The 61,071-nt window shown below is 33.6% G+C and overlaps 5 protein-coding genes and 3 long non-coding RNA genes across 10 annotated transcripts; 2 read left to right on the top strand and 6 right to left on the bottom strand.

Annotated features, from left to right (window-relative positions):
* Positions 1 to 2,343: 2,343 nt before the first annotated feature.
* On the bottom strand, positions 2,344 to 4,905 carry LOC25500057 (uncharacterized). Its single transcript, XR_005643671.1, has 3 exons — positions 4,788 to 4,905; positions 4,421 to 4,586; positions 2,344 to 2,966 (listed from the first exon to the last, which is right to left on the bottom strand). It is a non-coding gene; the product is annotated as an uncharacterized lncRNA (long non-coding RNA).
* A 3,689-nt stretch (positions 4,906 to 8,594) lies between these two features.
* Positions 8,595 to 11,266, bottom strand: LOC25500056 (1-aminocyclopropane-1-carboxylate oxidase homolog 12). The gene is made up of 3 exons (XM_013588373.3): positions 10,605 to 11,266; positions 9,630 to 9,951; positions 8,595 to 9,051 (listed from the first exon to the last, which is right to left on the bottom strand). The coding sequence occupies exons 1-3, from the start codon at positions 11,141 to 11,143 to the stop codon at positions 8,791 to 8,793; spliced, it is 1,122 nt and encodes a 373-aa protein (XP_013443827.1). The 5' UTR covers positions 11,144 to 11,266; the 3' UTR covers positions 8,595 to 8,790.
* Positions 11,267 to 14,131: 2,865 nt separating this feature from the next.
* On the top strand, positions 14,132 to 15,395 carry LOC112417051 (uncharacterized). Its single transcript, XM_024771776.2, has 2 exons — positions 14,132 to 14,700; positions 15,168 to 15,395. The coding sequence occupies exons 1-2, from the start codon at positions 14,375 to 14,377 to the stop codon at positions 15,178 to 15,180; spliced, it is 339 nt and encodes a 112-aa protein (XP_024627544.1). The 5' UTR covers positions 14,132 to 14,374; the 3' UTR covers positions 15,181 to 15,395.
* Positions 15,396 to 17,463: 2,068 nt separating this feature from the next.
* Positions 17,464 to 19,993, top strand: LOC25500055 (uncharacterized). The gene is made up of 2 exons (XR_003007672.2): positions 17,464 to 17,735; positions 18,519 to 19,993. It is a non-coding gene; the product is annotated as an uncharacterized lncRNA (long non-coding RNA).
* Positions 19,994 to 21,978: 1,985 nt separating this feature from the next.
* On the bottom strand, positions 21,979 to 26,121 carry LOC25500052 (putative FBD-associated F-box protein At5g56690). The gene is made up of 5 exons (XM_024773647.2): positions 25,993 to 26,121; positions 24,302 to 25,250; positions 23,531 to 23,665; positions 22,978 to 23,444; positions 21,979 to 22,839 (listed from the first exon to the last, which is right to left on the bottom strand). Exons 2-4 carry the CDS (start codon positions 25,229 to 25,231, stop codon positions 23,025 to 23,027), a joined length of 1,485 nt encoding a protein of 494 aa, XP_024629415.2. The 5' UTR covers positions 25,232 to 25,250; positions 25,993 to 26,121; the 3' UTR covers positions 21,979 to 22,839; positions 22,978 to 23,024.
* A 1,871-nt stretch (positions 26,122 to 27,992) lies between these two features.
* On the bottom strand, positions 27,993 to 30,618 carry LOC112417116 (uncharacterized). Its single transcript, XR_003007638.2, has 3 exons — positions 30,423 to 30,618; positions 30,130 to 30,289; positions 27,993 to 28,443 (listed from the first exon to the last, which is right to left on the bottom strand). It is a non-coding gene; the product is annotated as an uncharacterized lncRNA (long non-coding RNA).
* A 1,330-nt stretch (positions 30,619 to 31,948) lies between these two features.
* LOC25500049 (protein VASCULAR ASSOCIATED DEATH 1, chloroplastic) lies at positions 31,949 to 52,618 on the bottom strand. Of its 3 annotated transcripts, none has more exons than XM_024772813.2 (18): positions 52,290 to 52,618; positions 51,342 to 51,401; positions 49,958 to 50,008; positions 49,707 to 49,772; positions 48,747 to 48,842; positions 48,515 to 48,616; positions 46,307 to 46,407; positions 46,042 to 46,226; positions 44,643 to 44,683; positions 44,435 to 44,522; positions 44,180 to 44,266; positions 43,285 to 43,339; positions 43,050 to 43,116; positions 41,540 to 41,639; positions 33,700 to 33,761; positions 33,568 to 33,607; positions 33,149 to 33,429; positions 31,949 to 32,484 (listed from the first exon to the last, which is right to left on the bottom strand). In XM_024772813.2, the coding sequence occupies exons 1-18, from the start codon at positions 52,419 to 52,421 to the stop codon at positions 32,248 to 32,250; spliced, it is 1,851 nt and encodes a 616-aa protein (XP_024628581.1). In that variant the 5' UTR covers positions 52,422 to 52,618; the 3' UTR covers positions 31,949 to 32,247. The 3 variants fall into 3 exon arrangements, with proteins under 3 accessions (XP_024628581.1, XP_013443820.1, XP_013443819.1); XM_013588366.3 differs by having other exon boundaries at positions 31,949 to 32,481; positions 33,149 to 33,453; positions 52,290 to 52,617; XM_013588365.3 differs by having other exon boundaries at positions 33,149 to 33,453; positions 52,290 to 52,616.
* A 745-nt stretch (positions 52,619 to 53,363) lies between these two features.
* LOC120577388 (protein MAINTENANCE OF MERISTEMS-like) lies at positions 53,364 to 54,189 on the bottom strand. The gene is made up of 2 exons (XM_039828684.1): positions 54,012 to 54,189; positions 53,364 to 53,912 (listed from the first exon to the last, which is right to left on the bottom strand). Exons 1-2 carry the CDS (start codon positions 54,141 to 54,143, stop codon positions 53,364 to 53,366), a joined length of 681 nt encoding a protein of 226 aa, XP_039684618.1. The 5' UTR covers positions 54,144 to 54,189.
* Positions 54,190 to 61,071: the final 6,882 nt, after the last annotated feature.

Genomic DNA, 61,071 nt, shown 5'->3' with positions numbered 1-61,071 from the left:
AGGTTTACGTTTCCAAGTTTCAGTTAATAAGCGATGGATGAAAGAATTTTAGATTAATTTGAAATTTTTATTTCAGTTAAAGGGTATATTAGTCATTCTGAAGTGTAACTTGTGTTTTTTGGGATGTGAGTAGTATGTGCCCTACAATTTTCACAAACAACAAATCTAAACATTCAGCTTTTGTATTAAGTTTTATAAAAATCGAGTAGTAAATCTATGAGACAATATTAAATTAAATGATAATAACAAAGAAAACCAAAAATAATAACAACTGACAGCATTTTGGGCGGATATAAAACAATGATATTTTTTTATATAATATGGTATGTTTCTTTTTTACACTAATTTTTAAACTAATCTTTCCTAGGTAATCCTTCACTTCATCAGGAAGATTCTCCAAATAAATCTTTTCGAATTTCAGGATCTTCAGCTTGCTCATCAGTCATGGAAGGTGGTGCTCCGGTGACGGGAGCAGTGATTTAAGGTGATCCGGTGATGGAAGGTGATCCAGTGACGGGAGCAGTGATGGAAGGTGCCCCAGCGACAGGATCAGTGATGGAAGGTGATCCGGCGACAGCGAGATTTTTTGAGACGGCTGTAAATCTGGATCTCCAGTGTTGTTGGGATTCTTAGGAGGCGAATCATCGGAATCGGCGACGGAGGAATTGCGATCCCTTTTTTTTATTGGGAAGAAGTGAGAGAAGTGGCCGGGTTAACATTTGTTTTTTTTATTGGAATGATTTTGACGGTTATGGTAATTTAATAATCATAATAAAGGTTTATATACAGTAATATGTGGTAGTTCAACTTGTGTTTGTTTGTTGCCTAATAGAGTAATAACAAAACTCAGTATTCGGATCGATGACATGGATGGTTGGACGAACATGATTACTTAACTGCAATTATATCAATGGCTGTGATTTGTTGTATTTGGATCACGAGGATCGATGATGTAGCAGATTTCCTTTTTTCTTGTTAAATGCAATTATATCGATGGTAGTTCAACTTGTGTTTGTTTGTAGCGTAGGGAAATAACAAAACTCAGCACGCGGATCGATGAGCTGGACGATTGGACGAACAGAATTAGTTAAAGGCAATTCTATCAATGACTGTAATTTGTTGTATGCGGATCACGAGGATTGATGATGTGCAAATTTCCTTTTTTTTTTTTGCTGTTTCTTGTTATGGTGCGCAATGATACCACGTCGCTTTCTCTTTCAAAACAAACAAATTTGGAATGAATATTACTGGTAATGGAATAATTCAAATTTAATTAAAATACGATTAATGGAATAATTATTTAAATGTCAAAGAGATCAAATAATTGATATATGTCAGAAAGTAAAAATACGTTTCGATAAAAGTATAACTTTTGAAAATAATTTAATTCGATTAGGTAGTAACCATTAATTTTTAAAATGATTTAAGTTAATATGCTTTTGTTTCTATTTTCAAATGTAAATTTTATAGTAATATAGTAATAATAACGCATAATAGTGTTTATTCAAAAAATAAACCAAATAATGTTAGACATTTCTTACTTTTTATTTTCGTAATAATGATATTAATGATGTTAGACAAATTATTTTTTTGACAAAATGATATGAAACAATTTTCACAATAAACACTCACAACTACAATTTTCACAAACAAGAAATCTTAACATTCAGCTTTTGCATTGAGTTTTATAAAAATCGAATAAATCATTATGAGACAATATTAAATTAAATGATAATAACAAAGAAAACAAAAAATAATAACAACTCACAGCATTTTGGGCGGATATAAAACAGTGGATTTTTTTTTATATAATATGGTATGTTTCTTTTTTACACTAATCTTTCTGAGGTAAAATATATGCGAACAATGTTGTACACAATTGACCAAATGTAAATGGTTCCTATATGAAAAAGAAGAAAAGAAAAAATAAACAATAAAAATTAGTTCAACGTTATTAAGAAATGTCGATACCACTTTGAGATGGAACAAGATAGGTATAATATCTATTTGAATAAACCATCAATTTAATCGCTAAAATATACTCTCTCTCGAATCTCATGCCAAGGCCAACCCTGCAATGAATCTCATATTTAAATTCTAAATGTTTAAAGTGTATGTTTCGATGGTGACATTGCAATTTTTTTTTTTTAACAAATTAAAATGAAATATATAAACAGCGGTGAATCACCCCACACAAGGCGTGCATAAGGAGAAATACCTGCAAATATTTACAAAGTCACAGTTCCACAAATAAAAGCACCTACCAACAACAGTAAGACATTGTAATTTTGTCGAAGTTATAAATTGTAGTTTTCCTATTTAGTAATCATGAAATCTCAGGGATAGAGATCATACTGATCAACAACAAAGCAATCATAGGAGTATTTATGTGGGTGACACTCATAAAAATTCATAGTAGAATGAGTAGATTGTTAAAAGAATAATCAAAATGGTACAATGTATGTCATATATAGAGATTAGTTGGTGTAACTAACTCTAACCAAACTATTTACTCTAGTTAACCTAACAACTAACTATAGTGTAATACTATGATTATCGTCGTAATTCTGACAATTTCACCGTTAGTTTAAATATGCATTAATCAAGTATCGTACCGCCATCGATAGAGAAGCATAAGCAAGTCTATTTCTACGACAAATATCCGCATCTCCAAAAGGGTTGCCTCTTTATTTACAAACAGCTGGGGCAATAATCAAGGGCAAATTTCCTAAATTTCGTGTAGATGATAATTTACAATGTTTTTTAGTCATTGAAAAAAATTATATATGATAATTAGATGTGTAAGGAGATAATTTAAAAAATGTAAGTGAATTTTTCTACCTGCAGCACAACACCCCAACACAAGGCCTTGAAGATGATGAGGAACTCTCATCAATTTAACTACCAACCATCCAAGAGCTGCTCCAATTATAAATGTGAGAAGGACATTCAATGGCATAAACCACCTACATAATTCATGAAACATAAATAACTTTCTAATCCAATAATTATATGGAATTTGTTTAGAGAAAATGTTGCATAAATACAATCTATATTAAAGAAAAAAAAAGGGGGGGTTATGTTAGTCTACTTTTTTTTAAACAAAAGTTATGTTAGTGGCTAATTATCATTATCATAGTATCATGTATTTTTCTCTACATAAATGCCAAAAACACTTTCTTTTTAACATTCACTTCTTTTACGTTATTGAGTGAAATTCATGTGGGTCTCATCTCACCATTTTATGTGGAATCATTTTTAAAATGTGAGAGTCATGTGAATTTCACTCAATAATAAAATGAGTTTTAAAGTGACCGTTAGAAAGAGTGTATTCATATCATCCTTCTCTGCTCTTTTCTAAGAATTTTTTTTTTTTTTTTGAAGAAGCTAAATTAGCCCATCTAAATTGACATTTTCTAAGAACTATTTTGAAATCTTAAACTTTATTTTATCCAACATGTGGTAAAGCAACTCTTCTCACTTGCATTTTCTCTTCAAACACCGTGAAAATATCAAAATACCCTCATTGGTAGTTAACTACCACTCACTCCCCAACTGCATTTGTCGAGCGGCAGATAAATGGCGTGGAGGTATTTTAGTACTTTTGCAGTGTTTGGGAGCAAATATGGAAATAAGAAGAGAAAAATCCAAATGTTGTTCTGCATTGGATAGATATAATGGGCTTCTCTGTAAACTGTTTATATTGTTCATCTTTAGACTATGGAACGGAAACATAAATACACCCCCACTTCCATCCTCACTCACTCACTCACTCTTATTTATAGCCTTTCAAAATAATAAACTTATTTATAGCCTCTCAAAAAAGAATAACCTTATTTATAAGTGAAGGAAAGCAAAAAATATTACATATAAAAAAACAAATAAAAACAAGTGTATGTCATGCAACAATCCTAAGCTACTCGTCATTTTAAACACATGCAACTTCCAATTGTATCACATGCAACAAGGTTAGGTGTCATCTTATACAACAAAACCAATATGTCAAATATGAAACCATGATAACGCGAATTTGATCATTGTTTAGGTCCGTATAACGGGTAAATGCCGAATTGGCAAATCCGATAAAAAATGCTGATCCAAAGAGGGACAAATTTAAAAGAAAAAAATTATATAAAAAGTAGATTTTTGTGGCTTTTAAAAAACTTTAAGGTAAAAATTGCTTTAAAACAAAACAAAAAAAAAAAGTACATGATGTGAGTGATCGATATGTAATTATGTATCAGGTAGTCTGTCTCTTTCAATCCGTCTCATTTATTTACTTTATTTTTAACTATCAACTATATCTAATGTCCCTTTTGGAAAATATCATAATCTCCATTGAAAAGCTCTATAGCACTCCAATGATGTGAGTGATCAAGTGGTATGAATTAATGGAAGAAAGAGATGAAATGAAACTTACAGTATTCAAGTTTTTCCTTGCAGTCTCTCTACTGAGTATATCAAAACGATCAAGTGCAAGGAATGTTCCAAGAACAGTGATCAATAGTACCTTAAGAACAGGCATCAATGCAACAATAAAAAGCTTCAAGAACTCCATTTTGTATTTCTATCCAAAAAATACAAACCTGTTACATGAAACAAGTTCAATTAAATAAACATCAAATAACATGTTTAATCAAAATTATAATTTATTTATTTTAATCTTCTACATGTTAGTCATTCCTTCATAAATAAAATAAAAATTTAACTTACACATCCTTGGGAAAAAAGAAAAAAAAAAACTTAACTCAACCAGCTAGAATGAAAAATGAAGAAATGTTGATTACCTGATGAAGATCTGTTTTCAAAGGGACTAATTGTTGATGATTAATTGTTGAGAATTGAGAAATTCTTATGTTTTTATATATGCATATATAGCGCACTATATAAAAAGTACACGACGAAATCAAATTGGCTACCAGACTAGTGTATACTAGAAGAGTTTATTTTATATGCACCTATAAAAGTTTTACGTATGTGTCTTATGATATGCTGTCTCTTCATAAATGAGTTCAAAATATATTAATTTTTAATATTTCATTAACACATTATTAGATGTATAATTTTTTTATGTATATAAATTAAGGAAAATGTTAATTGGTACTTTTGAGACATTAGTTAAGAAAATCAAATAGGAGTATAGTATAATTATCTTAGAATTTATGTAGTCAAAGTTTAAAAAGTGTAAAAAAATATGTTTTCAATGCAATTTTTTTGTTTTTGTTTCCTTAACTAATGTCCCGGGAATACAAGTTAACAAGATCCACTTAAAAGAATACAAGAACTATTTTTGTTCTAAATGAAAGTTGATTAAGTTAATAAGGAATTGACTCATATTGCACAGACACACCGCTTCAATGTGTGTTTTGCTGGTGTACTGTTATTTTAGTAGGTGTTCGGCAAGTTGTTTCTTTTAAGTGTTGTTCTATGACTCTTGAAGCGAGTTAAGATCATCTCCATTTAATTTTTTTCATTTCTACCATTTCAAAAAATATAGACACAAAAAATCTTGAAAATAATTAATGCTAGTAAGACCTATTTAATAATATGACCAGGGGCGGAGTCAGAAAAAAATGTCAGGGTGGGCCACTAAAATTAACTATTGAAAAATTGTTTAAAGTCTCACAAATTAGACCTATAATTGAATTATTTAAATTTTTCGGTTGGACCACTACACCAATTTGCAGAAATTTGGATCAACCGAAACCTAAAACTGACATAAATTTGTATAAAATCTCACAAAATAGACCTATAATTGAATTATTTAAATTTTCGGGTGGGCCACTACACCACTTTATAGGAATTTGGATCAACCAAAACATAAAACTGATACAAAATTGCATAAAATATCGCAAATTAGACCTATAATCGTTGATTTTTTAATTTTTCCGGGTGGGCCGTGGCCCACCTCACGCCATGAAGGGCTCCGCCACTGAATATGACCCACCACTCATTGTATGTGTCTATAAGAAATTGAGAAAAATTTAAATGGAGAGGATTTTCACTCCTCCTAAGCGTGTCTTAAGCTTCTAAATCTAAATCTAACACATCCTTGCATTACTGCTTTCTTTAAACGCCGATTGTTCAATCATGAAATGTATGGACTTCTTTGGTTGTTTATGTGAATTTGTGCATTGTGTAAATTAATTGGAAGCAATGTATGCATGTACAAGCAAGAAACACTTCATGTGTAAATGTCCATCACATGCGACAATCCACTTTCGTGTGCGACAAAGATATGAATTGCTGATGATTTGAACTTATTTTTTTTTATGCAGCCACAGAAGCTTATACATGTGTTGCAGAATCAATATTTCCGGTACTAACTTATTTGAAATGATTATGTCTGATTATATTTTTCTAAACTTCATGGTAAATTTGATGATATTAATTTTCGAATTTATGAGGCTGTTCTCTGTTTTTAATTCACAAACTGCAGATAAAGGTCGAAGACTTCTTTTGGCACCTTTTCTCGGATGATGCTATAAATTTTCTTGAGTCTTATCGTAAAAGATGCAGCGATAAAGGTTGCTGCATGAAACTCTTAAACCTATACATTTTAATTTCCAGTTTTTTCTAGTCTTGTTTGCTTTCCTCGCTGTCATCTAATATATTTCCTAGGAATGAATGAATAGTAATAACTGAAGTCTTTTCCCATGATTTTATCTTCCTTTCAACATGTTTCCTTTCCGGGGAGAAAAATCGGGTGGCTGCCATGAGGTCCAGAAATATCGAGTTTATAGGAACAGGTTATTGCTACGACTTTCGATTATCAGTGCAATCTTTTGCATCAATTCATATTCTTCTTTTTTATGTTTTTCTTTCTTTCTAGGAATGAAGTTATTGCATTGAGTACATGAAATATATGAAGTTTTAAAAAGTTGTATTATATTGACATGTATTTGTTACTTCATCCAGTCATTTGGTTATACAGACATCACAAGAAGTCAGTGACGTACCTTATGCAGATTACTTTCTTGTCGAGGTACAAAACTTCTTGAGACATTGAATCATTAGGCATAAAATACTCCATTGTTCCTTATGCTTCAGTGTTAAACCGATTCAATTATCCAATGGCATCAAAATTTTGGGGATGGTTATTGGTATCAATTGGTTCTATTCTCTTTGTTGGTTACTTCTTTCTTGCTCTTTTTTCAAAGCTTCTTCCTCCTTCCAACAACCCTTTCATCTCTTCCTTCCAAAATGACTGGTAACATAACTCACTTTTCTATAAGCTATTTATTTCTGTAGCAAAAGATAAAATTAAGTTTATTTTGTTTTTGTATAAGCTTCTATAAGTTGTTGTCATAAGTTATCTTTGAGAACTTATGAGTTTATCTACTTAAGGCATGTTTGGATTGACTTATTTGAGTTTATTTAGTGACATAAGTTTTGTGAGATTTTTTGGGAGAACATATGAAATTGTAAGGGTTTATTCCTCAAATTTATGAAATAGCAATTTAGTACCTTAAATTGAATAATGTAGGTAAGTTTGGTCGTTTAGTCAAATTTAACACAGATTTTAAATGTCATATGAAAATGAAAGTACTATGTTTTATTTGAGGATAAGCTAAACTATGAAGAAGCATTTAAATGGTTTGTTAGTGAATATGATTTATGATTTATGATAGGATGCTTAACTTATCTTCATCACATTTGGAAAGAACTTACTTATATACTGTCAGAGAAACAACCATGGCTATTGCTTCTTTTCTCGCTAGCCCTGCAGGACCAGCATTCGTCTAACCAACTTAAGGATCCGATTTTGTTCAAATTTTCTGTTGCATCCTGCTTTAGTATATGTGTTATACATGACTGATTGTTTGTAAAGATCATTGATGTTTGTCTTACCTTAGAATCTTGGATGTGGGCTACCTTCAGTTTTCATGTCATGTACTATTTCTATTGTAAGTAGTTATGTATATGAACTTAGTCCTTTTAGAATAAAGGTGTGTTTGGGTAAGCAATTGAATAAAACACTTTCAATAAGTTATTTTGTGAGTTTAGATCTTTAGATGGTTAAACTGCTTGTGGTGGGATCTTTAGATCTTCAGAAGGTTTCACAAGGGGTTGCTTTGCTCAGAACCTCTCCACAGACTCAGCTTTCGTAGCTGAGATTTTTGGTGCCATTTCTAGCTATCGAAATAGCTCAAAGCAAGAACTGGAAAAACATCTGGCTGGAAACGGATTCCTTACTTCTGGTGTTAGCCTTCAAAAACCCTATTTTGATTCCTTGGGCTCTAAGAAATAGATGGTTAAACTGCATGGAGATTACAAAGAGTATGAACTTTATGGTGTCTCACATTTATAGGGAAGGCAATGTCTGTGCTGATGCCCTAGCTAATATAGGCTTAAATATTGTTGGTTTTTTTTTGTGGCAAGATGCAACTAACATTGTTAGACAGGATGCTATTAAAAATATGTTGGGAATGCCCAATTATAGGTTCACCACCTTTTGAAAAGGTTTGGGGTATATCCCACTTTTCTTCCTTTTGTATGCTTTCTTTTTAGTTGAATGAATTTGGGTAGTGCACTTTGCACTACTCTTTGTTTATCAACATGTTAAAGTCTTTCTATGGACTTAAGCAAGTCAATGACATTGAAACCATCAACCGTAAGCTGACATATACATTTCTTTCTTTTGGCAATTCTCAGTCCAAGTATGATTACTTTCGGTTGTCAACAAACATGGACAATCAATTTATTTCAGTCTTAGAAACATGATACATATAGAGTACACTTATAGCTGAAAACATGGCTTTATATCAAAAGTGCATTCACTTGTTGAATTCACAACTTGAAGGGCTCCAAGGAAGATTTTCCATTAAGGCCTTCTGCATAAAAATGCGCCAAGAAATCTTTTATGGTAATGTCTTTGTAGATTGGTGGGTTTTCTTCTGAAAGCAGCTCCTTAATAGGACCATAAACCTTTGATGTACCTTCAATTGGGTCACGAGAATCCAGAAAGAAGCTCGCTACAGAAATTCTCGGGCCTATGTTTTGTGATAAGACTCGGTGAAAAACACTTACAAACTTGTCATTTGTGATAAGCTGCAAGAGTGTATAAAAAAATGATAAAACTATTACCACAAACTTTCAATGATTTTGTTTTTAGAAATGGTTTCTAGCCAACAATTGCAGTTCACTATAATCACTTTCTAAGACTCAAGTTTTTGATACACAAATACATATGGTTAAATAATATGGTAAAATGACATGTGAATGTGATTACTATTGATAATCTTGCACTCAATTCCTTAAGTAGATATAACATATATGGATGGATTTTGCAGATTTTGAATTGGCAATCTCTTTTTTTTTTTGGCCTTTTTATATAGTTTTGTTATTATATTGCAAGTATGAATTGTTAACGATAAAATTATTATTAGAGCATAGTTGTAAATCTTATGGCATAGAAGGGGAATAGTTTCTACAAGCCTTACTCAGTTTTTATATAATTATCAAGAGTTCAATCAAAATAATAGAACCTTTTACTGAATATTGTTTTGAATCTTATGGCAGCCATTACAAAAAAAAAAAAAAAAAAAAAAAAAAGTGGTATTCGCTCAAGCAATGATAAACTTCATTCTTCAAGACTAGGCTAACTAATCATAGAAGCGAATATTTACCTGTAGAAGATCTCCTATGTTTACAACAAGAGCTCCATGTATCGGAGGAATGTTGACCCATTTATCTTCATGAAGAACTTGTAGACCACCAAGTTGGTCTTGTAGAAGTAATGTCATGAAAGTGCTATCAGTATGCTTGGTCGAGCCCATAGTTAATTCAGGTTCAGGGCATGGTGGATAGAAGTGACCCAAAGTAAATAGTCCTTCGGCACAACCAAACTCTTTAAGGTAAGAAGGGTTAAATCCTAGTGCCTCTGATAACAACTCAAAGATTTTGAAACCCAAATTCTTTATTTTTTGTGAATATTCAATCACAATATCTCTGCAAGTATGCAATCAATCCATCAGTGACTATAATAATTCAAATGTACATGATTTGTTACTGAAATGCACTTTTTATCATGATTGCATGTCATGTGATGTAACAATTCTGAAATCTAGAAAACTTGAGTGTTACATGATAAATCAAAGGTTAAATAGAAAAACATCAATGTTAAATCTCTCAAATTTAAAAACCAGTTTTTTATCACTCATTTTTTTTGGGTCTTAATTTTGCAGTTTCCATGGGAATGGAGCCTTGAAAATCTTAGTTCAAATAAGATGTAGGTAAAATTTGGTCAACAATTGTTGTAGTTAGGATTCAAATGAAGGTTATCTTGAATGATTCATCCTTAACTTAAAATCATTTACCATTTGAGTCTAATGAGTATTCTTTCTTCATTTTCAAAAATGTAAAGATCGTGTTCCTAAACTCAATTCTATCGTAGCCGTGCTCACATGTCCGATGGATCCAAACCTCATAAGCTACCACCAATGGAGTTTAGGGACCATGACCCATGCTTATCATAAAAGTTATCATCTATCTACTTTTTAAGATTAGAAACATATATAACCCATAAATAAATGCCTAGATATACAAATAAATTTGATTATGATTTTGAGAGTGAGAATCCAAATTAATATTGAGTTCATTACCTGCATATTGGTGGCACTTCATCTGGTTTGAATGAATGAGGAGCAATAGCAAAACCAAATGTATCTCTCCAATTAGCAGGTTTTCCACTAAACAAGAGTACATTAGAGTAATACATAACTTTTTTGTTCAAATCCCGCGTATAAAAATCTTTTCTTACATTAGCATCTTGTTCGTGAAACTTACTAATTCCATCAATCATTTCATCCAAGACATTAATGGGAATTTCATGATTAATTATCTGAAAAAATCCCCACTCATGGCATGCACTTTGAATTTGGCCAATTACCTCTACACGTCGAGCTGGATTGTTGTGTATGTCTTTGAGGTCTATGATGGGAATACTCAACTTGGACTCACTAGCTGAGTCTTCGGAGATTTCCATCTTCCCAGTATGGAACATGCGTGGAATTTTCGACACCCCAGACTCCACCAAACCTTTGACACCTACTTTTGAATCATCAAAAGCTTTCACTTCAGCTTCTCTATCATAAGTGGAATTAGTGGTTTCCTCTAATTGGTTTGTGTTTTTCACCACCATGTTGAGAGGGAGAAACAACACCAGAATGGAAGTGTATTATGACTCTAACAAAGCATGGAATTACTACCTATAGAATTGGACAGGAGAGAACATTAAAATAGACTGGGCAAAGAAGACCAATGTATTAAAATTACACAAATAGTAAAGAAATAAATGTGATTGTTTTGTCTCTGTTGCACCAACCAAGGTAATTATAAAAATATCATTCAATTAATTTAGTCTTTCAATTACTAATAAAAATTAGTACACAACTAAATAAATAAGTGTGATTGTTTTGTCTGTTTTGCACCAACCAAGGTGACCAATTATAAAAACATCACTAAGTTAAATTGGTCTTTCAATTACTAATAATAATTACACAACTTTTCAATTTTATACTATAAATAAGTTAGACAACTTTGGATTTGGAATATAAATAGAACATCTTAAAATGAGGACCCAATTCATTTAACACGTAATAAACAATATAATAATGTGATTAAGACAAAATACTCCATGGGTACTTTAATTGACTCTAATTATGTGTCCTCGTGAATTTAGTTCAGTTGGTAGAACAATGCATAATATATAGAAGATCTGAGGTTCAAATTACCCCGACCACCACCAAAAATGACTCTAACCATGTTATATTCATCCAATATATCTAGTCATAATATCACTGTTTAATTGAATAGGTCACAAACAATTAGTTACAGATCATTAATGCATGTGGGCTACCTTCAGTTCTCATGTCATGTACTATTTCTATTAACCGCAGTTATATATATGAACTTAGACCTTTTAGAATAAAGGGTAAACAATTTAGTCTAAATTATTCTATGAGTTAATTAATTAAGGATCATTCATGAGATAGGTTCAGATAGAAAACTTAATAGAAGCTAGTGAATGTATGTCCATGCTCTTAATAGAAAACTTAATAGAAGATAGGTATCAAAGAAGATATAAAAGAGTTGTTGTATGTAACCCAAAATAAACTCTCAACTAGGACTGGTAATGAACTGAACAAACTCAAAAATAGTTTGAGACTCGATTCGATAATTAATTCGTTGAACTTGATTCATGAACCAAACGAGTCGAACCTGAGTTTAAAATTAAGTTCGTCAAACAAATGAGTTGAACTTGAGCCAAGTATAGTTCGATTCGACTCATTTGGTTCATGAGCCAGCTCGATATATATATATATATATATATATATATATATATATATATATATATATAATATTTATCAGTGTTTTTTGTTGCTATTTTATTAACAACTATAAAGTAAAAAAGAATTAAATCCAATAGAGAAAGAAATGGCCACTCGAGTCAAAGGAAAATAAAATGATAATGTATGATGGTAATGCCCACTTAAAAATGTTGACAGCAAAATAAGGTTATTCAAGAACCAGCAACTATTAAGCTTGCAGTTCACAAGTCCCACATCGAAAGTTTACATAAGGGTATTGAGAAACTTGTCTTATAAAATAACAGCACCTCCTTTTCATAATTACTACGGAATCTGTTCATATTGTAATCAATTAGTTAGTTTCTTAATTGATTTTTAGACCAATTGAAAGGTTTATGAGTTATTTTTTCTCATTTAAACCATAGTTTATTCAAGCTATGCTATTGAGCCGAACTGAACTGTTCGTGAACTTTAAACGAGTCGAACTCAAACTAAAAAAGAGTTCGTGTCGAACTCGACTTATAGATTCAACTCTACTCATTTCCAACCCTACTCTTAACAAACTTCACCGGCAGCGGCACCTCCTCTCTTGTAACAACTACTAAGGTAATTAGTCTATTCTTTAAGTATTTTGTATGATTTGGGATGATTGATTAATTTTTTATATATGAATTGGTTCATTGATTATTTATGCAATTCGATATGATATATTTGTGTTCAAAATTATTCGGGATTTTGCTGTGATTGCTGGTGGTGGTGGGTAGAGAAACGCGAATTGGTTCGTGGGAAGGAACCGGTTCTCGGTTCTTTTACGAATTGATACGCACCTCGATCTATCTTTTCTGGCAACAACCTGTGTTGCTGTGTCTTATGTGGTGGCTGCTTGCACAGTGGTTCAAAACCTCAGGAGAATTAGCCCAACCTTTTAGTTTATATATAACATAGTTACGGGATCCTCCCTTCAAAATAATAATAAATAAGGGATCCTGAGTAATCTTAATCTACCTTTTATTCTAGAAAAAAACAATAATACTAGTATAATTATAATAATAATTGAATAGTAGTTAAAATAACAGTTCAGTTATTCTTTACTAGTTTTCTTTTTTGTTTGTTGTTTATGCTATAGTGATTTGTTTATTCATTTATCCGAACCATTTATCGTAGTGAATTGTGAATTATGTGACTAAAATGTATAGACAATAATAATTTGAAAAACTATGTTAATTCAATGTATTGTACGTGTTGATGTTGGTGTCGCGACATGTATTCAACTAAGAATCGTGGCTTTTAGTCAACTAATGTAGACATGTTTAGTTAAGTTGTGTTTGTTTCAAAGTTTGTAATTTGATTTCTTCTCAACTTACTATAACTTCTCACTACCATACACCTTTATTTCCATATTAATTTTTTTCATTAAATAATGATTTCTAAAACATTGACGTGGCACGACGCGGTTAACGCTAAAATTGGCACTGCGTGGGAGCAGGCGCTATTTCGGTGGGATGGCCAGGCCACTAATAAATTTAGGGCAATGCTAACGAATGCTCTTAAGGTATTGTTTAAGCATCCAAAAGTAGTAAAAATTATGTAGTTATGACTTTTATGTGTTTGACTTGTATTTTCAAGACAAAATTCCTTTTTGTGGGTTCCTTAAACAATGCCCTTAAAACACTTTTTAGCAAAGACCCACAAATTTAATACTAAATATCATACTATTCAAAAAGAAATACTAAAATACCTTAAACTTTACTCAAAATTTCTTGAAGTATTCATAACATGAAATAGAAGGATAGCAAAAGAAAAAATCGCAAATACCAATTATATACAACTAGTACAAGTTATCGAGTTACTACTGATAAGTCCGCTTTCCCCTTCTGCCACGCGCCAACGTTGCCTGTCGCGGTGGTCCTGATTTTTCCGTTATGGCGGCCGGCGCGGCCTTTTTTGACAGTAGAGGTGGTAATTATGGTGTAAAGCTATTTAAAATGCCATTTGTTTTTCATTCATCAACACAAGTTTGATTTTTCTCATACTTAACATTAATTATTACCCAGTAAGCATTGATGGAAACCAATGAGACCCAACGGGTGAGGAAATATGAGCTACTCAAATTTTCCTTTTTATGGCAATTGGAACTTACTAATATTAGGAAGCAAGTGTGCCCCGACTTGGAATTGCAGTTAGGTGGCATGAAGATGATGGACTCTATGGTAAACTACTTCATGAAAAAGCTTATTGCAGAAGCAACAAAGCATGTTGATTCAAATTGTTTGGATGTAAGGGAGATTATGGCCGCAGTTTATCAAGTCTTTCCTGAAGAATTGGCCAAAAATGCTCACCAACGTGGTTTAGAAGCTGTTAATCAAACATTACCAAAGAGAGAAGGGAGGTAAAGTTGATAACCTAAATGACACCATTGTATGCTTTTATGTATTAGTTTAGCTTATGTGATGGTTAGTCAAACTATAAGAATATGTGTCTAAAGGAATAATGAGTATCTCGACCTTTTATCAAACTATTAGACCCTAGATTTTTTGTAGTTAGCAAATAAATAAACTTCTATTTTAATTTATAAAAGTTTTTACTTTTTTGAGAATTTCGTTTTTTCATAAAGTACATTGACAAGCTTATGAATAATACATTAAAACTTATTTATTTGCATAAAAAAAAATTCTACCTTGTCACAAGCTTATGGATAATACACAAAATCTTATTTGTTTGCATAATTTGTTTTGCATAAGCTTAAAAATAAGTCAATTCAAATGCAATCTTATATTAGCATGTTTCCAATAGTTTTCTATGGTTTTCTTCACAATCGTGAACTTAATTTTTACACACTTCAATTGTGATATGCAGAGGTAATGGGTGATGAAGAGGTCGTTGGAATCTTGGGAGTCAAGACAAATGTAAGATAAACGCATGTATATATGCTAGTTGACTTGGATTTGACTTGAGTTATTAGATAAATTATGTGGTGATGATGTTGTATCTTGGTGTGTTTATTGAGATTTGCTTTTTGTTTGAGTAATAATGTCATCTATTTTTATTTTTTTAATAAGAGTAGCATATTCGTTTATTGTTTGAGTTATACTGTGCTTTTCTTCTGCATTTCTTTTTAATAACTATTCATCGATATATTGATATCCAAGAGCATCTTTGGTGTAAGTTGGTTACTCAGAGGTTGAGGAATGTCAATGACTCTCTTTTCAACATTCTTTTTAACACTCATTCTCTTATTGAATGAAACCAACCGCTTTGAATGGAACCAATTTCTAAAGTATGAGCTCTGCCATGATTTAAGCCAATAAAAAATAAGTGTTAAGAGTGTGTTTGGGTGGAGGAATGTTTTGAGAGAATGTATTGTTTTGAGGAAATTCAAATATTTTGGGGTAAATTCCATTGTTTGGATAATAATTTCAAGCATTTTCAAAATGATAGAAATTTATGAAGTATTTTGTTCAAGTTTAAATTTAGAGAATTTCAAATGACACCTAAAAGCTAAGAAATTTCTTCATTGTTGTTATTTTTCATATTTTGCATTTTGGTCATCAAATTTTCCAAAAATTTCAAATTGACCCCAATAAATTGCAAATTGGTCCCTCAATTTTTTGAAATTTACATTTTGACCCCTAATTTCAATTTTCAAATTTGGCCTAAAAAAATTAATATTTATAAAAGTTGCCCAAAAATAATGACAATTAATTTTTTTTATTACTCCATCCAAACAAAAGTATTTAGAAATAAAAGTAATTTAATTGAATCATTTAAATTTCCTAAAATTCTAAATTCTTTAAAATTTCTCAATTACCTCATTCAAACATACTCTAAGAGTTCTAATTCGCTATGCAGTGGAGAAGTGGTGACATGGTAAGTGGGTTTGCTATTATGTAAAGCACGACAACTGTATAACACACGTTAATTATTTCACGCATTTGTGGCTGTAAAAGCTAGATGGCAATATTCCAGTTTGGAATTGTTGGTTTTTTTTGTTATCTTGTTAATAATTGTTCCATGTGGTGACAATTGATTTATTACAATTTGTGCCTGCTCTGCTCAAGTATTTCCTATTAAACTGATCGAATTGAAGATGGGTGATGTGTGTTCGACGGTAAAGGGTGTTTATTTGATAGCTTTGTGAAAAGGTTTATTTAAGACTTTGATCTTTGATACTATTCTGCAAAAATGGTGGCTACACCAGGACAGCAACCAGCACCACCATAAACAAACACCCTCTTGGGGGCGGCACCAAGTCACCAGTTCTATATTTTTTGTAAAGCCTGAACTCTCTAAAGTCTTAACTAGAGGGAGTTGACTCTCTAGTGAGTTATTGAAATTATTTTAACAAATAAAATTACAACAAAATGCTAAATCATAAATAAAAGATAAAAAAAAGGTTAATTAAGTAAATAGTCCTTATAAATATTCAGAATTTTATTTTTAGTCCCTACACAATAAAATCATACTTTTTAGTCCTATAAAAAATTTCATCAACATTTTTAGTCCCGATAAAATTTTTCCATCAGCATTTTTAGTCCCTGTAAAAATTTCCATCAAGATTTTTAGTCCCTAAAATGCTTAAGAAAAATGTCACAGGGACTAAAAAATGTAATTTTATTTTGTAAGGACTAAAAATAAAACTGTGAATATTTATAGGGACTAAAAACTTAATAAACCCTAAAAAAAATATAAGTGCAACAAAATACGACCTTACTTGAACAAGATCTATTTTATAAGATCGTACTATTGTGTCCTTGATTTCTAAAAAAAAAAATTAAAAATAAGTACAACAAAATATATAAAATTCAAAAGTAAATTAATCGAAATCAGTATTACACAAGAAAATACAATAAAAGAGTATATTCGTTAAAATGCTATAATACATAAGAGACAATAAAAAAATCTTCAAAATTGGGCACATAAAATTCAACACAAACTAAATTGAGGCTACCAAATGAGTACAACTTCTCCTCATATTCTTTCAAAACCTCAGCATCCTGTTGTCTATCAACGAATAAAGCAATTCGCTGTAGCATCATACAATTTTCCATAAAAAATGAGCAGTGATAAGTGTACCACCATAGGTGGCAATACCACCATATACCACCTTTGTGTGGCATAAATTAATAATAAAAAACACCCTTGTGTGGCATAATTAATAAAAAAAATTGGCATAATCCATGTCATACCAAAAAAAAAACTGTAAATTCTTTCTCTCTCTCATCTCCTCTTTCTCTCACCCTTATCTATTTTCTCTCGACGAGCCCATCTCCTCCACCATTCTCTTTGACGCCGTCGTCGTTACGTCTTGATGGATTTCTCGAAAGGTCGATCTCCTCCCACATCCTTGTCATCGTTGTCGATTTCTCCACGATTGGAATCCCTAGCTTGTTCTCTCGTTTTCTCCCTCTTTAATCTTCAACGCAGGTATATTCATCCATGTTCTTGTTGTTCAATTCACTCTTTCCATTTTGTGATTTTTGTTTGTTCTTATTTCTTGGTGTGATTCAATTTTCATGTTTTTCATACTTTTAATTTGAATTAAATTTAAACCTTTTTGTGAAAATTGTAAATCACAATTTGGTTAATTTAGAATACTGATATGGAATAAATTGATTTTTTTAGAACTATATATGCAATTTAGCTAAAATATTGAAGATGTGAAGTTAATGGTGGGTTAAATTTGATGTCGGTGTTTGCTTGCGTTTGATGGATAAAGTCTATCTAAATTGAGTTAGTCTCTTAGTATAAATTCATACTTTTCTATGGAGATTGAGTTAGTCTCTTAGTTAACTATGCAGGTGTAATGCAGATTAGATTTCACAATAAAATGATTCAATAAAATGTGTTTCTTGGTCTCTTAATTCAATTAGATTTATGTTGTGAGGTTGATACACTTATAGCTGACCAATTTTGAACCAGAAAAACTAATTGGTTACGCCTTTCAAAAATTGTGGTTGTATGGTTTAGTTATTTGGTTATATGTATTTTTATGTGAAAACAATATAATTTTTTTACCAATTTATCAACAAAATATCAAAAGTGACCACGTTCTTTGTTTCCTGGTCTCTTAATTGTACTAGATTTTTGTTGTGTGGTTGGTACACATCCAGGTGACCAATTTTGAACGCAGGAAAAACTATGGTTACGCCTTTGAAAATTTGTGGTTATATGGTTCAATTATTTGTTGTATGTGTTTATCCTATGCAGAGGCCATAATCAAGGAAGCTTGGAAGGAAGTTGGGTGAAATGGTTTTTGATGAAGACCACTTAAGATGTACTTTGAAGCATTGGCGCGCTGTTTCTATCGGTGCTTCACCCTTGAAGCATTCGTGTAGTTTGAATTGTTATGCAGCAGAATTTGTTATTTTGTGTTGATTGCTTGGTGTGTTAGCTCTGATATCATGAAGGAGATTTTTCTGTTATCTTGTTTCTTAGCCTTTATGTGCGTGAGCTTTTGAAATGCATATGGCTTATCATTTACTTGGTCAAATCATATCAATATTTGGAAAACATATGTAGGTATTTTGATTTTAGTTAGTTTCTATCAAATCCAAGGGTAGATAGCTTGTTAAGACTCATTATGCATGTAAGTTATTTTAAAGTAGATTTTAGTATCATAATGACTCATTATGTCTTTATATAAACATGGAAAACACATGATCATAGTGTGTTAATGTAAAGTGAGGTTGAATGATTTTTCAATTTTTTACAGGCCTCTTATAAACATTGGCTAAATACCTTTAAGTTGCAAGTTTTTTTAGTTTGTGATGCAGAACCATATCATATATTAGCTTATGAATCTTGTCTGATGAGCATGAGTGAAAGGTGAACTATTGTCCATCTTTGACAGACTTTTGAAAATCTAACCAAAATAAAGATAGACTTAAACACTTTTTTATCAAACTTGTTAACTAAACTCCTCTGCTCTGTTGTTGCGTGTGAGGTAAATTTATCCTGTAAAGAGAAACATGTATAAATGCAACCGTGTTGATAGTTTATTAATTCTTATATCATATTAACCTCCACAGGTTATTGAAGAGTTGAGCGCAACTAAAGAAGAGGTTGCAGATGAAGTTGTTAGGGAGGCGATAGAATGATCAGTGCATATATTAAATGGAAGCAAGATTCTTCTCACAGTCGGTTAGTTGCTAACAATCGGTAGTTGCTAATAAAGGGCTCAAGGCAAGGATTATAGTATTTGAATTGGAATGTAGAGAAATGAGGCAGTTGTTACCTCCATCCATAGATGAAGCTGCACATTCAGGTCGCATGGACGAAGATGTATTGAAAGAAGGAAATGGTGTGGAGACGTCTCAATGGAAGATATTGAAAGGGTTACTGAAAGAGAGGTAGCAAATGTTTCGTGTAATGAACATCTGCAAGCATCAACCTTGATCACTCGAATTAAAGATAAGCCAAGAAACTGTGTGGATAGTGGGTTTATGCGGACATGGTGGGTGAAAGGTGATATGAAGAAGAGGAAGAAAGATACTGAAGTTCCATGATGAAATGTTTAAGTAAATTATTTTTAAATGTTTTGAATTTCCTAAGACCCTGTCAAGGTGATAGTATTGGTGAAACATAATATGTTGTTAGCCAGTGATATGCTTTTTATGTAATATCCTTTTAATTGGTGTAACTACTATTAGTTTTCAAGAAAAACTTAATTTGTGCCATACAAACAGGGTATCATAAAACTTATGGCCCTCCTTGTTTCTTGGAGTCTAAATTGCATATTTGATCTCATCTGAGGTAAGCGCGCGTAAAGATGAACATTTTGAAAACCTGGATAAAATAATGGTGACGCCTCTTAAATATTGTGGTCACATTGTTCATTGTTTTGGTTATCAAAAATTTTAAGATGGAAAAACTTAGTTTTGTGCTATACAAACAGAGAATCGTAAAACTTATGGGCACTCCATATTTCTTGGAGTCTAAATTGAGTCTTTGATCTCATCTGAGGTTTGCGCATAAAGACGAAAACTTTGAAACCTCGATATAATAATGGTGACGCCTCTTAAAAATTGTGGTCACGTTGTTCATTGTTTTGGTTATCGAAAATTTTAAGATGGAAACCTGGATATATGGTAACTTTGGTAATCTGCTTTCATCGTGGGTGAAGGATGGATGCATAAAGAATATGATTTAAATTAGTGAGGTGTTTTGATATGATTGTAATGTAGAATTTTTTTGATGCTATTTTTTAATTAATTGAAACACCATATGTTGTTGGTTATTAACATTGTTGAACTATCCTGCAGTTTAATGAGTCACTCTGCATGTTATGTGTTCGATTCTCTTAAAACAAGATTATTTATACTTGGGAAAGGTAAACTAGTCAAATATATGGTTTGTGAGGTATTTATACTTGTGTGATCACTATTTTTTCAGAAATTAGAACTTGTCCGTCTTTAGGCGTGATAAACTCGCAGATTGTAAAAGAAGTTATTTATGGTTTGAAAGACTTTTAGTGCAATGATCAAATGAGATTTTGTGTTCGATTCACCTAAAATGAGATTATTTATACCTGGGAAAGTTAAACTAGCCAGATATATAGTCTGTGTAACCACATTTTTTAAGATGCGTGACCACTATTTTTCCAGAAATTAGAACTTGTCCGTCTTTAGGCATGATAAACTCGCAGATTGTAATAGAAGTTATTTATAGTTGAAAAGGCTTTTAGTGCAGTGATCAAATGAGATTGTGTCCGATTTGTCTAAAATGTGATTATTTATACATGAGAAAGTTAAACTAGCCAAATATATAGTTTGTGTAACCACATTTTTTACGATGCGTGACCACTATTTTTCCAGAAATTAGAACTTGTCCGTCTTTAGGCGTGATAAACTCGCAGATTGTAATAGAAGTTATTTATACTTGGAAAGGCTTTTAGTGAAGTGATCAAATGAGATTGTGTCCGATTTGTCTAAAATGGGATTATTTATACCTGAGAAAGTTAAACTAGCCCAATATATAGTCCGTGTAACCACATTTTTTAAGATGCGTGACCATTATTTTTTCAGAAATTAGAACTTGTCCGTCTTTAGGCGTGATAAACTCGCAGATTGTAATAGAAGTTATTTATAGTTGGAAAGACTTTTAGTGCAGTGATCAAATGAGATTATGTTCGATTCGTCTAAAATGGGATTATTTACACCTGAGAAAGTTAAACTAGCCAGATATATAGTCTGTGTAACCACATTTTTTAAGATGCGTGACCACTATTTTTCCAGAAATTAGAACTTGTCAATCTTTAGGCGTGATAAACTCGTAGATTGTAAAAGAAGTTCTTTATTGTTGGATAGGTTTTTAGTGCAGTGATCAAATTAGATTAGGTATGTTGGACCGTTAACATAAGTGATTAATGAATGCTAACCATGACTTATGTGAATTATTTTATATCCATGACTGTCTTTAGGAAAACTAACCATATTTCTGATCTAGTTAACCACTAAATATCAAAGGCGTAACCACAATTTCTTTCCCTAACCAATTTGTCTTTCTCATTATGAAGGTGAGAAAAAACACAATATTAACATATCCAATTATTCTTTATTTGTTCTTCCAAGACCAATTTAAGATTACAAATTTTGTCTATTGTCCTGTATACTTGAACAAATATTAGCAAATTTAATGCAGTGATTCAAAATATTTGGCACACAAGTCATATTTTTACGCCTTAGTTAAAATCAAGAAGCCAAATATATGGAACATTCATATACTTGTAAGTTGTAACAACACAAGTAACTTACAATTATTTAAGCAAATGATAAGATTACATCCTAACTGTTCCATCTGAAACCCCTCTAATAGAATCTGAATTCTGAGAAGGGAACAACACATTATCATAAAGAAGACCAGCAACAGCTGCACCAACCAAAAGACCAACCCAATAGACAGCTTGATTCCTGAATGTTCTAGCAATGGAAGCAGAACCAAAAGCACATGCATGGTTGATTCACCCACCAGAGAATGGACCTGCTGCTAACACACTTGCTCCTGCTATTAAACCAATTACAAGTGTTCCTGTTGAACTTACTTGATAACCAAATAAACAAACAATATAACCATAATTTGTCAAATGCGTAACCATTTATTTCCCTACATTCAAAATTGGTCGTCATTCTCATATCCGACCTAACAGCATAAAATATGCTGCCCTTAATAATTTGAAGTACATGGATGGTGATAACTTTGAATGTCTCACTCACAAATTGACTCGAATTGATTTTTTTTTTTTGCACATGTAACTTACAGATAACCAAATAAGCGAATAATATAACCATAATTTGTCAAAGACGTAACCATTTTTTCTCTGCATTTAAATAAATGAACAACATACCATAATTTGGCAATGTCGTAACAACAATTCTTTCATACGTTCAAAATTGGTTGTCTTTATGTGTTTCGACTTCACATTAGATATCAGAATGTCTTTAATAATCCAACCAGGAATTTGCACAGGTCTGTTCCGAATAATCCTTGCAAATTGAAAATATACAATTTTTTAGAAGATCTGGAGCAATACCTGCAAATTGAAAATATACAATTTTTTAGAAGATCTAAATTAGCATCAATTTTCAGAGATTAGATATTGCAAAGAAAAGAAGAAGTTTCATGGGGTAAAGGTTTAAAATAAAATTTGGTTTAGAATTTTCCCACTTACTATCAAAGAACCACTCCTTGCAATTTTCAGAGATTAGAATTTTCCAATTATGGTGGTGACCGGTGATGAAGGTGGTGGTGGTGGCGGTCGATGAGAAAGAGAGAGGAGGACCAACGGCCGACCATCAAATGGAGAGGTGGGGCGAAGGGCAAGCATGCGGCGGTGGCTGGTGGTGGTGGCGGGTGAGTGAGAGGCAGAGCGAGAAGGAGAAGAAAGGTAGATCTAAGAGAGAGAAGAGGGTGAGAAAGAGAAAGCTGTGTGAAATTTCCAAAATACCCATGCCACATAAGGGGTGTATATGGGGGTGTATGGAATTGGTATGTCCATCTATCTTTTTCCATAAAAAATTTAGCTAAAAACAGCTCATGCTGGACTCCATCAACTTCCAAATTCACATCCTCAAGAGATGCGAAACATTTTGGCACAACAGCAGAATTCAAACGCTCTTCCGCAAATTCATGTATTCCCTAATGATAAACCAACCATCAAACAAAAGTATAAATAAGACGCTAAAAGAGCAAAAAGAAAAGTGGATAAAAAACTAATTACCAACCTTGAGAGTTAGTATCTTAAGAACTGGTGATTTTTGAAGTAAAGCTAAGAGAACATCAACACTAACGAAGAAAACCTCTAAGTTCGTCAACATTGAAAATACACATAGTTGTGGTGGTGGTGGTGGTGCCAGATCCTGGGTAACACAGAAATTAATTCATATTGCAATAGAGGAATAAACTTAGATTATAGATTATAACAAACTTATGAAATACATGAAAGAAATTTGGGACAAGTATTTTATGAAGACATCAAATTACCGAGGTGTAACCCTTAGATAGTGCAAGTATTACACGACTCATGATCAATAACTTTAATCAAATGCATATTTTATAAAATATACCGCTAGATTGAATGTATATATCATATTGATAATCTCTGTAAATTTTTATATAAATTTAAAATTATGTTATATCATTAAGAGTTGAGACACATCAAGATAAACATTCTTTATTGAACAACGTAAATCTGTGTATGCCAACGGCATATTTCAGATTTATATAAAAAGTTTATAAAGATGATTTTGTTACACTAGTGTTAGCTGAGTTGTCTGTTGGACAAATACGTATTTGATTTTTGCAAATAGATAAAAGCAATATGCCAATATCAACATATTTATGTGTTATTACATAAAAAAAAAATATGTGTCTTACATTATTAACCCACAAATGACATAACTGATAACAAGAAGTTATAAATAAAATATTCAAGATTTAGCATCAGCAAAGATATCGTTTTTAAGAAAGCTAAATCATACACTTACCCCGAATACCTGAAATCTGATTTGCTTTGCATTACTGAATTGGCTAAGAAGGCCAAAAATTGAGTGATTTGGTGAATAAACTGGACCCTTTTCTATAGCGGTTGTAGCATAAGCATAATATGGGAACGGTATTATAATGCCTTGTGGTATACAATAACCTGCAAAAGTGAATTCTTGCAGATGCAAAGAACTTACAAAATTGATAGCAGAGTTGTCCTCTCCATACAACAAGCAACTGCCATTTTTAATGTTTATGCTTTGAAGTAGAGGCGCATGTACATAGACCGCTCCAGAATCAAGAAACCAAGAGCAGTTTATAGCCTCAAACTTTGTTAGGTGTGGGAACCTAAGGTCAATATGGTCGGGGGATATGGTTGAGTCGGTCTTAAATTTGATTTTACACAATTTGAGATGTTTTAGGTTTCCAAAATGAATATCAGGTTTTGAGGGAACTTTAATGCGGGAAATTGACTCAGGGTGTAATTCCAATTTTTCCAACAATAAGGTAATTTTGAAAAGAGAATTAGACGCAAATGTAGAGAAGGGAAGTTTAAAATGTGAATGGATTCGGAGATTTTTGAGTGTTCGGTCTAATAACATTATACCGAACCATGCATCAAGAAGGGATAGGTCGTATTGACCTGAGAGGGAAAGGGAAATTGTTTCCGTGCGAGTAAGAAGCAGTGCTCTGGTAACAAAACTTACAAAGTTGGAAGAAGGGGAAGAATCATGATGATCAAGTAAGGAGAGTTTGGTAAGGAAAGTCCAACGGTGTTTCCATTGTTTAGATAAGACACAAGTGCGAACGGCATCTTTGGTTGGGAGAAAAGAGATGATGTGAGTTATAAGTGATTCAGTTAACTTGTAGAATAAGTCGTCTTCACATGTTGATTTATTCTTACGATGCTTTTGGGCGGTGATAGTTAAACCAGACTCCATGTTTCCTTCCAAGCTTGATCTGAGAAAGAAAGACAAAAAAAAAATCAACATAACAAGTTTTCAGATATCAAGCAAGGTCTTTGTGCAAAAGATGCTATGGAGGAATCATGTGGAGCACAAATTATAAGTGTTGAATATGCAAAGACATATAGATGACGTCTAGAAGTCGTAGCTCAACTGGTAAATGCCGAAATTGCAAGGCCGGACGTCATGACCCAGGTTCGAACCCGGGACCTCACAGTTGTGTGTGAGTTTATTTTCAGTGGATTACCACTTCATCTAAGACCAAAAAAAAAAGACATATAGATGACAATACCTCTAATCTATATGTATGTCTTTTGAGAACTCGTTAGCAGTCAAAGTGTCATAATAATAAACTTTTTTTTAACCATCTTTACACATATCATATCAATGATATTAACTTCTCAATTCAGCTTCTGTTGTGAAGGAAATTTTAATAAGAGAGCTTTTCATTCTCTAGAAAATCATTCCAAGCACAGAACCTCATAATCAGGCATATTTTTAATGTTTTGGTTGTGGATGATCTAAAACAACTTTCTTCTAAAAGTTTGTTTGCTCAAAATATTTTCCAAAAACTTTTACGTCATTCACCCGAGCCTCTAGTTCAAATGGTAAGTTAAAATATATGACAGTTTCGACGAGGCGAAACCAATAGATATGCTGGTTTAAAACATATAGCTAGATAGATTAAAAATCAGATTTTGAAACTTTATCAAAAACGCTAACAAAACAATTATTACCTGCTGCTACTTCTGCAATTCTGGCCGCGGCGTGAGGATTCGAGATGTTGAAGAAAGTGATAGATCCAATTCCGAGAGAGATTTAGACAAGTTTTTGTAGAATTTAGATAGAGTAAATAGTCAATTTCCCCTTGAAATTGTAAGTTTCATCAATTATCCTCTGAAATTAACAAAACTTCAATTACCTCCCCTGAAATTTCACAACATTAGTCAATTTACCCCCTCCATCAAATTTTTCTGTCAGTGAACATGACATTTTGCAAATACCCGTCTGAAGTTTTGCACTTATGTGCAAAATGCCCCCAAACTTAAAAAATTATATTATTTTTTCTTAAAAACAAACAATTAATAGTTAAATATTAAAACTAACTATTAATTTTGGAATTTGGGAAAACTACATGCATATATACATCAAAATAGGCTCCAAAATGGGGAAAAATATGTATTTTTTAAAGTGACAATAATGGGATGATTTGTGGATTAATATTGGGGGTTGTGTAGTTTAAATGGTTTGAGCAAGTTGTTGAAGGAGTTGGAGGAGTTAAAAGACTAAGATGGTGAAGGAGAAAATATAAATTTAAATCTGACTATTAATTTGTTTATAAACATCTAAAAATAATAATTTATCTATTAGAAATAACCATTATTGTCACTTTAAAAATACACATTTTTCCCTATTTTGATGTATATATGTATGTAGTTTTTCCAAACTCCAAAATTAATAGTTAAATTTAATATTTAACTATTAATTGTTTGTTTTTAAGAAAAAAATAATATAAATTTTTAAGTTTGGGGGCATTTTGCACATAAGTGCAAAACTTCAGGGGGTATTTGCAAAACGTCATGTTCACTAACAGAAAAATTTGACGGAGAGGGTAAATTGACTAACGTTGTGAAATTTCAGAGGGGGTAATTGAAGTTTTGTTAATTTCAGAGGGGTAATTGATGAAACTTACAATTTCAGAAGAAAAATTGACTATTTACTCAATTTAGATATAAAAGAGAATAGGTAGGGGGGTTTTGAGAAGATGTTGGGATGACTTTTTTAATATTTCAATTATACTCACAAACAAATTTTTGGTATTGATTTTGTTTTTTTTAAATAAAAATTATAATGATGTTATTTTTTTTTTTAAGATTTTTTTGTTATATTATTAATAAAACTAATGCAATTTTTTTTTTTTACAATAAACTAATGCAAATTTGTTCGGATCTTGCTTGAGAATATGAAAAATAAAAAAATGGGTCTAAATGATGAAAATTTAGATTGAGGTGCGGAGTCCCATGAGAAGTCCCTTTTAAAGGAGTCTTGATCCTTGGTTTTTCTAATTTTTTTGGGAAGTTTCGAAGCAATCCAATCAAGTAGCCCGAAAATCAGATTTTTGACCAAGAACAACTAACAATGATGCAAAACAAAATGATGAGAGCTATGAAGATTAATATTGTCCATAAAATGGATATTCATGTTACAAACATGTTTAAAATTTGTGCTATACAATTCGGATTATATAAATTGAACTGTTTTTCCCTTGAAAATAAGTGTTTAGGGGTGTTCGGATTATATAATCTGGAAAAAAAAATCAAGGACCACACCTTATTTTTTGAAGTTTTCGGATTATAAAATCCGAATTGGTGAAGAACTCATTTTTTTTCACCCTATAACAAAGGAAAATCTCGGTTCGGATTTTAAAATCCAGGGCATTTTTGGAAAAATCACAGGGGCGAGTGAGAATGACATAGGATGGAAAAAGTAATAGTCTAAAATGGTGAGTAGAATGTTAGCAGCCTTGACAAACAGAAAGTAACCATACTTGGACTGAGAATTGCCAAAAGAAAGCAATGTAAATGGCAGCTTACGGTGGATGGTTTCAATGTCATTGTCTTGTTTAAGTCCATATAAAGACTTAAACATGTTGATAAACTGATTTTAGCTTGCTTAATTAAATAAGCTCTCCAAAATAGGTTAAGAACAAGGACTTAAATTAAACTTACAGAATAACTTATTGAAAGCGTTTTATTAAATTGTTTACCCAAACACACCTTCATTCTAAAAGGACCAAGTTCGTATACATAACTACTTTCAATAGAAATAGTACATGACATGAAAACTGGAGATAGCCCACATGCAAGATTCTAAGGTAAAACAGACATCAATGATCTTTACAAACAATCAGTCATGGTATGTATAACACATATACTAAAGCAGGATGCAACAGAAAATTTGAACAAAGTCGGATCCTTAAGTTGGTTAGACGAATGCTGGTCCTGCAGGGCTAGCGAAAAAAAATCTGCAATAACCATGGTTGTTTCTCTGACAGTATATAGGTAGATTCTTTCAAAATGTGTTTGAAGATACATTAAGCATGCTTGAACATCTTCATGCTGAGCCAATGGAAGTACACAGCAACCACAATTATAGGCAGAGTCAATGGCACTAAGAAGCAATAGTACCTATGAAATGAATACAATTCAGGTAAATAAGGAGGGTTCCTTCCTTTTACGGGAGAGGTACGAGTAATAGCAATGTTAATGTTGATGATGATAACATTTACAGAAGAAATAACAATAATAAAGTATAGTTCCTGAAATGATTTTCATTGCCATATCATTCATCACTTGTATAAAGTTTAATTTTCATTTCCCCATAGCCCAAACTCCAAAAGGGGAAGACTGCTGATAGCAGGCTATGTGAAAAAGCGGTTAACTAACACCAGTTACCAGCACAATGATGCCAATCACATAAATTAACGGTTTATTCAAATTCCTCTATGCTACATAGCGCTAGTATTAAATAGCATATCGTAGAACAATAATGATAAATTCAAATTCTACTATGCTTTAGCGCTGATTTAGCCGTTATTTGACAACATTGCACCAGCACTTGGCAAATTGCATCCCTAACATTGAAAGGTGGACTTATGTGTGGACTCCAAATGATAACTTCACTACACTCAATGTTGATAACTAAAGTCCCCTTTGTAATCACATATATGAGCCTATTCGAGACACTGAAATCCTTTTAAAGAGGTGATTGGGGATGTAAGAATTTAACTGACTTAGCTTGCTAGGGGTCGAAGTATATTTACAAATGAGACAACTTGAACCATTCACTTCATGGAATGGAAAGTTTCATAGCTGCTTATAGGCATAAGCATTAACAATCTACTATACAATAAGCAAAGCAAAAAAACAGGAAGAAATTACTTTCACCTTTTCTCATTTGTACAGTGTTGTCAATTGCGGAAAATAGTGGTCTGTTCAAATTCCACTATGTTATAGGGATATTGCTCCACTGTTCAACAACACATTGTCCTAAATAGTGTATCACATAATTTGTTCAAACTCTGCTACGCTAAAATGTTGCTATAACCGTTATTTGACAGCATTATTTCTTCAGCATTTTTCTCATTTGTACGACATAAACATAACAATCTAAGTATTTTCTCACTATTTGGTTAGGCTATACGGTTCAAACAACACCACAACATCCTATCATAAATCATATTGACTAACAAACCATTTAAATCCTTCTTCATAGTTTAGCTTATCCTCAAATAAAAAATAGTACTTTCATTTTTCTCCCTACCACCAAAGCTGTATAAAACAAAGAATCACCAAACAGACATATATTGCAATTTCAGAGTAAATCAACATTTAGGTTCTCGAAATTGTAACGATCAAGCAATTTAGTCCGTCAAATTTACGAAATAATAAATTATCCCTTACATTGAAGAAGGTCAATCAATTTAGACCTATGTATTGACTTAAATAATCTCTTGGTCCATCAAGACAAAAACAAAGAACATTTAAAATCTTGGTGTTAAATTTGACGAAACGACCAAACTTACTGACAATATTCAATTTAAGGTACTAAATTGCAATTTCATAAATTTGAGGAATAAAACCTTACAATTTCATACGTTCTCCCGAAAAATCTCACAAAACTTATATGAGTAAATAAACTCAAATAAGTCAATCCAAACAAGCCCTAAGTAGATAAATTCATAAGTTCTCAAAGATGACTTATGACAAATAGCTTATACAAAATCAATTTAACTTCATTGTATCTTTTACTATAGAAATAGCTTATATACATAATCTGCAAATAAGAAAGAATAGAATAGAAAAGTTGGTTACCAGTCATTTTGGAAGGAAGAGATGAAAGGGTTATTGGAAGGAGGAAGAAGCTTTGAAAAAAGAGCAAGAAAGAAGTAACCAACAAAGAGAAGTGATCCAATTGATACCAATAACCATCCCCATAATTTTGATGCCATTGGATTATTGGATCGGCTTAACACTGAAGCATGCATAAGGAACAGTGGAGAAAACCCAGATGTGAAAAAATGTCAGGAATTCGAAAAAGTTGTAAACTTTATCATGAATTTTCATTTCAATGGAACCTAGAGAGAGAGAGAGGAACAATTACTGACCTCAAACGCCGGTCTATGGCGGCTCTGCTACCTCGATGGGCTGAACTGGAGGTGGTGGGTAATACCGGTGCGGCGGCGATGGAAGTTAGGCCTAAAGGCACCTGCCTTTCCCGCTACAAATAAGAAATATGATGGTAGTGTCGAAATTTTTGATAGATTTTACTATGTGATAAGAGTTACAAATTGTAAGGACTCTTGAGAAAGATCAATAAAATGATTATCTAAATGAAAGTGATTAATTAATATAGACTAGTCTAATTTATTTGATTTTGTCTTGTTTGAACTCAAACATATAATAAAATAGATTATGTTTGAGTTTAAACAAATCAAACCAATTAAACTCGTCTCTATTAATTAAAATATTAATTTCATGTAATTAAAATTGGTTACTCGTTGCTCGAATCAAACGATTATATTTGATTATTATTTCTTTTGTTTCGTATTATATTTGTAGTGACCATTTACGAATTAGGTTGCCCATGTTTCGGCCAACCTATTATTTGATCCAATCAAACTCAATTGGTTTGAGTTAAGTAAAAAAATTATACTTGTAATATCAAATTTGAACCTACTCATCCTGATAAAACTAGTAGGTGTTGGTTAACAGGTCACTAAAAATAACGTTTTGAAAATTTTCAAAAAAAACATTACATCTTTAAGAAAATTTTAATGTTTGAGCAAAATTTTATTATTTAAAATTTTAACACTTAGATTCACTTCATTATAAAATAAAATAAAATAAAATAAAAACACTTAGATTTACTTAAAGTATTTCAATATTAAATAAAAAATAAAAATAAAAATAAAATGTATTTTTGAAGAAATAAATAAAATATAAACTTTATTATACACCATCAATATATATTTCTTCTGAAAAGATTTCTCAAAAAAAAAATCTTTTGAAAAATAAAAATAAAACGTTTTTTAAGGGAAAAAAAAGTTATATACCATCAATATTTTTTATTTTTTTGAAAGAATATACCATCAATGTATATTTCTTGACTAAAAATGAATAAAACAGGTATGCAGTCTATTAAAATAAACACAATGTTTTAAAGGATCAAATATCATATTTAATCCAAACTAATATGATCATTGTAGGACAATTTTAGGCATCAAAAGTATTTAAACTTAAAAACACAATGTTTTAAAGGATCAAATATCATTGCTCAAAAAAAAAAAAAAGGATCATATATCATATTTAATCCAAACTAATATTATCATTGTTGGACGATTTTAGGCATCAAAAGTATTTAAACTTAAATCAACTTTATTATGTAGATCTCTCAACTATTTGCAAAATTTATATAGGTCTATAAACTAAGTAAGTATCTGATTGCCTCTCAAAAAAAAATGTATGTGATTGAGTCAGTAAATTTGTCAAAATTACATTGATCTCTACTAAAATTTCATTTTAGTTAAGAAAAAGCACTCACCTCCCCTTTGTTAACAACGTTAACCATATTTAATGACGCGCATACATATATATTTTTAGATCAGAACGCATACATATTTATTTTCTCTTATTTGCCTCAAAAAGTTGGAACTCAAGCATGCCCATAGTGTTTCTTTCTCACCAAATTACCATGTTATTACACTATATCAAACATAGATTTTTAATATTGACTCTATTGAACCTCATCCAGCTTCTGGATGCTGCCAAACAATTCCTAAATCACAAATTCCTCACTTGCTCTATTTTAGACATAACATAAACTCTTCATTTACAACAAGGTATGAATTATCGATTTTTAATACTATACTCATATCACATCCCATCATACATGTATATACAAAAAGATTATACATAGAGAGGGAGAGACAGTTATTTATGTTCTAGATCTTTTAGTTGCTTTTTTAAGAGAACATGCTCATACCGCATTCTTTCAAGCCTAGTCTCAACCATGTACATCTCATCTTTAAGGTGATGAACTCTTTTCTCCAGCCACGCTATGTCCGAAGGACTTCTAGTCACTCCATTGTCCATCCTATTCATAAAGTCTACAGGGGGGTTCATATGTATATGTTGAGGTCTGGCCAAGAGCACCAGTATGCTAAACTGCTGCAACATAATGAAATCAAGTGTTAGTCGTAAATGGTGAAAGTAGTAGATTTGCAAATCGCAACAATACTTAAATAGACCATTATAGAATGGCACTGAAATTCAAATCATGATGATTTTGAAGAATAAAGCAGAACTGGTAACCAAGCAAGCATTAAAAGTCAAACAAGTTTATAAGATGTATCAAGCTGAAACAGATAAAACCAGGGAATTGGGGGTGATTTTCACAGTCCTGACTAATATTAAAAGGCGGCGTAGGGAATGGAGCATCTAGAAAGGGTAGATGTGTGGACGAGAATCCCACTTTGAACCCATGACCTCCAAGTCACAAGGCAGCAATTGTATTGTTGCGCCAAGGCTCGCCCTCTAATCATTATTTGAACAGATAAAATACCAAATTTAGATTCTTCATTTTTTTCTTTCTTTTATCATCTGAAAAATGAAGTGCTCAAATAAAATTGGGTGTTCAGAAAGAAGGAAACCAGCACAAATGCACTATAACTTGAACAGTGACGATAGCACCTTGATGCCAGTAATTGCAACAATTTAATTTTGGTACCAAATAAATAAGTAACGATAGTCTCAAGTTCTTGACATAACTTCATTGACTAATCCACAAAGCAAATGAAGGCATAAAACTAAACTTTTTGTTTAAAGTACACACCTGCATGAAGAAAATCAGAGCAAAAATGGTAACAAGCAGCAGCGAAAGATTGCTCTGACTTTTCAAAGATGACCTGATCTTTGTCGCAAACTCTTTGAACAAAGATGGAACAGACGACGATGTGTCAATGAAATTATCTTGCAATTGAGCACTAACACTGTGAATAGCATTGATGGCATCGGATGTAGTTTGCCTTCCTGTAGGATTACTTTGATCCTGAGATCCTTCTGAAGTTTCTCCCGTCTTAGCTTCTCTATCAAAATTCATTTTGCCATTTTTAACTACAGCAGCAATGGAACCACTTTCTGTGTCATTAAAAGCAAATTATAAATCTTCAAAAAATAGGACGTTTCAGTAGACACTAGTCTTATATGAAAGGAAAACGGCACTTCAAAATTTAAGAAAATATATAGCCATACCTTGTTTTACAAGGTTCTTCTCTTGCAAGAACTCATGTGCCTGAAAGGAATATAGATACATTCGTAAACAGACATTTAAAACATGGAACAGCAGCAAAACTAAAGATGTAAATGCAAAAAAAATAAGAATACCATGTTTATCCACAATGCATAAGCGTCTTTACATTCGTCAATTGTTGACTGTACTATTTTTCCTGTGATTGTTCACCCACTTGGAATCAATAGAAGTTCAAATTCATTGCAAAACAAAAACAACAACAACAATCAAGTCTTATCCCACCAGGTGAGATTAGCTACATGGATCAAATGATGCCATAAAAGTATCTCGGAATATCTTGATAATATGTTAGAGTATCTTAGTTTATCTCGGAAGATTAGTTTCTAATCATTAGAGTATCTTATACCACTTGATCATTACTACGATAGGAGATTTTTTGATGAAACCGCATTCACAAGAAGCAGAATCTGCAAGACACCAAAGCATTGTCACCGTCCTCAGTCACGTGCTCTCCTTGTGCCATGACAGACACACATTCTTCTCCAGCATGTGAGGTGCACTGGCCGTCTTCCCAGAGGCCATTTGCGACGATGATTTTCCCATTGTGTTTTCCGGCCTCTCCTCTTTCCATTTGGGCATTGAGTTCTTATGATTTCATATTCAAAGTTCTTATTATTTCTCTTCTTTTATAAAAAAACCAATAAGCCATAACTTCAACAAAGTTCATGACAATGATCAAAACAATCGCAACGTAACTCTTACATTGCGTGAGAGAGAGAGAGAGAGGGAGAGAGAGAGGGAGAGAGGGAGAGAGAGAGACGGAAAACGGCCTCACTGCTAAATGCAACTGCATCAGGGGTAAAACAGCTAAGTTTTGTGGATCATTAACTACTAAAAGCAATGGTAACTATTCTGAACAAGTATTGCCCTAGGTACTGAGATGAGACAGAAAACAGCCTCACTGCTAAATGCAACTGCATCAGGGGTAAAACAGCTAATGCATCTTTAGGCACTACTGGGTCTAATATTACTTGGAAATTACATGCTGCGTGTGACCTTGAGTCCAGAAGCCGAAGATCACATTATTCTATCCATCTGTGCTATTTTGGGTTGAAGCTACATTTTCCCCCTTTTTGTCCCGCTTTATTCTCTAAATTTACCACTATGTCTCACTAGGCCTTCTAACTTACATTTGGTTTGTTAAAGTTAAATGATTTTTAGGTGAGAAACGAATGGTAGGAAGACTTTGAAATATTACTAGGGTTCGATAAAATGATTTGATTTTATACAAAAAGACTAAGCACTAATAACCTTCATTAATTTTACTAATATACAAAACTCCAAATCCTAATCAAATAAGAAAACAATTCCTAATACTATCTCTGTCTCATTATAAATGTCTCATTTACAATATTTCTCTGTCTCAAATTATTTGTCACTTCAGAATACTAAGACAATTTTTAATAACATTTTCCAAAGTTATCTCATTTAATTAAAATAGTCACCTAACTATTTTACTACTATTACTACTGCTGCTGCTTTCAACCACTCATATAAAATGGTTATTTAGACTATACACACTTTTTACTATTGAATTCAACATAACTAATCATTTTCTTTTTAAAAGCATGCATTACTTTAAAAAGACACATAATATGAGATGGAGGGAGTAATAATAACTAAGAAAGATGAAAACTGAATATCTAAGAAGTAACGTTAAATATATAAGATAATGAACTAAGGGCATGCTAACTAGTGCCCCTAGGGCTAACTTCTAAATTTTGCATTGAAAAGAGCATTTTTTTTAGAGCAATGTTATTTGAACAACCTTTTTATGTGACAACTTGTTGGACAACCACATTATACAAAGAAATTTAGGTAGTGGCACAAAAATCAAAGCAATAGAGAGAGAAAGTAGAAGAACAATGTGTGTATGAGAGAGAAAGTTGTCACAAAAGTTGTCAAAAAGTGGTTGTTCAAATATCATTTCTCTTTTTTTTTATAATTTTAAGAGCATTGAAAAGAGCATTTTTTTACTATATGTATTTCCTTAACTAGTGCACTAGGGGCACTTGTTAGCATTTTCCATAAACTAATTCTAATAGATAATCTAAAGTTATGTTTGGCCAAGCCATCTTTTAGCTTATCTTCTCCTTTTGAGAAACGAAGCCAAACAGATTTTCATCAAAGATCTTCATATGTAGCTTTTTTATGAAGAGTAAAACCTAAAAATAAAGAGCTTCTCAAAAAGCCAACCAAATGAGCTTATGAAAAATCATGTGACCTTTATACAGGAGGTCTCCCTTCAAATCCCAGGTCCTATACTTTTTGCGTTTTTCCCCTTCTATTTTTTCAATCTTGTAGCGAATGTTTCAGTAAGCGGTGACCGAGCATTCATTACAACAGGTCTTTCCAACATATATTCCCATTCATTACAATCACGAATCACCTACACATGTGATTGATACAAGCTTTCCCTACCCCAATACTAACATACACCAAATGCTTCCTACTATAAACACCTACAAGCTGAGGCTGTTAGAATAATTAATCAAGTACTTAGTGGAGATATTGAAAAGTTCTGACTATTTAGTTTCAACTCCACTGGCCATTGTATTGATTGTATTGATTAATCTTCCTTATTAATTAGGGGTTAACTAGGAGACTCTTACCTATATAAATGTACACTCTCACCACATAATATGAAATAATAAACATATTTTCAGTTTTAATATGGTATCTAGAGCTTCTTGATCCAGAGCCATGTCTACGTCTTCTCCCTCTGATGCGCAACGCGTAACTGCTGCAGCATCCAAAACCTTCAAACAAGTAGTTTCTGTTAAGCTTGATGATACGAACTACCTTCAATGGAAGCAACAAGTCGAAGGTGTTCTTCGCGGAACGAAGATGGTGAAATTTGTGATTTCACCTGATATTCCACCGGTTTTTCTCACAGATGCAGCGCGCGAAGCTGGAACGGAGAATCCTGCTTACACTGAATGGGAAGAACAAGATTCATTGCTCTGCACCTGGATTCTTTCAACGATTTCGCCTTCGCTACTTTCGCGATTCGTTCTCCTTCGCCACTCATGGCAGGTTTGGGATGAGATCCATAGTTACTGCTTCACGCAGATGAAGACACGTTCGCGTCAACTTCGATCTGAACTTAGATCCATTACGAAAGGTTCACGCACTGTCGCTGAATTCATTGCTCGAATTCGCGCAATTTCAGAATCTCTTGCTTCAATTGGAGATCCAGTCTCTCACAGGGACCTAATTGAAGTTGTTCTTGAAGCACTTCCTGAAGAGTTTGACCCTATTGTTGCTAGTGTGAATGCAAAATCTGAGGTTGTTTCTTTAGATGAACTTGAATCTCAGCTTCTCACACAAGAATCTAGAAAGGAGAAGTTCAAGAAAGCTGCTATCAGTGAACCTGTTTCAGTTAATCTCACTGAAACTGCAAATTCAGAATCCCAATCTCATGGTCCTAATTCTCAAAACCACAATTATACTGATGGCACCGGAAACAATCAGTTTCCTAACTCTAACCCTAATTTTGGAGGAAGAAATGGCCAGTTCAGAGGACGTGGTGGCCGTTTTGGTGGTAGATTCAGAGGACGTGGTGGCCGTTTTGGTGGAAGATCCAATGTTCAATGCCAAATATGTTCAAAAACTGGTCATGATGCAAGCTATTGTCACTACCGTTTCTTTGCCCCACAAAATGATTACTACAGTCCCTATGGCTCACCAGGAGGCTATGGTGCACCTCCAAATGTATGGATGCAGAACATGTCACGTCCTCAACATTCTGGACAGTTTCTTAGGCCTCCCACACAGGCTGCGAATCAGAGAGGTCAAGCACCTCAGGCCTTCTTAACTGGCTCAGATCCATACAATTCATTCAACAATGCCTGGTACCCTGACTCAGGTGCTACTCATCATGTCACCCCTGATGCATCCAACCTCATGGATTCCACGTCTCTTTCAGGTTCTGATCAGGTCTATATTGGAAATGGACAAGGTTTGGCTATTACCTCTGTTGGTTCCTTACAATTTACTTCTCCTTTACATCCTCAAACTACTCTAAAACTAAATAATCTCCTTCTTGTTCCCTCTATAACCAAAAATCTTGTTAGTGTGAGTCAATTTGCTAAAGATAACAATGTTTACTTTGAGTTTCATCCTAATCATTGTTTTGTCAAATCTCAGGATTCTTCTAAGGTGCTTTTAAGAGGTATTCTAGGACATGATGGTCTCTATCAATTTGAGCACACCAAATCATTCAAGACCACTGCTCCTGTCTCTCAAAATTCTAGTGTCAACACTGTTTGCAATAAAGTTCCAGCACAAACTGATAATTCTGCCTCTTTTCATTTAGGTCCCTCAACTGGTTTCAATTTTAATAATTTTCAATGCAATAATGTTGAACATTTACCTAGTAGTTCAACATCTAGTTCTACTCAGTCTTTTCCTTCCATGTATGGTATCTGGCATAGCAGACTTGGACATCCTCATCATGAGGTGCTCCAAAGTATTATCAAACTTTGTAATATAAAATTACCAAATAAAAGCTTGTCAGATTTCTGTACTGCTTGTTGTCATGGTAAGGTTCATAGACTGCCATCTTTTGCATCTCAAATGACATATACTAAACCTCTTGAATTAATTTTCTGTGATCTTTGGGGACCTGCACCAGTTGAATCCTCTTGTGGATATACCTATTTTCTTACTTGTGTGGATGCTTATTCTAGATACACATGGATATATCCTCTGAAACTCAAATCTCACACACTTTCTACATTTCAGAATTTTAAAACCATGATTGAATTGCAGTTAAATCACAAAATTACTTCTGTCCAAACTGATGGAGGTGGTGAGTTTTTACCTTTCACAAAATATCTCAATAGCCTTGGCATCACTCACAGATTCACTTGTCCACACACTCACCATCAAAATGGCTCAGTTGAAAGGAAACATAGACATATTGTTGAAACTGGTCTCACTCTTTTATCTCATGCACAAATGCCATTAAAGTTTTGGGACCATGCCTTTTTAACTGCAACTTATGTTGATAAACTTACCTTATCAACAGGTTACCTACACCAGTTTTAGCAAATAAATCACCCTTTTTCTTACTTCACCTTCAATTTCCAGACTATAAATTCCTTAAAAGCTTTGGTTGTGCATGTTTTCCCTTTTTGAGACCCTATAACTCTCATAAGTTTGATTTTCATTCAAAGGAGTGTGTTTTCTTGGGATATTCCAACAGTCACAAAGGATATAAATGTTTAGATGCTTCAGGTAGAATTTTTATATCCAAAGATGTTGTGTTTAATGAGGTAAAATTTCCTTATCTTGACTTGTTTCCATCTCAGAAAGTGTGTTCTGTTTTACCAGATGGTCCCACTTTATCCACTTTTCTTCCCACTCCTGTCTCAACAACCTTTACTGTAAACTCACATACTCCCCAAAATTCTCATTCTGAGTCTGGTCCTCACATTGTTAACTCACCTACTCCCCAAACTTCTCATTCCGAGTCTGTTCCTACTACTCCCATATCAAACACCCCTCAGACTCCATCTATTAGTTCTCATCACTCCGAGTCCTCACACAGAAATAATGTGGTCCTAAATCCCACACCCATCACCATTCTATCTCCCTCTGCATCTCAAAATTTCTCACCTGAGTCATCTGCTAGTGTTACTAGCTCTCAGTCTACTAATTCTGAGTCTCCTCCTCCTGTTCCTCACAGAATTCATCCTCAAAACTCTCACACAATGAGAACCAGAGGTAAACATGGAATTGTGCAGCCCAGAATTAACCCTACACTCCTTTTGACTCATGTTGAGCCCACTACTTACAAAACTGCTCTTCAGGATCCTAAGTGGCATTTAGCAATGCAAGAAGAATATAATGCTTTACTTCATAATCAGACATGGTCTCTAGTATCTCTTCCTGCAAACAGACTGGCCATTGGATGTAAATGGGTATTTAGGGTAAAAGAAAATCCAGATGGCACTGTAAACAAGTACAAGGCACGTTTAGTGGCTAAGGGTTTTCATCAACAAGCAGGTTTTGACTACAATGAGACTTTTTCCCCTGTAGTCAAACCTGTTACAGTGAGGACAGTTCTGACACTTGCAGTTACTTATAACTGGACTCTTCAGCAGTTGGATGTGAACAATGCATTCCTAAATGGAGTGCTAACTGAGGAAGTCTACATGGTGCAGCCTCCTGGCTTTGAATCTTCTGACAAGAACCTTGTATGCAAACTACACAAGGCTCTCTATGGGTTAAAACAGGCTCCCAGAGCATGGTTTGAGAGATTGAAATCATCTTTACTTAGCTTTGGGTTCAAGTCAAGCAGATGTGATCCTTCTTTGTTTACTTTGCACACTCAAGCTCACTGCATTTTTATATTGGTTTATGTTGATGATATTATCATCACTGGAAACTCAAAACTGGCTATTCAGAATCTAGTTCATCAGCTCAATTCTGAGTTCTCCCTTAAAGATTTGGGTATACTAGATTATTTTCTCGGCATAGAGGTGCATCACTCACCATCTGGCTCTTTACTTCTTTCTCAAACCAAATATATCAAGGACCTTCTTCAGAAAGCTAACATGATTAATGCTAATAGCATGCCTTCACCAATGGCATCTAGTACAAAATTGTCTAAATTTGGTTCAAGTACAGTCTCAGATCCTACATTTTTCAGGTCAATTGTTGGTGCATTGCAATATGCAACCATAACAAGACCTGAAATATCCTACTCTGTGAACAAAGTTTGCCAGTTTTTATCAAATCCCCTTGAAGATCACTGGAAGGCAGTCAAGAGGATACTTAGATATCTGCAGGGTACTTTACACCATGGGTTAATGCTTACACCTGCCAGCTCTACTGAACCTATTGCAATCACCGGATTTTGTGATGCTGACTGGGCTTCAGATCCTGATGACAGAAGAAGCACATCAGGAGCCTGCATATTTCTGGGCCCCAATCTAGTTTCCTGGTGGGCAAGGAAACAGACCCTTGTAGCTAGATCTAGTGCAGAGGCTGAATATAGAAGCCTTGCACAAGCTTCGGCTGAGATTATTTGGATCCAATCTCTTCTCAATGAATTGCAAATTAAGAGTAAAATTCCTCATGTCTATTGTGATAATCTCAGTGCAGTTTCTCTTGCTCACAACCCAGTCCTGCACTCAAGAACCAAGCACATGGAATTGGATATTTTCTTTGTGAGAGAAAAGGTTATAAGGAAGGAACTGAATGTCTCGCATGTGCCTGCTCAAGACCAGTGGGCAGATGTCTTAACTAAGCCTCTGTCCACTGCCAGATTCCTTTATCTTAGAGACAAACTGAGGGTTTGTGACACCCTTCGTTTGAAGGGGGACTGTTAGAATAATTAATCAAGTACTTAGTGGAGATATTGAAAAGTTCTGACTATTTAGTTTCAACTCCACTGGCCATTGTATTGATTGTATTGATTAATCTTCCTTATTAATTAGGGGTTAACTAGGAGACTCTTACCTATATAAATGTACACTCTCACCACATAATATGAAATAATAAACATATTTTCAGTTTTAATAGAGGCAATTAAGAGATGCTTTTCTCATACTTCTAGATCTTTTCTTGGAAATGACCACGAACATACTTCTAGGCCATGCTCTTTGACCTGACCAAAATACACTACCATGAACATACTAAAGACTTATTGGGAAAAAACCCAAGTCCAACATTGGAAAGATAGGACTCTAGATAAGAGTTTATAAGGAGGAGGTACTCATCACTTTATAAGCGGATTTTGTAAGGATGAGTTAGGCCCAATTTCAACAAGACTCAAAGAAACCCACCCCAAAATGTTGATAGAAATGCTACGTACAATAATTTAAATGATTACACACAAGATATTATTTACAATGAAAACCAATCGAATAATAGTCTTTCAGAATGTATTATAAAAAATCATACCTCTAAATATAGTTTTCTTAGAAAATGCCACATTCACATATACTCGTAAGATGCAGCGTTCTTTTGATTCATCCTTGTCTCTCTCTACATTCCACAGCCCCTGGGAATTAAAAAAGATACTAGTCACTTTTCAAAACAAAAAAAAAAAAAACGATACCAGTCATAAGTAAAAAAAGGACAACTCATTGGATAGAGAAATACGAAGTTACTAACTGTTCAATAAACAAAATAAAGCACAATTACAACCCAACTGTCCCAAGCTTTGCCGATTAAAATATTAGCCTTCTCTCCGGAAATCAAAACACACCGTTTTTTGCTAGTTTGATCTACTTGAGTTGGGACAAAGGCATGTTGATGTCCGGGTACACAATAAAATGCATGAGATGACAGTGGAATATACAGTAATTCCAAGTCCCAGTGCTTTCCACCATTACTTTAAATCATTCATTTATTTTAACTTTGTAAAATTGATTTTTGTTAAATTGAATCTGAAGTGAAGTAATTTCAGTTAAAATTTCCAACCTAATGCAAAAGCTACATTCATCACTTCCACGCAATTTTTAACATCCAAACGTCATATTTTATCCAAAACCCTGTTTACCTCCTCCAACCCCATATTTGAAGTCCACAACCATTTTTCCAGACATGCTATAAATGTTCGTAACCTAATTCCTAGTCATTTATGTTAAAATAATGACAATGTTCACCTAGCTTTACTGTTTGTGTACCGCAGTCATCATTATCAGAAAATGTGCAAATTGTTTTCCAAGTGTACTACAGGGTTTGTTGAAACGCCTTATTCAAGCTAGCTCATAAGTTCTTCACTCAAGGCTGTCATTTCAACTTTTCTTTTTTATTCGAGTGTTTGTAGAAAAGTATATTCAATCTGGCTCATAGAATTGTTTGCTGATGTTCCCTGGCTTTTATGTTTCAACTGTAATACCAGTCTCTCTGTTCAGGTCATGGGATGGGCAAGACTTCAGTTAAACTGAAAGTTATCCTCCACAGACCCCAAATTGGAGCAGGCTCATGCATTGGGCTGCTTTAAGCTGTTGTACTAGTCTTGTCCTTAGTCCTAGTCCTCTTACACTTCTTAACAAACCAATTCAACAGACGACCTTAAGCTGAAAGTCAATTGGCAATGGATCAAACTTAGAAGTTTGACCAAATTCCTCATTCCATAGTCATCAAGTTCTTAAATCGAACACCAATAATTATATAGTTTTTTCAAAGTACAGCAACAGTAAAAACAAGACATCAGGGGCAATCTCAGTTTGATAATTGTATAAAAGTATAGATACAGAGGGATTGAAGAGTGTTAGAGATGGCAGTAAAAAAAAAAAATCACTACAAAAATCTGATACTATCCACCGATAATGATTGGTAACACTCAAACAAACAAAATGCAAAACTCGATACTTTTAGTTTGAAAAAAATTATGATGTTCAAAATTACTAAAAAGCTGGTATTTTATGCCTAATGGTTCTCAATGTCTCAAGAAGTTTTGTACCTCGACAAGAAAGTAATCTGCATAAGGTACGTCACTGACTTCTTGTGATGTCTGTATAACCAAATGACTGGATGAAGTAACAAATACATGTCAATATAATACAACTTTTTAAAACTTCATATATTCCATGTATTCAATGCAATAACTTCATTCCTAGAAAAGAAAAACATAAAAAAGAAGAATATATGAATTGATGCAAAAGATTGCACTGATAATCGAAAGTCGTAGCAATAACCTGTTCCTATAAACTCGATATTTCTGGACCTCATGGCAGCCACCCGATTTTGCTCCTGAAAAGGAAACATGTTGAAAGGAAGATAGGAACAGCTCCTCGAACATTTTCAAAATTCCTTGAAACTATCATATAAAAGAGCAATGATATTTGTACATCCATTCCATGACAACTTTAGTGATAACCTTGTTTTTCTATCTTCTTTTTGGTCAAAAACAATGGAGAGAGAAAAAGGAAGAGAGAGGATAAGACCATCATGTGAGTATGAGAGAGAAAGTTGTACAGAAGTTGTCACAAATTGGTTGTACAAATATCATTTCTCCATATAAAATTATTAAATATTTATGCCTAAAATATGACATGGGGAAATGGCTTCATATTGTTTATAGACTTGCCTGTCTTACACGTATAGCTTCATAGTTCTTCAAATAGTTAACTAGAACACCCACTCACTTTTATCAACCACATTTTTGCATTGTTTTATAAGAAGTGGGTACTTGTAGAGCTTTTGCTTATAACAATTTTTTTCTCTATATTGTTGCATTTAGCTAACATAATGTTACAAATTTACTTCAGACTTTAGATATGTGAAGCATAATCCATTTACAATTCTATGAAGACGGGTGTTGAAGGCCATGATCCCATTAAAAGTTCTAAATTAGTTTAAAATATAGCCATTTACTTTGTTCCCTTAAAATTTAAGCTTAAGCTTCACCATTTAATATTCAATACAACAACAACAACAACCAAGCCTTATCCCACTAAGTGGGGTCGGCTACATGGACCATTTAATATTCAATAACAAGTAAAATTATAAAGGGAGAACAAAACTAAAATTAAGCTCAGGAAAGAACAAGAAATTATAGTGTACATGAGATATAAAGCAGCAGACGCTTACCAAGATAAATTTTTATTGGATGTTGAAATGACAGTTCACGAGCATACCCAAATTTCTCTTGAGGATGCCATGAAGCACACTTGAAGTCTGAAATAAAAAATAAAGATAAAATCATCCTCACCAAAACAACAAAGAAAGGGAAAAAACTTCAGTTATCACTAATCATTCCTAGGAAATATATTAGGAAAGCAAACAAGACTAGAAAATGAAAATGGAAATTAAAATCTATAGGTTTAAGAGTTTCATGCAGGCTACCTTTATCGCCGCATCTTTTACGATAAGACTCAAGAAAATTTATAGCATCATCCGAGAAAAAGTACCAAAAGAAGTCTTCAACCTTTATCTGCAGTTTGTGAATTAAAAACAGAGAACAACCTCATAAATTCGAAAATTAATATTATCAAATTTACCACGAAGTTTAGAAAAATATAATCAGACGTAATCATTTCAAATAAATTAGTACCGGAAATATTGATTCTGCAACGCACGTATAAGCTTCTGGGGCTGCATAACAGAAAATAAGTTCAAATCATCAGCAATTCATATCTTTGTCGCACACGAAAGTAGATTGTCGCATATGATGGACATTTACACAGGAAGTGTTTCTTGCTTGTACATGCACACAATGCTTCCTATTAGTTTACACAATGAACAAATTCACATAAACAACCAAAGAAGTCCATACATTTCATGATTGAACAATCGGCATTTAAAGAAAGCAGTAATGCATGAACTGATGAACATATATTCTAAAAAATGTTGGACGCACTGCAATGTGAGAATATACATAACCATATACATGTAAATATATATTTCAGGTGTATGTCGAAAACCGGCCACACTAAACAATAGAAGAATCATGGCATAAGGAAATGGCAATTCTTCATTCAATGAAAAATGTGGCATGCTCAAGGGATATTGCAAAAAATAGCCGAGCCATTAGTCATATTAGAAATACTGGTTTGAAAAGTTTTGCATATATCTTCATCCCTAATTTAATGAAACAAGTTTCGTTTAACGAAGATGAAAGACATATTTGTAAAAAGGTAAGGGAAAAGAGATATGCATTCCTCCTAAGGTGCCATATGGAAAAAAAATTATAAATTAAACCTGGACAATAAGTTTCTAATAATATCCATTAACTACATTTAGGCATGGCAACAAAACTCATACCCGTGGTTACCCGCCCGAACCAAACCCGATTTGACGGGTTTTCCCCGTTTTGACTGGGTGTGGGTGTGGGTATGGGTATGGGTTTTTCCCGATTTCAAAACACGGGTATGGGACGGTTAACGGGTATATAAGTACCCACCCCGAACTCATACCCAAATCCATCCCAAGTGTAAAAAATTACTTTATGTTGATATGTCTTGTTATTTTGTTTGATAATTGTCATGTTGATAAAAATTACCATTGATATTTAAACGATCAACTAAATCATTCCGTCTAACAAATGTTAAAGTGAACGTATTGTTGAATAATGTACTACAACGTTGCTCTTGGTGATGCAAAAAAACTTTTGATTTTTATTAAAAAAAAATTATTCAATGCGGGGGGATGGGGTGGGGATACCCGAACCCATCGGGGATGGGGATGAGATTCAATTTCTCATCCCCGTTGGGTATAGGTAGGGTAACGGGTAAGTATATGAGAATCGGGTATGGGGACAGGGAAGGTAATTGAGACATCTATTGAACCATCTCTACACAAAAAATATGAGATCTTTTCCCTCGGATCAATTTCAAATGACCACAAACTTTCGTGTATAAATATGAACCAAAAATACATACAGGTATAAACTATGTTCCCAAACTCGTGAATCCAAAATATATATACAGGTATAGGTATGTTCCTAAACTCACTTGTCGGAGCATCTATATCCTCCTCATTCCAGTTGCAACCCAATCTAGGGGGATCATTGTTATTCAATTCAGACTCAGCAACCTGTTCGGCACTGGATTGCTCCTCTGGAACAACCATCAATATAGGGTCTTCTCCAGTAATGGATGGAACACCCAAGTCTTTGCAAATAGAATTACCTTTGCTCCTGACTCACACATAAATAAAGTGTAAATGAGTCGCACGGAAAATAACATCTAAAGCAACAACCTATAATCATGGACATACAAGTCGGTAGAAAGTGCCTCATTGTCAAGTACATCAGAACTTTTCACATTTTCAATAGTTAAAAACCCATTCTCTTGGCTGCTGGACTCCGATATCGATTCCTGAAGAAAAATAACAATATGAAGGCAGCGGTAAAACTAATCCAATTTCGACCAACTAACTGGGACATAGAAATTTTTACTGCCAGGTAATCCAATTAAACAGGAAAAATAATAATGAAAATAATAGCTAAAATGGAACAATCTTATGTAACACATGATAGGAATGGATGAACAGTCACATGCTCAAGAGGAAAAAGAATAATAACTCCTCTAAATGAAAAGAACAGAAGAATCAACATCCAACTTATAAAATCCTTTGAGAAATTTCTCTAATCACATTCATTCAAAGGAAGAATATAGGCTTAATTGTAGTTTAATATTTAGTTAATGAGAGCTCTAACCAACTCAGAGAATTGGTGTAGGCTAAGCTTGTTGGTCAAGGTTAAAAGTCATCTATAGTACTTAGCTGTTATCTTTCTGTTTCACTAACAGTAACAGAATTTATTTCACTAACTACATAAAACAGATTCAATGTTACTCTCTCTTCCATCTCAAAGCTTATTAAATCCACACCATGGTTGTTAAGTGTGCGCTCTAGATCGTAAGATCGTGCGATCTCACACATTCTTCTCCTTCAACCGTGCCGAAGCGGTGCAAAAATCGTTGGAGAGGGCGGTGTGGCTGGCACGCAGAGATAGATCATAAGATCGTGGGAGCAGTGATCTCTCTCGCACCGGTTTCACACCTTTTGACCCATATGACCCATTTGGACTCGGTTGTATCTTTCATGCAGTGAATAATAAAAGCTAATTTATTGGTTAAAAAAATAAAATAAAAGCTGATTTATGATTTTGTTGACCCATATGCATGTTGAAAAGTCACGCAATGAGTGTGCCTGCTATCCTTAAAAAAGAGTGTGCCTGCTAATTGCTTGATATTCTTAATTTTATTTTATTTTTTAATGCTAATTTGCTAAGTATACTCTCTTTTTCGATTGATTTGATTGTTTTAGCCTTAATAATTTTTATATTTAATATATTACTTCATTGATATTTTATTAGTTATTTTTCGGACAAATTATTTTAATACTTAATACTTATTTAACATGATACTATTTAATAGTATAATACTAAATACTCAGTAATACTAATTATTTTTCGTAATTATAATATAATTTTGTTTCTGGTAGGATCTTACGATTTACGATTTTTCGATACCCAAATGATCTTAGGTGAGATCTCGATTTTGACAACCATGATCCACACCAAACAAAGGACAGGTATAGCATCCTTCTTTCAATGCCACGTGTTCACAGCAAAACCAGTATCCAAAACTTCGTCCACAAGTTAAAAAAAATTAAAAAGTTATGAAGAATAGGGGATCATGAGATATCCAACTCAACAAAAAGCACAAGAGCATGTCGCGCGGAAGGACTTCTCAACACAAAGATCTTTCAGTCCTTTTCCAAAATTCTCTTGAAGACCTGAATAATACGAAGGAGCCATAAAAGTTTATATGCCAGAGTAGCTCTCAAGATAATGCTCTTTCTTGGAAGTTTGGCAGTTTTCTTAAAACAAATACAATGAAGGGAAGCATGCTTACTACACCACCATAAATAAAATCACATAAATGATAAGAAACAGGGTCAAACTTTGATAACACAACCAAGGTTAGCCAAAGACACAAAAAACCTATTCTTTGTGGAAATTATTAAATGGACTTGAAGTAGTTCAAAATAAATGTGTTTCTTATGATTTCTATAAACATGCTGCAGATAGGATAATTTACATGGAGAGTTTTGGTTTCGATGTCTGTTACCAAATCAGTAGAAATCTTATCAATAGAGAGAGAAAACACAGAGACTCTTGGTTACAGTTGCATTTAGCTTGAAATTCCTATACTCTAGAGTTGTCTCACTTGTCATCCTTCACAAAAGCCAAATTGGAAAGACTTGTAAATCATAACAGATCCTGGTGTAACTCAATTAGTGGACTTCTACATGGCTTCCTCGCTAATTCTCAAACCAGATCATTTATCCATCACAGATTACTATAGTAGAAGAGGAATACAACTCTTCTTATATCGCACACCAATGTAGAACATTATATTTATATACTACAAAATCTTATTGACATTTACTGTTAAGACAGAATTCTGTAGAAAATACCTGCTGTTCCATAATTGCTCTGGCATCGTTTCCCTGTCTCAACCATCCGTCATTAATAATCTTAAAAGCTTCATCACGGGATAGGAAGGATGCAAAGAAGTACTGTCAAATAAATAAGGGGATTACGAGAATGCCGCATAGTTGAAGAGAAAGACAGGTGTGAAAAAAATATGTAGGTGACGTGTGAATTGAAATACAATGTAGCATGGGTTTTACCCAATGTCTAACGCACCTTCTTGCTTCCGGATATAATCTCAATGGCATTGGGAAATATCCCAGCTGTCTTTGCCCTCCGTACGCCTGTGATTTCATGGAGAGGAATAATTCTCTGAAACGTTGACATTTTTAGGTTCAGCACTATTGAAAATTAAAATAAAAAAACCAAAGCTAAAAGACTTATGGTTATTACAAAATAGGAAACAATATTATTTTCATATTAAAATCCATATTTAATGGCATCAACCAATATCCAGACACTGCCAATAATGTCCATGTATGCATTTCTGAACGAGTGATGCATGCGTGCCCCCGCCGCTAAAGAACAGGTCGCTGCTCACTCCTGTACTATTCTGGATGGCATATAGTCCTAATAGTTTCTTTAGGGAAGGCCAAAAGGATAGTCCTAATAGTAATACGAGTTCTTTTTTGGCTGTTAGAAACCCTAATTCCTCACAATTGACCTTTAACAGGTCTGTTGGTTTTTGGAGTTTTATACTTCATCTTGGAACATTCATTTTGTGGTTTTTTGAAAGCCATTGTTCAACCTATGATTAGCAAGCTCTCGGAAACTCATTACCATGACGGGTCAAAGCTTGATATGAACCATTCGATGTTCATCTTTTTTTTTTACAGATCTTCCTTTGAGATGATTGTCTTGCAACAAGAATTAAATTTGAAATCTCCTTTTGAGAGGGAGTATTGTAAATCTCCTTTTTTATGTCAGTTTTTATTTATTCTCTTCTTAATTTTATGATAGTCATCATTAGCATTCATGTGCCTTAGTCTGTATATTGCACATTTGCTTTTTACAAATAATCATGCGAAATAATATTCAATTTTTCCTTCTCTATATTTCTACTATCTTATTTATATATGTACAAAAGTGATATAGGTTGATATGTAAATGTAATCTCTACCATATAGATTTCAAAGAATAAGTTTAAATGGATAAACTATTATGTAAGCAATTTACCTTTGTCTCAAACCCAAAAATGTTCGAGTAGAAACAAATGTAGTTGACAAATAGGTACATATGACCCTGCACAACAAACAATTAATAATGCATCAGGAAAAACGAATGAAAGTACTACATGTTGAAGCAAATTTTACTATTAATTTAAAGGCATTGGTAAAATATAGTAGTGATCTTCAAGTTGAAAAGATAAGGAGCAATACTTAAACCTATTACGGTATTACAATTTAATAACAAGTTATCACCATTACCTGAATAAGTATGTTTTCCTGGAGGGCACAATTAAAATCTTCAATTAGGACCTAAAGGAAAAGATAAACAAATGAGAAATGGCTTCAATTATGAAAAAAGAAAAGAGGAATCAAATAACTTAAAAGTTCACAAGCATACGAAACAAAAAACATATGAATATGCACATTTCTAACAACTTCTAAAATATTAATGTGGTACAAGTAAAAAAAAAAACTAAGTTGTAGGATGTGTTATGATTTCCAATTTTTACCTCTAAGCTAGAATCAGAGTGATTCCTACTAAAATTACATTTCATATTCTATCTGATAAAAAACATTTCATACTTTATCTTCTGTTTAAACAAAAGTTATGTGCTCACAAAGCTAACGTCCACTCTACAATTCTAACTTCTACCTACTATCTCTCAACTATTCAACCAGAACTATAAGTGTATGTACAATAGCAAAGTATCAGTGCTTGAATTACTGATGTGAGCGTATCTAAAGCCTGTAATTGATCCTAATCTTATGACTTCCAATATATCATCTGCAAACAGTACGAATCAGGGCACCATTTGTTTCCCCTCTTTATACGACCATTTGGAGTACTTCTAGAGAAAAAAAATTCTCCTAATGGTATTTCTTGAATTAACCCTACAAAATTTCTAGAACTACCTTATTATGTTCTGCTAACCTTATTTATGGTGCATAAGCATTGATAGCATGAAGAGTGTTCCACTTCACTATAAACTTCATGGCTATTATGCTATCTCCATATTTTTAACAACTCGACAAGGATAATTTAGGGCCTGTTTGAATAAACAGCTTATTTGCAGCTTATAGCACAAGCGCTTACTATGATAAGCGCTTATGTATAAGCTTACATAAGCTATTTTTATAGCAAATCATAAAATAAAGTTAATCTGTTTTTGTATATGCTATAAGCTATTTTCACATTATCTTGGAGAACTTATGAAAATAAGCGGAAAAAACTAATGAAAAATGTCATAAGCAGTTTTCAAAAGTTCTCCCAAACAGTCTCACAAAACTTATGTAAGTAGATAAGCTCAAATAAGCCAGTTCAAACTTGCCCTTAGTGGTTTAACTTCAAAAGCCACTCTAGTCTTAAAAATGTATGGCAAGGACCCAACCAAATGAATTCCAGACATCCACAACAACGCAAGTGTAGAGGAAAATGATATTATCTAATTGCATCATGAAAAATAATAAAAGATAACATAGTCACAAACGCATGTGTTCAAGTAAAACATGTAAATGTAAACAAACATAAGGATTGTCAACTATTCTATAATATAATGATATATAATGATAATCTGAAAACCAATAAAGAAACCATGGAGACATTATAAGTTTAACATCTATTTGGAGATGGAAAATCACTCACTTCTTCCTGTGGAAGGCGAAACAGTTGACGATACTCTTCACTCTTTAATGCATCCGGAGACTGCACCAAAAAGAGAAAAGCTTAAGAATTGCAGAAACTGTATATAGGATGATCATTAATACATCAACTTGAACAAGCTTAAGTCAAATGCAAATTTCAGTTAAACAGATCAGCAGTTATATAGCCACAAAACTGTCAACAGTGTGTCACTGTATTGCTGTGGTGCACAAAAGTAATAGCTTATGTTAAATAAAACTTAGTTATGAGTAGTAGATTTATTTGTCATTTTATTCTACTTTTGTTTTATCAAACCCGTACTATGCTTGATGATGTGGCAGCAGTCGGTTAGTAGCGCTCAGTGTAATACAATTCTCTAGCTTACTTATTCCCTAGTGGAACCTAAACAAATATTTTCCTCTTCAATATCCCTAATTCAATTTTCTGTACATTCCTTAGAAGCTGCGCTTACTGACGTCAGACCTTATTCACCGATTGAGGTCCGTATGGTTAAGCATTATAATTCTCGACTAATCCATGGTTATACTGTTTCAAAAACTCCATAAATGGCTTGTGCAACTCAAATTTTCAAGAATCCGCAACAAAATCTGAACAATTGGTTATAGTCACGGCTCAAGCTAAATATAGTAAAATTAAGGGTTAAATATGTTTAGTGATCCAAATTAAGTAATAAAATAAGAATTTAATTAGTATACTTCAATTCTTTTGCACATGCATCAGAGTCTTGGTTGAGGAGAAACAACAATGCAACGGTCTTTTAATAACGAGATATCTATCTATCTATAAACTCTTAGAAATGAATTTAAGCATGTAGTGAAATTTCAATAAATCAACATGTAATGTATCCTATGGTTATCGTATATCCAGAGATTATTGTTACAATAAGTGTATTGAGAATAAATTGTGACGAATGTAAGAAGAAAAACGTACCGGAATATCGGAAGAATTGAAAAAGTTAGGGGAAGAATTGGAAGAATGGTTACGATCAACAACGGAGGAAGAAGGAGAAGGTTGAACGGGATGTTGCGGCGATTCGGCGGTTGCAACAGCCGTAGAAGCCATCGGAGAAAGAGAGATTGTAGATCTGAGAATTGAGGATTTATGAGTAATGGGAAAGGTGGTTGAAACTTAAAAAGAGTGGGGTTTTTGTTTTGGTTTTACGGTTACAAACAAAAGAGAGGAAAGCTGATTAGAGTAGAGTCAACGTCGGTAGTTGATGCTGAATCAAACTGCGTCACTCCGCGAGGGAACTTTCTCTTGTCTTGCTACGTTTATATCTTCACACGTGTTCAAAAAATTTCTTTAATACAATAATAATTCGAGAATTGTTGTTCCCACATCTTGTTTGACTGTGTCACACGAGTAAAATACGAAAATGCCCTTCGGCAGTTTGCTACTGAAGTTTTTAGGCAACCAGCGGCAGTTAACTGCCGAGGAAAACCTTGGGAGTTAACTGCTGAGGAAATCTGAACTTAAACAATTTCGGTAGTAAACTGCCAAGGAAATCTTCATCTATAAAACATTTCAAAATCATTCTAACAGTATTTTTACACAAAGTTTTAAAATTCATCATAACAGTTCAAATAACTAATAAATATTGATGCAAATGCACAACTTAATTAAACCAACATTTTTGTACATTAAACAAAGTAAAAAAAGCCCATGAAATTAAAAATAATGTCATCAAAGTAGAAATATACAAATATACAAATATACATAACTCAATGTCATCAAAAGACTAAAACTAAAAAATAAGTTCTAAAAAAGGAAAATAGTACTACTGGTCCTGGTCCTGATCCTGATGATGGTGCCTCCTCCTCGGCCTCTAGGCTCTCCTCCTGGTCAAAATCAGCGCGATTTGCTCCCTCATATGGGTCATGGCCTCATACCACTACTGAGGGGTCATGCTTATGACCTCCTCCTGGCCTAACTGCGCATCAGCGTAGGCAACAGCGCCACTAACCTGTCATAGGTGTCAGGCGAGCTTCTCGCCTTATACCGCTGTCACTGCTCTGCAATGATCTGCTCTTCATTTGCAGGCCTCGGAAGATCTACTGGAATAGGTGACAAGATCTGAGGGTGAGACACCCTAGTGTACCACAGGACATAGCCATCCGCCACCCGCCATGTATCCTCTCCTGCCTGCTCACCCCGAGCGTCCGCCTTAAGCGTGTGAGTGCGGAAGTCGACGAACATCTGCACAATGGAAGGCGGGGGGAGGTCCCTAACATCAGTCGGATGTCTGGGGATGGTCTGCACGTATCCGTACTGCCTCAAAACCCTCTCGGGCAAGTGACGGTACACCCTACGGACGCCGCACATAATCCATCTAGAATACCAGAAAACCTCCTCGAAGTCCTGGATCTCTCTGTGCTCCTTGTACGGCCTCCAGCATACATCATCTAATTGTATACGATCGAGCAGTGACCGATACCTGATCCCCTCCCCATGACCCTTCTGGAGCTTCCACCTCGCTGCAACCGGATAGTTTTCCAGGTAGTCAGTGTTGAGATCAACACTGAAAAACCCTGGAAAATGCGCCAAAAACCATGCCTGCACAAACCAAACAAATAACATTTATAAATTATTACGCACGGAAAAATATAACAAAAAAATAAAGTTAACATAAATATAAAATTTCAGTTTTCTTACAGTGAGCAGTGTCACGCTCCCCCCAAGCGCTCTGTGTCCAGGCCTACATGCATCCGCCAACTCGCCGTATAGGTAGGCGAGGGTCATAGCTCCCCAGGAATAATTACGCATCCCTGCGTAGCCGTCCGCCATGGTCGTCAAATATATCAGCTCGATGCGCTTGTTGCTTCTATCGCCGACCAAGTACAGAAGGTAACACCGGACGCAGTATGTCCTGACCCTCTCCAACTCCTCAACCTCCTCAGGATCCTCCGTACTCGCCAATACGTTGGCCCTACCAAGATACGAGGTATAGAAGTCCCTCAGCCTGGGGTAGCTAATGTACCCACCGTACTCCTAGTTGCAGATCTTCTCAGCCTCATGCTGGGCCACACCAAGATACGTCATCAGCAGTGCCGCTCCCTCATGCTTGGGCATCTTCTTCCCATGGGCCAACATCCGCCCCTCAATAGGAAGATGCGTGAGACATGCGACATCATCCAATGTCACAGTCATCTCCCCCATCGGCATGTGGAAGGTGTTGGTCTCCGGATGCCACCTCTCGCATAAAGTAAGCAGCAGGGCATGAGGCACGGTGGAGTACCCCAAGTAGACCAAGTCATGTAGCCCGCTCTGCTGAAGCGCATCCCAAAACCAATTCTCATTCCCGTTAGGGCGTCCGAGAGTGAGAATCTTCGCCCCATGATTAATCGGTTTAAGCACGCGGGTCTTACGAACCTGAAATAATAGAAAAAAAAAATATGGATATAATAATTAAACATAAAAACACATAACAATGTATAACAGTGTATATAATAATTAAAAACACATATAAACAAAACAATTAAACATAAAAAATAGAATTAAAAAAATAAACATATAACAGTGTATATAATAATTAAAACAAACACACATTTAAAGAAAATAATTAAACATAAAGAAAAAAAATTAAAAAAAACACATATAGAGGTGAATATAATAATAAAAACAAACACACATTTAAAGAAAATATTTTAACATAAAGAAAAACCAATTAAAAAAAACACATATAAAAGTGGATATAATAATTAAACAAACACACATTTAAATTAAAGAAAATATTTTAACATAAAGAAAAAACAATTAAAAAAATACACTTACATTATTTGAATTATACCAGAGTGGCAACGCCACATGACCGGCATAAGAGTGGAGCAAGGACAAGTTAGCCGGTCCACCAGGAAAGGGAGGGTCCGTAGGTAACACCTCCGGTGCAGCAGCTGCTGCAATGTCATCCTCGTCTCCTGCATCCTGCTCATGTGGTATATGATCCTGGTCATATCCACCGTCTGTCACATCATGATGTACCTGATCCTGATAGTTCAGGTACTCCACCCCAGTCTGGTCAACAGGCTGTGACGGGTCAACAACGTGTGACTCCTCAGGCTGTGTAGCCTGAGAGCTTCTTGAGCCATCTCCCCTCCGACCTCTACCCCTCTTTGGGATGTGGGCACTCTGTCTCTCCCTGCGGTGGCTCTGAGTCATGGCACGCCTACCACTAATCATCCTCGATGGATCAATGGGGTCCTGATCGGCCATATCTACAAAAAATAAAAAATAAAAATTAATATCATTCAACCACTTTATCAACAAACAGTAAACCTAAACAAAACCTACACTTTCACATTCAACCTAAACATAACCTAAACATAACCGCTTTCAAATTAAACCACTTTGCCAAAATAAAGACATTGATTGAACCTAAACATTATCATACACATTATCATTAACATTCAAACGCAAAAAATCAAATGCATTATCATACACATTCAACCTAAACTAAACATAATTCAATATACACATTCAACCTAATTCAATATACACTTTTTCAATATGCATTCAACTTAATTCAACATACAAGTTTTCGAATTACAATCAAGATCGTATCCAATACCTAAACTAACTAAATAATCAATAAAATTGTCATTGATACATTTTATCAAACACTTTGTGTGCAAAGTATCAAACATACTCAAAATGTGTTATTTTGCCACCAATCAAAACCACATTATACCCTAACATCATTCAATCATCAATTAAACCAACTACATTCAATTATAAACTACATGCACTCATAAAAAAGTCAATTCCTACATCAACCCTAACCACATGAAAATTACCATTTTTTTTAAAAAAAAACCTACCCAAACTAACATTATGATTAAAAATGAGTCAAGATACTTACTTGTGATTAAATGGAGATGATGCACTTGATTTTGCTGAAAAATCGAATTTGGAGAAGTTGGATGGTTTGGAAGAAGTTTTGAAGAATGAAGAAAACTGAGTTTCTGCGTTCTAGTTATGTCCAGTTTTCCTCGGCAGTTAGCTGCCGCCGGTTCACTAAAAACTTCGGCAGTTAACTACCGAAGGGCATTTTCGTATTTTACTGGTGTGGCACATCCATACTATATGTGGGAACAGCAATTCTCTAATAATTCGACATCTAAGTGTTTATTCGGTTGTAATTGTAACTTCAAAAGTGTTGAGTTTGATCTTGACTAAAAAAAAAAAAAGTGTTGAGTTTGAGAATATTCTCAAAGACCATAACAAAATAAGTGTTTAGAATCTTGACGAATTGAATAGAGTGTTGTAAGGTTATCTCATTTTAGGTGTCGGTGAAGTAGATATATTTAGAGTCATGAGCCCTTCAAAATCATAGTTAATTAGCTTAAGGGTGTTTCAAGGGACGACTTTGGGTTAAGGGACTGGTATGCATGGTTTTAAAGATCTTTGTGAGATATACAAACGGTGGAGGAAGTAGGGTTGAGCAACTACTAAATTGAGAAAAAAAAATATATCAAATTGATAAAAACCGCAATTACTAAATTTATGTCCAATTATGACCATCTATGTCTTTTGTTTATATGGATGAACTTCAAAGCGGATTGTAACGCCCTAGTTATTTATTTAATTAATTTTAAACTATGTGGAGTATATATATATTTATATATGATGGTTTGGTGATTTATGTGGAGTATATGCATATGTTTATATTTATATGTGTGATTTTGGTTGATTTATATGGTGTATTATTTTATTATATGGTTTATTTAATAATAATTAGAATAAGTAGGAAATATTAATTATTTTGGTGTTTGGGGAATTAATTGGAGTTATTAGGAATTGTGAGGAGTTAAGTGTAAATAGAAGGGAGTTACATTAAGTGGGAAGTTAATACAGAGAAGTTAGAAAACCAGTTTCACGTAGAACCAGTTTTGGGAGGAAGCAAGAGAGAACCAAGGGAGCACCAATAGTTGATTTTTGCTGCACATTTATTCTGCAAATTTAAGGTAAGGGTGGGGTTTACTTCAATAGTGTAGAATTTAAAGTCTGATTTTGAGTTTAACAGGTTTTGGTAAAAATTGGGGATTTTGGGTTTTTATGTTGAAATTGTGGGTTTTGATGTTGTAAGCATGAATTTGATGTTAGAAATAGGTTCTAAGTGTATACAGAAAGTTAATTTGCATCTGTAAACTGATTTGGGAAGTGATTGGAAGAAAAATGGGATTTTGGGGAAAAACCAGATTTCTGCCCGTACAGAAGTTCATCGCTCGCCTCGCAAGTAGCTGTGCTCGCCATGGCGAGTGAGCAACTTCATAGCTCGCCTCGCGAGCAGCCCAACTCGCCATGGCGAGTAAGCCCAGACAAAACTTAAATTTTGAAAAGTTGTTATAAGATGTTTTGGGGATGGTTTAAGGTACCTAGATGATAATAAAGATGAATGGTGGAAGTTTTAGGTTAAAAAGATGAATAGGGAACTTAGAATTGGAGTTTGGGTGAGAAAATGTCACTTTTTCCCGAGAGTACCTGATTTTTACTCGCCTCGAGTTCGCCTTGAACTCGCCATGGCGAGCTAGTGTTTTGTGAACTCGCCATAGCGAGCAAATGTGCTCGCGAGGCGAGCTACTCAATTCCTGAATGTTGACTTTCGTGCACGAGTGGTAGTACCTTGATGTTGTTGGATTGGAGCATAGTTATATAATTATGCATTATTTTGATTGATTGAATTTCTGGATTTGACGATGATTGATGATGATGAATGCATTGTATGTTTTATTATTAATCATACATGTTAATTAAGTGGAGTCACATGGAGTTGCATTGCATGGTCAGTTGTATGTAGATATACACAAGTAGGTCCATTGCATATGCATAAAAACAGCGGTGAGGGCTTCGGTCCTGGAGTACTAGTTGCTCAACAGCGGTGAGGGCTTCGGTCCTGATGAATGCTTTAACCATTCAAAAGCGGTGAGGGCTCCGGTCCTGATTGGTACCACATGCATAATTGCATTTCATTAAGAAGTCTAAGATGGTGTCTTAGCAGTGGTCATGTCATTTGCATGAATCTTGGTTGTTGATTTCAGTTATTATCTGATAGATGATGTTGGTATTGAATATGTGTTATATATTCATATTCATTGTGATTATGGTGTATTGTTGATGTTGTTGTTGCTTGTGACTTATACATACATATGCTTACAAGATAATGTGTTGTTGATTAGGGTGTTAGATTCAATTGATGATTTTAATATCTATATTTATTGTTGTGAATCTCACCCCTTCTGCTTGAAAACGTTGCCCTTCCTATGGGTAACTTGCAGGTGATCCTGAGTAGTTGGTGGTGGCTCATTGTCGTGTCTAGGGCTCTGATACGTGGGATGGGAATATTTATATTATTTTATTGTTGTTTTCCTCCTATGTATCAAATTTTGGAACTTGATGATGTGGCCCTTTGTTGGTTGACTTTTGTTGTTTAGGCTTAATGCCAGGATATTGTTGGAGATTTACATCGTTGTGGTTATTATTGAAATGCAAAACTTTCCGCTGCATTATTTTGAAGTTATGACTGATGTTGAATTAAATAGTTTTATTTTCTATTTAAGAATTTTGATATTGCAATGTAGCATACCCGTTTGGTGAATTACTCTGATGATTATTTGTTATTTATTTACATTTGGGTAACGGGGTGTTACACGGATCATGTAGTGGAAGAAATGTATCTTATTTTCGTAAGGTGGGAAAATTACTGGATTTCATGCTTGATCCATATGAGTATTCATTTCGTCTTCAAAAACTTGATAATTTTGACCGTAGAAGATTATGAAAGACATGTAAAATATGATTTTAGATCTTTTTAATTCTTCAATGAGTACGCTAAAAAATATAGTTCAAAGATATCCTCCGGAGTAGTTTTCATATAAATATTGATCTTAGTAAACCTAAAATTGAAATGAATATGCATATTTTGCATATGAGTCTTCGTGTTATTTTGGAGCCATTCAAATTGTGTTTTCAAGCCCACACCTTTGATAATTTCTCATTTCAACAATGAAATAATCAGACGTAGTATTCTAACATGTAGTATTTGTAGTATGAGGTATTGCAACCTCAACACTATCATCACCATTGTCATCATCATAGGAGATTAGGAGTTATATTATTATCTGAAACACTAGTTGCATCTAAAGTTGCATCTTTCCTAGCACCCTCGTAAGCATCTATATATCTCACCATATGTATCCATTTCATCCACAAACGAATCAAGCTTACCATAAACTTCAGTACGATCTTGTAATATGATAAACCATATGTTATTTGAATCATTCTTGAACCATCCCGTTTTGTTTACCCCTCTATGAAAAACATTTTGCTTCATCGAACTGATGAGCCAGTTTTCCAAATTAGAATTATGGGTTATGGTGCTATAATTATCTAATTCTTATAAATCAATATCAACTTCCATTTTCTCTTTTCATTTATTTTGTAGGTTTATATAATTATACTATTTGATTGTTTGGTCTTAGAATGCTATCAATTATTATCTCAATAGCCAAGTCCAAACAATCATGACCACAACCCATTAGAAAACACTAAGATGAAATTAGAAAAATATTTTAAACTCATATCAACAAAAGAAATTTGGGAATTATGGAAATTCTATGATTGTAATTTCTTTCTAAAATCTCAAGACAAGAATGTCTACCTACTCACTCATGAGTCATGATCATATTATTTAGGTTGTTGTGCTTTGATTTCTCACTTCATTGACATTGAAGAAGCCTTCCATCTACTATCATAATATGATTATCTGACTTAAATACTTCTTCAATTGCATCATTTCTTCGTATTCATTTGCTCTTATCCTACGATTGATAATTAAAGAATAGTATTAAAATAATACTAAAAATACAGTAAAAGCTACTAATTTATTAAATAAAACATAGCTATAAAATACGTATAAACATGCTATATCAAACTCTCACATGCTTGTAACGAAAAAAAACTCCCACGTGCTTGAACCATTACTTGTCATCAAACAATTACTTAGGTAGGAAATATTAGGATCAAGAGTTCACTAAAACGAAAGTTTTTGATCTCTATAAATATAGTCAAATTTGTTTTAGTCCTAAAAAAAATGATATGTTTTGGTCCCTATAAAAAATTTCAGCATATATTTTTAGTCCTTATAATTTTTTTTTTTTATTATGTTTAAATTTTTGAATGATTTTTTACATACTTATTTAGAATATTATACAAACTACAAAGTGACTTCTCTAAAAATTAGCTCAAAATCTAATTTTTTATCAATTTAATCTTGAAAATTTGGTGGTTAGAAAAAAATCATATTTATTTCATTACATGTTAAAAAAATATTGTTTTTTATGAAAGAGTTTCTTATAATGTTCTTAACATGTCCGTAAAAAATCATTCAAAAATTTAGAAGTTTAAGCATAATTAAACAAATTTTAATTTAATAGAAACTGAAACTACGTGCTGAAATTTTTTATAGGAACCAAAACATGTCACTTTTTTATGCGGACTAAAAACAAAATTTGTTATGTTTAAGGGACCAAAAACTTATTTGACCCTTAAAAACAAAAGAATTAAATGTAAAGTATAAATTGCAAGGCAAAATAAAAAACTAAGGGATCACCAACCTAAGTTCCAGGTTAGAGTCTATAAGCTCCTATAAGTTACAAGTTCTTATCAAAAGCACACTTACCTCACAAGATCACACAATTGAAACAAAAAGGTTCTGATT

The sequence above is a fragment of the Medicago truncatula genome, chromosome 8, assembly GCF_003473485.1.
Source record: "Medicago truncatula cultivar Jemalong A17 chromosome 8, MtrunA17r5.0-ANR, whole genome shotgun sequence".
Classification (NCBI taxonomy): domain Eukaryota; kingdom Viridiplantae; phylum Streptophyta; class Magnoliopsida; order Fabales; family Fabaceae; genus Medicago; species Medicago truncatula.
This window is presented reverse-complemented; position numbering and strand designations above follow the sequence as displayed.

Coding starts and splice junctions, on each gene's coding strand:
- LOC25500049 (XM_013588365.3), bottom strand. CDS start 52,421: ATGGCTTCTACGGCTGTTGCAACCGCCGAATCGCCGCAACATCCCGTT. Junction 33,608..33,699: donor ATGCATTGTGGATAAACATG/GTATTCTTATTT, acceptor TATTCCTTTCAG/GCACATGAGTTCTTGCAAGA. Junction 32,485..33,148: donor CTCTGATTTTCTTCATGCAG/GTGTGTACTTTA, acceptor ATTATGTTGCAG/CAGTTTAGCATACTGGTGCT.
- LOC25500052 (XM_024773647.2), bottom strand. CDS start 25,231: ATGGAGTCTGGTTTAACTATCACCGCCCAAAAGCATCGTAAGAATAAA. Junction 23,666..24,301: donor CAAAGCAAATCAGATTTCAG/GTATTCGGGGTA, acceptor TGTGTTACCCAG/GATCTGGCACCACCACCACC. Junction 23,445..23,530: donor TTAAGATACTAACTCTCAAG/GTTGGTAATTAG, acceptor GTTTATCATTAG/GGAATACATGAATTTGCGGA.
- LOC120577388 (XM_039828684.1), bottom strand. CDS start 54,143: ATGGCGGACGGCTACGCAGGGATGCGTAATTATTCCTGGGGAGCTATG. Junction 53,913..54,011: donor GGAGCGTGACACTGCTCACT/GTAAGAAAACTG, acceptor TGGTTTGTGCAG/GCATGGTTTTTGGCGCATTT.
- LOC112417051 (XM_024771776.2), top strand. CDS start 14,375: ATGGAAACCAATGAGACCCAACGGGTGAGGAAATATGAGCTACTCAAA.
- LOC25500056 (XM_013588373.3), bottom strand. CDS start 11,143: ATGGTGGTGAAAAACACAAACCAATTAGAGGAAACCACTAATTCCACT. Junction 9,952..10,604: donor GAAGTGCCACCAATATGCAG/GTAATGAACTCA, acceptor GCATACTTGCAG/AGATATTGTGATTGAATATT. Junction 9,052..9,629: donor ACATAGGAGATCTTCTACAG/GTAAATATTCGC, acceptor ACACTCTTGCAG/CTTATCACAAATGACAAGTT.